Consider the following 72,089-nt stretch of genomic DNA (forward strand, 5'->3'; position numbering starts at 1 on the left):
AATAGAAAAAGTGAACCACCAGCTCTGTGTCTATGTAAGACGTGGATCCACCAACTCTCTTTCAGTAAGAAGATGTGGATCAACAAGATCTCTTTCTATAGAAGACGTGGATCATCCAACTCTGTGTCTAAAGAAGACGTGGATCAACCAGCTCTGTGTCTGTAGAAGATGTGGATCAACCAGCTCTGTTTCTATGGAACATGTGGATCAACCAGCTCTGTGTCTGTAGAAAATGTGGATCAATCGGCTCTGTGTCTGTAGAAAATGTGGATCAATCGGCTCTGTGTCTGTAGAATATGTGGATCCACCAGCTCTGTGTCTATAGAAGATGTGGATCAACCAGCTCTGTGTCTACGGAGACGTGGATCAACCAGCTCTTTGTCTTTAGGGAGTGTGGATCATCAGCTCTGTGTCTATAGAAAATGTTGATCAACCAGCTCTGTGTCTATAGAAGACGTGGATCAACCAGCTCTGTTTCTATTGAAGATGTGGATCAACCAGCTCTGTTTCTATAGAAAATGTGGATCATCCAGCTCTGTGTAAGTAGAAGATGTGGATCACCAGCTCTGTGTAAGTAGAAGAGGTGGATCAAGCAGCTCTGTGTCTATAGAAGACATGGACAAACCAGCTCTCTGTCTATATAATATGTGGATCAACCAGCTCTCTGTCTGTAGAAGATGTGGATCAACCAGCACTGTGTCTACAGAAGACGTGGATCAACCAGCTCTTTGTCTTTAGGGAGTGTGGATCAACCAGCTCTGTGTCTATAGAAGATGTGGATCAACCAGCTCTGTGTCTGTAGAAGATGTGGATCAACCAGCTCTGTGTCTATAGAGGACGTGGATCAACCAGCTCTTTGTCTTTAGGGAGTGTGGATCAACCAGCTCTGTGTCTATAGAAGATGTGGATCAACCAGCTCTGTGTCTATAGAAGACGTGGATCAACCAGCTCTGTTTCTATAGAGGATATGGATCAACCAGCTCTGTGTCTATAGAAGACGTGGATCAACCAGCTCTGTTTCTATTGAAGATGTGGATCAACCAGCTCTGTTTCTATAGAAGATGTGGATCAACCAGCTCTGTGTAAGTAGAAGATGTGGATCAACCAGCTCTGTTTCTATAGAGGATGTGGATCAACCAGCTCTGTGTCTATAGAAGACGTGGATCAACCAGCTCTGTGTCTATAGAAGACGTGGATCAACCAGCTCTGTGTCTATAGAAGACGTGGATCAACCAGCTCTGTGTCTATAGAGGATGTGGATCAACCAGCTCTGTTTCTATAGAAGACGTGGATCAACCAGCTCTGTGTCTATAGAAGACGTGGATCAACCAGCTCTGTGTCTATAGAGGATGTGGATCAACCAGCTGTTTCTATAGAAGACGTGGATCAACCAGCTCTGTGTCTGTAGAATATGTGGATCAACCAGTTCTGTGTCTATAGAAGACGTGGCTCAACCAGCTCTGTGTCTGTAGAAGACGTGGATCACCAGCTCTGTGTCCATGGAAGACGTGGATCAACCAGCTCTGTGTCCATGGAAGATGTGGATCAACCAGCTCTGTGTCTATAGAAGACGTGGATCAACCAGCTCTGTTTCTATAGAGGATATGGATCAACCAGCTCTGTGTCTGTAGAAGATGTGGATCAACCAGTTCTGTGTATGTAGAATATGTGGATCAACCAGTTCTCTGTCTATAGAAGACGTGGATCAACCAGCTCTGTGTCTATAGAAGACGTGGATCACCAGCTCTGTGTCCATGGAAGATGTGGATCAACCAGTTCTGTGTCTGTAGAAGATGAAATTGTAATGCCGCACTGATATCTATATCTGATATGATTTATTTAATTCATAACACAATATTTCCTTTCAGAATTGCCATTTTAACATGTAATACTGCATTGAGTAGTTGTGAAAATCCCTCTCTGTTGAAGTCCTTCAGTTAAATTTCTCTCAGTTTGTTTTCTATATTGATGATAGTAAATAAAGAGCACCATATCATATACAATAGTTGGTTGGTATGAAATTGAACAAGGAACAGTTTTTTCGAAATGGAAATTTGTTGGCTTAATTCTCCATATCGGCCCAGTTTACTATCAAACAGCAGCTTGGAATGATGTTTTAAACCAAGACTAATGTAATATTGCAGAATGCATGGTCACCCTGCCTGTGAGATAAAATATAAAAGCAAAACAACGTTATCTCTTTTCTCTTTGATCCCAAATACCTGAGCTGAGCATCGTTATAGATTTCCTTTTAAGTCAGATGTTAATTTTTTCTTCTTTCCTGCTCTGGATTTTATTGTCTATGGGTTGCCTCCTAAATGACACACTGCACCCCTATGTAGTGCACTACTTTTGACATCAGCCCATAGGGCTCCGGTCAAAAGAAGTGCACTACGTCGGGAATAGGGTGTCGTTTGGGACTGAAGCCCTAATTTGCAAAGGGGCTTGTTCATTTCACATCACCTGGAGCAATTCATTTGCATAATTACCATTTTGAAATGAAGCACGTATTACACAAGGCACTTACTGCAGCCAGAACCAGGGTGAGAATAATAATAAAATACATTTGAAACCAGAAAAAGAATATAAAAAAATATGTGAAAATATATATATATTGTTTTTACAGGTATCCACTTTCCTAATAAGCATAGTCCTTCTGCAGGTCAAAGATACAACTCTCTCTAATTAACAAGACTCTTCACAGTAATTTTTTTATCCTCTTGACTATTCGACCTGTGCATATTAATGAATATAAGGACACCTGGGTTTTAATCTTGGTATCTAATCATATTGTTATCTGAATGAGGATGAGGTGGCGGAGGATATTCTTAGCCTCAGCTATACAGAACTCATTACCCCCTCGGCACTCTCATCATCAACATGAGTCTGTATTGGGGGATGGACATGTTGGGTAGCGATATCATCACTCTCATCATCAACATGAGTCTGTATTGGGGGATGGACGTGTTGGGTAGCGATATCATCACTCTCATCATCAACATGAGTCTGTATTGGGGGATGGACATGTTGGGTAGCGATATCATCACTCTCATCATCAACATGAGTCTGTATTGGGGGATGGACGTGTTGGGTAGTGATATCATCACTCTCATCATCAACATGAGTCTGTATTGGGGGATGGACGTGTTGGGTAGCGATATCATCACTCTCATCATCAACATGAGTCTGTATTGGGGGATGGACGTGTTGGGTAGCGTTATCATCACTCTCATCATCAACATGAGTCTGTATTGGGGGATGGACGTGTTGGGTAGTGATATCATCACTCTCATCATCAACATGAGCCTGTATTGGGAGATGGACATGTTGGGTAGTGATATCATCACTCTCATCATCAACATGAGTCTGTATTGGGGGAGGTGGACATGTTGGGTAGCGATATCATCACTCTCATCATCAACATGAGTCTGTATTGGGGGATGGACATGTTGGGTAGTGATATCATCACTCTCATCATCAACATGAGTCTGTATTGGGGGATGGACGTGTTGGGTAGTGATATCATCACTCTCATCATCAACATGAGCCTGTATTGGGAGATGGACATGTTGGGTAGTGATATCATCACTCTCATCATCAACATGAGTCTGTATTGGGGGGGGGTGGACATGTTGGGTAGCGATATCATCACTCTCATCATCAACATGAGTCTGTATTGGGGGATGGACATGTTGGGTAGTGATATCATCACTCTCATCATCAACATGAGTCTGTATTGGGGGATGGACATGTTGGGTAGTGATATCATCACTCTCATCATCAACATGAGTCTGTATTGGGGGATGGACGTGTTGGGTAGTGATATCATCACTCTCATCATCAACATGAGTCTGTATTGGGGGATGGACATGTTGGGTAGCGATATCATCACTCTCATCATCAACATGAGTCTGTATTGGGGGGGGTGGACATGTTGGGTAGTGATATCATCACTCTCATCATCAACATGAGTCTGTATTGGGGGATGGACATGTTGGGTAGTGATATCATCACTCTCATCATCAACATGAGTCTGTATTGGGGGATGGACATGTTGGGTAGTGATATCATCACTCTCATCATCAACATGAGTCTGTGTTGGGGGATGGACATGTTGGGTAGTGATATCATCACTCTCATCATCAACATGAGTCTGTATTGGGGGTGCATGGACGGGACGGGACGGGATGGGACGGAAGATGTTAGATACTGATATCATCACAGATTGAGTTTAATGTCCCCCTGAAACCTAAAGCTTCATAATACAATCTCTCTAGAGATAATTGACCTCCTCTGATAGGCCTGTAGTATCCACCTCATATGAATATCATGTAATGGTCTGGAATATAACTCAGTGATATGTGTTTAGTAGGCCTATACAGTAGTCTCAGCTGTTGACTCCACGGAGAATAATCAACCTTTTTAGATACATTTCTTAAAATCCTGTGATTTCCCACCAACACTGGGCATGTAGTGTGTGTGTGTGTGTATATGTGTGTTCCTACACTAGACTATGTAGCAAATTTCAGACAAGGACAACCATCCATTGCTCAGTCTACAGCAAAGATATCAATTATCAGAGAGAGCACACCATACACACAGCATAATCAGATCTCTCTCTCTCTCTCAGAAGCCACCACCATTTCTCACCCAATGGTCTCTCTCTCTCTCTCTCTCTGTGTTGAGAGACAGCTTCATTCCAGGGTAGCATGTGAATGAGTAGGGGACTAGGGAAGAAACTCCTATTACATTATTTCATTACACTAATTACACATTTTTTTCTTTCTACTTCTCATTTTTGGATCCTTCAGCGTCTAGATCAGCTGTCAGTTTCACATCCAGACGACTCTATTGTAATCTGGGAGAGAGAGAGAGAGAGGGTGGCTCGTCCTCGTCACTGCAAGGCCAGCATGGACCTCCAGCACTAGGGAGTAGGGTTCCCTTTTGGACACAGCCTCTGACATATATACAGTGTATACGTATGAGACCATTGGGTGAGAAAATGGCGCTGGTTCATCTCAAGGCCCTTCATTAGTTGTGGGACATTAAGGTTTCAGGAAGCTGATTCTTATTTGTCCTCTCTCCTGGGCAAAGCACTCAAACACACACACACACCCTGACACACACACACACACGCACGCACACACACACACAGATATTGTCAACAGTGAGCATGTGCAATTGGCTGTGTCCATGTGTGTGTGTGGGTGGGGGGGGGGGGGGTGAGTAAGGGTCGGGAGGCCTGGCAGAGGTAATATCAAGCATGAGCAAATGGCCAGGGTATTCAGGCTGAGATATTTGTGTTCTAAGCCCATTAGTGACCTATCTATCTAAAACACACTGGGACCCATTCTGACAGGGATAACATGTAGATATGTTACCGAAAACATCAGCAATAGTTGTAGTGGCAGGCCAAAAAAAAACGATCACTGTTTTAGTGTGGATGGTCTACAGAGGATAACAGAGCAGACTAGGAGGTTCAGCCAGTGCTGTTAGGTGTAGACAGGGGACTCTGTGTAGATGCCTCATAGCAGGACAGTGTTGGTGGGTACTGAGGGGGCTGTAGCCTGGTACTGAGGGGGCTGTAGCCTGGTATTGAGGGGGCTGTAGCCTGGTATTGAGGGGGATGTAGCCTCATAGCAGGACAGTGTTGGTGGGTACTGAGGGGGCTGTAGCCTGGTACTGAGGGGGCTGTAGCCTGGTATTGAGGGGGATGTAGCCTGGTACTGAGGGGGCTGTAGCCTGGTATTGAGGGGGCTGTAGCCTGGTATTGAGGGGGATGTAGCCTGGTATTGAGGGGGTTGTAGCCTGGTATTGAGGGGGCTGTAGCCTGGTACTGAGGGGGCTGTAGCCTGGTATTGAGAGGGCTGTAGCCTGGTATTGAGTGGGCTGTAGCCTGGTATTGAGGGGGCTGTAGCCTGGTATTGAGGGGGCTGTAGCCTGGTACTGAGGGGGTTGTAGCCTGGTACTGAGGGGGCTGTAGCCTGGTATTGAGGGGGCTGTAGCCTGGTATTGAGGCCTCGCGGCAGGACAGTTTACCCTGCTACTCTTTCTCAGCTCAACACCATCCTCCTCTTTGGGACAGTCACCTGCAGAGGGACAGATCAGGTCTCATTTACCCACCGGGAGTGAAGAACCACCCACACACACACACACCCACCCACACCCACACACACACACACACACACACACACACACACACACACACACACACACACACACACACACACACACACTTCATTTGCATATTTCTGCCGAACCTCCACTGCCACAGCTCTGTCCCCAGTCTCAGCCCCCCATCCCAGCCTTGGCCCAGCCCGAGAGGCCAACGCTGGCTGTAGTACCCTTTTCATACTACTGAGCTGAACCGAAAACACAGCATGGTTCAAGTCGGATCAATAGTGTGAAAATAGTTTGACACTCAGATCATCACACACACACCCAGATGAAAAAATACTATAGTATACTATGCATACTTTCTATTTTAAAAAAGTCTGCAAAACACTACAGTGAATACTGTAGTATTTACAGTTAACTATAGTATCAATACTGTATAACTACTCAGATAACTAGTGTATACTATAGTAATTAATACAGTGTGTTGTGGACTGTAGTACGATATACTGTAGTATTCATTTATGGTAAAGTTTTGGTTTTATTATCTTTGACAAGTTGGATGGGGAGCGTCTCTGCACAGCTATTTTCAGGTCTCTCCAGAGATGTTCGGTCGGGTTCAAGTACAGGCTCTGGCTGAGCCACCCGAAGCCACTCCTGTGTTGTCTTGGCTGTGTGCTTAGGGTCGTTGTCCTGTTGGAAGGTGAACCTTCGCCCCAGTCTGAGGTCCTGAGCTCTCTGGAGCAGGTTTTCATTAAGGATCTCTCTGTACTTTAGTCAGGATTGAGGGAAAGATTAACGGAGCAATCTCCCAGTCCCTGCCGCTGAAAAACATCCTCACAGCATGATGTTGCCACCACCATGCTTCATCGTAGGGATGGTGCCAAGTTTCCTCCAGACGTGAATACATTGTTTCTCTTCAGATTGAGGACTGAATTGTTGACCCACTACAAGGTGATATAGACACACATGGTAATTCATTTCATTCATAGGACATTTGAAAAGCATTTAATCATACAAACACCATATTTGTTACACTTCAGAACACATTTTTGGGCATTGCTGGGTTTCGCTGGGTTTCGCTGGGCATTTGCTGGGAATTGCTGCGTTTCGTTGGGCATCGCTGGGTAATGCTGGGCCCCCTCTGCGTTTCGCTTGGCATCGCTGGGTAATGCTGGGCACCACTGGGTTTCGCTGGGCGAGGAGAAAGCAGAGCAACATCTATATCCTGGTAATGAAGACCCTACAGAGGCCAAGGAGAGAGAACGCATTAGAGAAGGGGAAGAGAGAGAAGTGGGAGTGAGAGGAGGACAAAGCAAGAGAGAGAGAAAGACAGAGAGAGGGAAATGGAGAGATAGAGAGAGAGCGAGAGAGAGAGAGAGAGAGAGAGATAGGGAAATAGAGAGAGAGAGAGAGAGAGAGAGAGGGGAAGGGAGGAGGGTTTGGGAAGGAAAGTCAATATTGGAAGCCTGAGCAACTGAAAAGTCGTATAAATTGTCTGGATTATTCATTCAAATTCGCATCTCGCAGACCAGTTCAAATTAAGAGTGCATATACTCTCTCCAGCTTTAGCAAATTAGAGTTTAAAGTATTCCGATTCAGGGGTCTAAAATTGGGAGTCTCATTCCGCATGCTAGAGTCTTTCTGACTGGCTAATAACGGTACGGAACGGCACGCACACCGTGGCTGGAGACAGAAACCTAAACTACACCTGTTTTCCAATGGGACCCAACTACACACTCACACTATGTGTCCCAAATGGTGCCCTATTTGCCCTACGAGCCCTGTTACTGAGCCCTATGGACCCTGATCAAAAGTAGTGCACTATATAGGGAATACAGTGCCATTTGGGACACAGGCTCAGCTTTCAACCTGGCAGGCAGAGGGGGCAGAGGAACAAGTCCCTTTTTGTTTTGACCAGGAGGAAGTGTGGTTGCAGAACAGAAAGGCTATTTTTACTGAAGCAGCAAGGTGTTAAATGTGAAGGCGCTCCATTAACTCTAGGTAATTGCTGCTCTAATACCGTCTAGATAAACAGCATACTGTACTAACTCCATACTGTTTTGGGGGGAGGGAGGGGGGGTGATATTAGGGTATACAGGAAAAAAGGAAGGCTTGGACTGTAGAGGAAAGTGAAAAACTAAGCATCTTCCGTTATTTCTGAGCAGTTAACATGAAGGATAAGAGGTAGAACGGACATTCTTGACCACTGCGTTCATCCACCTCTGGCCTGCTCGCCTCCCTACCTCTGAGGAAGTACAGTTCCCGCTCAGCCCAGTCAAAACTGTTCGCTGCTCTGGCACCCCAATGGTGGAACAAACTCCCTCACGACGCCAGGTCAGCGGAGTCAATCACCACCTTCCGGAGACACCTGAAACCCCACCTCTTTAAGGAATACCTAGGATAGGATAAAGTAATCCTTCTAACCCCCCCCTCCCCCTTAAAAGAGTTAGATGCACTATTGTAAAGTGGTTGTTCCACTGGATATCATAAGGTGAATGCACCAATTTGTAAGTCGCTCTGGATAAGAGCGTCTGCTAAATGACTTAAATGTAAATGTAATATTACTGTATTACTTCAAGCAACTGATCATACAGTATATTGTTTTTTGAATCAGTGTTTGCTTGAGTGTGTGTGTATGTGTACTGTATGTTTGTTTAATGTGTGTGTGTTTACTGTTTGTGTGTGTGTGTACATTGACTGTGTGCATGTGTGTATGTTGACTGTGTGTGTGTGTGTGTGTGTGTGTGTGTGTGTGTGTGTGTGTGTGTGTGTGTGTGTGTGTGTTGACTGTATGTGTGTGTGTGTGTGTGTGTGTGTGTATGTTGACTGTATGTGTGTGTGTGTGTGTGTGTGTGTGTGTGTGTGTTGACTGTGTGTGTGTGTGTGTATGTGTGTGTTTACTGTGTTGATGTGTGTATATTTACTGTGTGTGTGTGTGTGTGTGTGTGTGTACGACCGTGTGTGCCTGTCCTTGCGTTTACAGGTTAGTCGAGGTCATTTGTACATATAGGTAGGGGTAAAGTGACTATGCATAGATAATAAACAGCGAGTAGAGGCAGTGTCAAAAGAAAATGGCGGGGGTTCAATGCAAATAGTCTGGGTAGCCATTTGATTAGCTGTTCAGGAGTCTTATGGCTTGGTGGTAAAAGCTGTTTAGAAGCCTTTTTGTCCTAGACTTGGCACTCCGGTACCGCTTGCCGTGCGGTAGCAGGGAGAACAGTCTATGACTTGGATGACTGGAGTATTTGACCATTTTTAGGGCCTTCCTCTGACACCGCCTGGTATAGAGGTCCTGGATGACACGAAGCTTGGCCCCAGTGATGGGCCATTGGCACTACCCTCTGTAGTGCCTGGCGGTCGGAGGCTGAGCAGCTGCCATACCAGGCAGTGACGCAACCAGTCAGGATACTCTCGATGGTGCAGCTGTAGAACCTTTTGAGGATCTGATGCCCCATACCAAATCTTTTCGGTCTCCTGAGGGGGAATAGGTTTTGTCGTGCCCGCTTCACCACTGTCATGGTGTGCTGAGACCATGTTATTTTTTTGGTGATGTGGACACCAAGGATACTTGAAAGTCTCGACCCGCTCCACTACAGCCCCGTTGATGTGAATGAGGACTATTTCTGCCTGTAATTAAGTCCTTTTGTGGGGAAAAACTCATTCTGATTGGCAAACCTGGCTCCTCAGTGGGTGGGCCTATTTTCTGCCTGTAATTAAGTCCTTTTGTGGGGAAAAACTCATTCTGATTGGCTGGGTCTGGCTCCCCAGTGGGTGGGCCTATGACCTCACAGGCCCACCCATGGCTGCACCCCTCCCCTGTCATGTGAAAACCATAGATCAGGGCCTAATGAATTTATTGAAATTGACTGATTTCCTTATGTGAACTGTATCTCAGTAAAATCTTTGAAACTGTTGCGATTATATTTGTGTTCAGTATATAACTAACAGAGTAGCAGCAGCATACATGATGATTGTATGTGAGGAGGTGTGTGTGTGTGTAGAGTCAGTATAAATGTATGTGCATTTTATGTGTATGTGAGGAAATGATGGAGTGAGTGTTTGTATGTGTGTTGGAGTATCAGTGTACGTAGAGTGTAGGACCCTGTGAGAGTGCATAGAGACAGTGCAAAAATAAGAATAAAATACAAATGCCAGCTCAGAGAGTGTCATACCCTGGTCAGTCTTTGTGATTGTCTCCCCCCCCAGGTGTCGCCCATCTTACCCAGTGTAATGTTTTCAAAAATTGTCTACAGTCAGTTAATTTCACTTAAAATTCACTGTATTACAATTCCAGTGGGTCAGAGGTTTACATACACTAAATTGACTGTGCCTTTAAACAGCTTGGAAAATACCAGAAAATTATGTCATGGCTTTAGAAGCTTATGATAGGGAAATTGACATCATTTGAGTCAATTGGAGGTGTACGTGTGGATGTATTTCAAGGCGTACCTTCAAACTTAGTGCATCTTTGCTTGATATCATGGGAAACTCTCTATATTCTCTAGACTCCAACCCTCTTTATTCTAACCCTCTATATTCACACCCAATATATTCTAGCCCTCCATATTCTAAAACTCTATGTTCGAACCCTCTGTATTCTATTTCTCTAAATTCTAAATTCCTATGTTATAACCCTCTATATTAAACATCTCTAAATTCTAAATTCCTATGTTATAACCCTCTATATTAAACATCTCTAAATTCTAAATTCCTATGTTATAACCCTCTATATTAAACATCTCTAAATTCTAAATTCCTATGTTATAACCCTCTATATTAAACATCTCTAAATTCTAAATTCCTATGTTATAACCCTCTATATTAAACATCTCTATATTCTAAATTCCTATGTTATAACCCTCTATATTAAACATCTCTAAATTCTAAATTCCTATGTTATAACCCTCTATATTAAACATCTCTAAATTCTAAATTCCTATGTTATAACCCTCTATATTAAACATCTCTAAATTCTAAATTCCTATGTTATAACCCTCTATATTAAACATCTCTAAATTCTAAATTCCTATGTTATAACCCTCTATATTAAACATCTCTATATTCTAAATTCCTATGTTATAACCCTCTATATTAAACATCTCTAAATTCTAAAGCTCTATGTTCTAACTCTCTATTTTCTAATACTTTATATTATCACTTTCTATATTCTAACGCCCTATAATCTATCTCTCTATATTCTTATTCCCCATACTCTAACTATCTATATTCTCTATTATCTCACTTTCAACATTCTAACTCTTTATATTCTATGTCTATATATTCTAACACTACACATTCTAACTATGTATATTCTCTATATTCTAAAACTCTATATTTTATCTCTCTATATTCCAACACTCTATATTCCAACTCTCTACATTCCAACTCTCTATATTCCAACACTCTATATTCCAACACTCTATATTCCAACTCTCTACATTCCAACTCTCTACATTCCAACTCTCTACATTCCAACTCTCTACATTCCAACTCTCTACATTCCAACTCTCTACATTCCAACTCTCTACATTCCAACTCTCTACATTCCAACTCTCTACATTCCAACTCTCTACATTCCAACTCTCTACATTCCAACTCTCAATATTCCAACTCTCAATATTCCAACTCTCAATATTCCAACTCTCAATATTCCAACTCTCAATATTCCAACTCTCAATATTCCAACTCTCTATATTCCAACTCTCTATATTCCAACTCTCTATATTCCAACCCTCTATATTCTAACCCTCTATATTCTAACCCTCTATATTCTAACCCTCTATGTTCTAACCCTCTATGTTCTAACCCTCTATGTTCTAACCCTCTATGTTCTAACTCTCAATTTTTTAACTCTCCATATTATCTATATTACTTATTCTCATTATTTAAAAATCTTTATATTCTCTTTATTCCAACTCTCTATATTCCAACTCTCTATATTCTAACTCTCTATATTCTATATTCTAATATTCTAACTCTCTATATTCTAACTCTCTATATTCTAACTATCTATTATCTCTATATTCTAACCCTCTATATTCTAACTATCTATATTCTAACTATCTATATTCTAACCATCTACATTCTAACCATCTACATTCTAACCATCTACATTCTAACCATCTACATTCTAACCATCTACATTCTAACCCTCTATATTCTAACCCTCTATATTCTAACCCTCTATATTCTAACCCTCTATATTCTAACCCTCTATATTCTAACCCTCTATATTCTAACCCTCTATATTCTAACCCTCTATATTCTAACCCTCTATATTCTAACCCTCTATATTCTAACCCTCTATATTCTAACCCTCTATATTCTAACCCTCTATATTCTAACCCTCTATATTCTAACCCTCTATATTCTAACCCTCTATATTCTAACCCTCTATATTCTAACCCTCTATATTCTAACCCTCTATGCTCTAACCCTCTATGCTCTAACCCTCTATGCTCTAACCCTCTATGCTCTAACCCTCTATGCTCTAACCCTCTATGCTCTAACTCTCTATGTTATATGTTCTAACTCTCTATGTTATAACTCTCTATTTTATAACTCTCTATTTTTTAACTCTCCATATTATCTATATTACTTATTCTCATTATTTAAAAATCGTTATATTCTCTTTATTCTAACTTTCTATATTCGTGCTCACTATATTCTAAATCTCTATATTCTATGTCTCTAAATTCTAACTGTCTATATTCTAACTCTCTATATTCTAAGTCTCTATATTCTAAGTCTCTAAATTCTAACTGTCTATATTCTATCTTTCAACGGTCTTAATCTCTATATTCTAACTCTATATATTCTAACCCTCTATAACATTTTACTATCCATATTCTAATCCTCCATGTTCTAACTCTCTATTTTCTAATACTTTATATTCTCACTCTCTATATTCCAACTCTTTATATTCCAACTCTCTATATTATAACTATCTATATTCTCTACATTTTAACTCTCTATATTTTAACTCTCTATATTCTAACTCTCTATATTCCAACTCTCTATATTCCAACTCTCTATATTCCAACTCTCTATATTCCAACTCTCTATATTCCAACTCTCTATATTCTAACTCTCTATATTCTAACTCTCTATATTCTATATTCTAATATTCTAACTCTCTATATTCTAACTATCTATTATCTCTATATTCTAACCCTCTATATTCTAACTATCTATATTCTAACTATCTATATTCTAACCCTCTATATTCTAACCCTCTATATTCTAACCCTCTATATTCTAACCCTCTATATTCTAACCCTCTATATTGTAACCCTCTATATTGTAACCCTCTATATTGTAACCCTCTATATTGTAACCCTCTATATTGTAACCCTCTATATTGTAACCCTCTATATTCTAACCCTCTATATTCTAACCCTCTATATTCTAACCCTCTATGCTCTAACCCTCTATGCTCTAACCCTCTATGCTCTAACCCTCTATGCTCTAACTCTCTATGTTCTAACTCTCTATGTTATATGTTCTAACTCTCTATGTTATAACTCTCTATTTTATAACACTCTATTTTTTAACTCTCCATATTATCTATATTACTTATTCTCATTATTTAAAAATCGTTATATTCTCTAAATTCTAACTGTCTATATTCTAACTCTCTATATTCTAAGTCTCTAAATTCTAACTGTCTATATTCTATCTTTCAACGGTCTTAATCTCTATATTCTAACTCTATATATTCTAACCCTCTATAACATTTTACTATCCATATTCTAATCCTCCATGTTCTAACTCTCTATTTTCTAATACTTTATATTCTCACTCTCTATATTCCAACTCTTTATATTCCAACTCTCTATATTATAACTCTCCATATTCTAACTATCTATATTCTCTACATTTTAACTCTCTATATTCTAACTCTCTATATTCCAACTCTCTATATTCCAACTCTCTATATTCCAACTCTCTATATTCCAACTCTCTATATTCCAACTCTCTATATTCCAACTCTCTATATTCCAACTCTCTATATTCCAACTCTCTATATTCCAACTCTCTATATTCCAACTCTCTATATTCCAACTCTCTATATTCCAACTCTCTATATTCCAACTCTCTATATTCCAACTCTCTATATTCCAACTCTCTATACTCCAACTCTCTATACTCCAACTCTCTATACTCCAACTCTCTATACTCCAACTCTCTATACTCCAACTCTCTATATTCCAACTCTCTATATTCCAACTCTCTATATTCCAACTCTCTATATTCCAACTCTCTATATTCCAACTCTCTATATTCCAACTCTCTATACTCCAACTCTCTATACTCCAACTCTCTATACTCCAACTCTCTATACTCCAACTCTCTATACTCCAACTCTCTATACTCCAACTCTCTATACTCCAACTCTCTATACTCCAACTCTCTATACTCCAACTCTCTATACTCCAACTCTCTATACTCCAACTCTCTATACTCCAACTCTCTATACTCCAACTCTCTATACTCCAACTCTCTATACTCCAACTCTCTATACTCCAACTCTCTATACTCCAACTCTCTATACTCCAACTCTCTATACTCCAACTCTCTATACTCCAACTCTCTATACTCCAACTCTCTATATTCTAACTCTCTATATTCTAACTCTCTATATTCTAACTCTCTATACCATAACCCTCCAAATTCTATATATAATAAACACTACATTCAAACTTCTAAATTCCTAAATTTTGTATTCTAACTTTCTATATCTCTATATATTATAAATCTCTATATTCTAACTCTCCACATTCCATATATAATTAACAGTCTATATTCTAAGTTCTATATTCTTACACTCTATATTAAAAATGTCTATATCTCTATATTCAAACTCTATATTCTAACTCTCTATATTCTCTAGACTCCAATCCTCTTTATTCTAATCCTCTATATTCTAATCATCTATATTCAAACACTCTATATTCCAACTCTCTATATTCCAACTCTCTATATTCCAACTATCTATATTCCAACTCTCTATATTCCAACTCTCTATATTCCAACTCTCTATATTCCAACTCTCTATATTCCAACTCTCTATACTCCAACTCTCTATACTCCAACTCTCTATACTCCAACTCTCTATACTCCAACTCTCTATACTCCAACTCTCTATACTCCAACTCTCTATACTCCAACTCTCTATACTCCAACTCTCTATACTCCAACTCTCTATACTCCAACTCTCTATACTCCAACTCTCTATACTCCAACTCTCTATACTCCAACTCTCTATATTCTAACTCTCTATATTCTAACTCTCTATATTCTAACTCTCTATACCATAACCCTCCAAATTCTATATATAATAAACACTACATTCAAACTTCTAAATTCCTAAATTTTGTATTCTAACTTTCTATATCTCTATATATTATAAATCTCTATATTCTAACTCTCCACATTCCATATATAATTAACAGTCTATATTCTAAGTTCTATATTCTTACACTCTATATTAAAACCTCTATATTCTAACCCTCTATATTCTAACCCTCTATATTCTAACCCTCTATATTCTAACCCTCTATATTCTAACCCTCTATGTTCTAACCCTCTATGTTCTAACTCTCAATTTTTTAACTCTCCATATTATCTATATTACTTATTCTCATTATTTAAAAATCTTTATATTCTCTTTATTCCAACTCTCTATATTCCAACTCTCTATATTCCAACTCTCTATATTCTAACTCTCTATATTCTAACTCTCTATATTCTATAATTCTAACTCTCTATATTCTAACTCTCTATATTCTAACTATCTATTATCTCTATATTCTAACCCTCTATATTCTAACTATCTATATTCTAACCATCTATATTCTAACCATCTATATTCTAACCATCTATATTCTAACCATCTATATTCTAACCATCTACATTCTAACCCTCTACATTCTAACCCTCTACATTCTAACCCTCTACATTCTAACCCTCTACATTCTAACCCTCTACATTCTAACCCTCTACATTCTAACCCTCTACATTCTAACCCTCTATATTCTAACCCTCTATATTCTAACCCTCTATATTCTAACCCTCTATATTCTAACCCTCTATATTCTAACCCTCTATATTCTAACCCTCTATATTGTAACCCTCTATATTGTAACCCTCTATATTCTAACCCTCTATATTCTAACCCTCTATGCTCTAACCCTCTATGCTCTAACCCTCTATGCTCTAACCCTCTATGCTCTAACCCTCTATGCTCTAACTCTCTATGTTATATGTTCTAACTCTCTATGTTATAACTCTCTATTTTATAACACTCTATTTTTTAACTCTCCATATTATCTATATTACTTATTCTCATTATTTAAAAATCGTTATATTCTCTTTATTCTAACGTTCTATATTCGTGCTCACTATATTCTAAATCTCTATATTCTATGTCTCTAAATTCTAACTGTCTATATTCTAACTCTATATTCTAAGTCTCTAAATTCTAACTGTCTATATTCTATCTTTCAACGGTCTTAATCTCTATATTCTAACCCTCTATAACATTTTACTATCCATATTCTAATCCTCCATGTTCTAACTCTCTATTTTCTAATACTTTATATTCTCACTCTCTATATTCCAACTCTTTATATTCCAACTCTCTATATTCTAACTATCTATATTCTCTACATTTTAACTCTCTATATTCTAACTCTCTATATTCCAACTCTCTATATTCCAACTCTCTATATTCCAACTCTCTATATTCCAACTCTCTATATTCCAACTCTCTATATTCCAACTCTCTATACTCCAACTCTCTATACTCCAACTCTCTATACTCCAACTCTCTATACTCCAACTCTCTATACTCCAACTCTCTATACTCCAACTCTCTATACTCCAACTCTCTATACTCCAACTCTCTATACTCCAACTCTCTATACTCCAACTCTCTATACTCCAACTCTCTATACTCCAACTCTCTATACTCCAACTCTCTATATTCTAACTCTCTATATTCTAACTCTCTATACCATAACCCTCCAAATTCTATATATAATAAACACTACATTCAAACTTCTAAATTCCTAAATTTTATATTCTAACTTTCTATATCTCTATATATTATAAATCTCTATATTCTAACTCTCCACATTCCATATATAATTAACAGTCTATATTCTAAGTTCTATATTCTTACACTCTATATTAAAAATGTCTATATCTCTATATTCAAACTCTATATTCTAACTCTCTATATTCTCTAGACTCCAATCCTCTTTATTCTAATCCTCTATATTCTAATCCTCTATATTCAAATCCTCTATATTCTAACACTCTATATTCTAACACTCTATATTCTAACACTCTATATTCTAACACTCTATATTCTAACACTCTATATTCTAACACTCTATATTCTAACACTCTATATTCTAACACTCTATATTCTAACACTCCATATTCTAACTCTCCATATTCTAACTCTCCATATTCTAACTCTCCATATTCTAACTCTCCATATTCTAACTCTCCATATTCTAACTCTCTATATTCTAACTCTCTATATTCTAACTCTCTATATTCTAACTATCTTTATTCTCTATTATCTCACTTTCAACATTCTAACTCTTTATATTCTAAGTCTATATATTCTAACACTACACATTCTATGTATATTCTCTATATTCTAAAACTCTATATTTTATCTCTCTATATTCTAACACTCTATATTCTAACTCTCCATATTCTAACTCTCCATATTCTAACTCTCCATATTCTAACTCTCCATATTCTAACTATCTTTATATTGTAAGTCTATATATTCTAACACTACACATTCTATATATATTCTCTATATTCTAAAACTCTATATTTTATCTCTTTATATTCTAACACTCTATTATCTTACTCTCTATTATCTTACTCTCTATTATCTAACTCTCTATTATCTAACTCTCTATTATCTAACTCTCTATTATCTAACTCTCTATTATCTAACTCTCTATTATCTAACTCTCTATATTCTAACTCTCTATATTCTAACTCTCTATATTCTAACTCTCTATATTCTAACTCTCTATATTCTAACTCTCTATATTCCAACTCTCTATATTCCAACTCTCTATATTCCAACTCTCTATATTCCAACTCTCTATATTCCAACTCTCTATATTCCAACTCTCTATACTCCAACTCTCTATACTCCAACTCTCTATACTCCAACTCTCTATACTCCAACTCTCTATACTCCAACTCTCTATACTCCAACTCTCTATACTCCAACTCTCTATACTCCAACTCTCTATACTCCAACTCTCTATACTCCAACTCTCTATACTCCAACTCTCTATACTCCAACTCTCTATACTCCAACTCTCTATACTCCAACTCTCTATACTCCAACTCTCTATACTCCAACTCTCTATACTCCAACTCTCTATACTCCAACTCTCTATATTCTAACTCTCTATACCATAACCCTCCAAATTCTATATATAATAAACACTACATTCAAACTTCTAAATTCCTAAATTTTATATTCTAACTTTCTATATCTCTATATATTATAAATCTCTATATTCTAACTCTCCACATTCCATATATAATTAACAGTCTATATTCTAAGTTCTATATTCTTACACTCTATATTAAAAATGTCTATATCTCTATATTCAAACTCTATATTCTAACTCTCTATATTCTCTAGACTCCAATCCTATTTATTCTAATCCTCTATATTCTAATCCTCTATATTCAAATACTCTATATTCTAACACTCTATATTCTAACACTCTATATTCTAACACTCTATATTCTAACACTCTATATTCTAACACTCTATATTCTAACACTCCATATTCTAACTCTCCATATTCTAACTCTCCATATTCTAACTCTCCATATTCTAACTCTCCATATTCTAACTCTCCATATTCTAACTCTCTATATTCTAACTCTCTATATTCTAACTCTCTATATTCTAACTCTCTATATTCTAACTATCTTTATTCTCTATTATCTCACTTTCAACATTCTAACTCTTTATATTCTAAGTCTATATATTCTAACACTACACATTCTATGTATATTCTCTATATTCTAAAACTCTATATTTTATCTCTCTATATTCTAACACTCTATATTCTAACTCTCCATATTCTAACTCTCCATATTCTAACTCTCCATATTCTAACTCTCCATATTCTAACTCTCCATATTCTAACTATCTTTATATTCTAAGTCTATATATTCTAACACTACACATTCTATGTATATTCTCTATATTCTAAAACTCTATATTTTATCTCTTTATATTCTAACACTCTATTATCTTACTCTCTATTATCTTACTCTCTATTATCTAACTCTCTATTATCTAACTCTCTATTATCTAACTCTCTATTATCTAACTCTCTATATTCTAACTCTCTATATTCTAACTCTCTATATTCTAACTCTCTATATTCTAACTCTCTATATTCCAACTCTCTATATTCCAACTCTCTATATTCCAACTCTCTATATTCCAACTCTCTATATTCCAACTCTCTATATTCCAACTCTCTATATTCCAACTCTCTATATTCCAACTCTCTATATTCCAACTCTCTATACTCCAACTCTCTATACTCCAACTCTCTATACTCCAACTATCTATACTCCAACTCTCTATACTCCAACTCTCTATACTCCAACTCTCTATACTCCAACTCTCTATACTCCAACTCTCTATACTCCAACTCTCTATACTCCAACTCTCTATATTCTAACTCTCTATATTCTAACTCTCTATACCATAACCCTCCAAATTCTATATATAGTAAACACTACATTCAAACTTCTAAATTCCTAAATTTTATATTCTAACTTTCTATATCTCTATATTCTAACTCTCCACATTCCATATATAATTAACAGTCTATATTCTAAGTTCTATATTCTTACACTCTATATTAAAAATGTCTATATCTCTATATTCAAACTCTATATTCTAACTCTCTATATTCTCTAGACTCCAATCCTCTTTATTCTAATCCTCTATATTCTAATCCTCTATATTCTAATCATCTATATTCAAACACTCTATATTCCAACTCTCTATATTCCAACTCTCTATATTCCAACTCTCTATATTCCAACTCTCTATATTCCAACTCTCTATATTCCAACTCTCTATATTCCAACTCTCTATATTCCAACTCTCTATATTCTAACTCTCTATATTCTATATTCTAATATTCTAACTCTCTATATTCTAACTCTCTATATTCTAACTATCTATTATCTCTATATTCTAACCATCTATATTCTAACCATCTACATTCTAACCCTCTATATTCTAACCCTCTATATTCTAACCCTCTATATTCTAACCCTCTATATTCTAACCCTCTATATTCTAACCCTCTATATTCTAACCCTCTATATTGTAACCCTCTATATTGTAACCCTCTATATTGTAACCCTCTATATTGTAACCCTCTATATTCTAACCCTCTATATTCTAACCCTCTATGCTCTAACCCTCTATGCTCTAACCCTCTATGCTCTAACCCTCTATGCTCTAACCCTCTATGCTCTAACCCTCTATGCTCTAACTCTCTATGCTCTAACTCTCTATGTTCTAACTCTCTATGTTATATGTTCTAACTCTCTATGTTATAACTCTCTATTTTATAACACTCTATTTTTTAACTCTCCATATTATCTATATTACTTATTCTCATTATTTAAAAATCGTTATATTCTCTTTATTCTAACTTTCTATATTCGTGCTCACTATATTCTAAATCTCTATATTCTATGTCTCTAAATTCTAACTGTCTATATTCTAACTCTCTATATTCTAAGTCTCTAAATTCTAACTGTCTATATTCTATCTTTCAACGGTCTTAATCTCTATATTCTAACTCTATATATTCTAACCCTCTATAACATTTTACTATCCATATTCTAATCCTCCATGTTCTAACTCTCTATTTTCTAATACTTTATATTCTCACTCTCTATATTCCAACTCTTTATATTCCAACTCTATATTATAACTCTCCATATTCTAACTATCTATATTCTCTACATTTTAACTCTCTATATTCTAACTCTCTATATTCCAACTCTCTATATTCCAACTCTCTATATTCCAACTCTCTATATTCCAACTCTCTATATTCCAACTCTCTATATTCCAACTCTCTATATTCCAACTCTCTATATTCCAACTCTCTATATTCCAACTCTCTATATTCCAACTCTCTATATTCCAACTCTCTATATTCCAACTCTCTATATTCCAACTCTCTATATTCCAACTCTCTATATTCCAACTCTCTATATTCCAACTCTCTATATTCCAACTCTCTATATTCCAACTCTCTATATTCCAACTCTCTATACTCCAACTCTCTATACTCCAACTCTCTATACTCCAACTCTCTATACTCCAACTCTCTATACTCCAACTCTCTATACTCCAACTCTCTATACTCCAACTCTCTATACTCCAACTCTCTATACTCCAACTCTCTATACTCCAACTCTCTATACTCCAACTCTCTATACTCCAACTCTCTATACTCCAACTCTCTATACTCCAACTCTCTATACTCCAACTCTCTATACTCCAACTCTCTATACTCCAACTCTCTATACTCCAACTCTCTATATTCTAACTCTCTATACCATAACCCTCCAAATTCTATATATAATAAACACTACATTCAAACTTCTAAATTCCTAAATTTTATATTCTAACTTTCTATATCTCTATATATTATAAATCTCTATATTCTAACTCTCCACATTCCATATATAATTAACAGTCTATATTCTTACACTCTATATTAAAAATGTCTATATCTCTATATTCAAACTCTATATTCTAACTCTCTATATTCTCTAGACTCCAATCCTCTTTATTCTAATCCTCTATATTCTAATCCTCTATATTCTAATCCTCTATATTCAAACACTCTATATTCTAACACTCTATATTCTAACACTCTATATTCTAACACTCTATATTCTAACACTCTATATTCTAACACTCTATATTCTAACACTCTATATTCTAACACTCTATATTCTAACACTCTATATTCTAACACTCTATATTCTAACACTCTATATTCTAACACTCTATATTCTAACTCTCCATATTCTAACTCTCCATATTCTAACTCTCTATATTCTAACTATCTATATTCTAACTATCTTTATTCTCTATTATCTCACTTTCAACATTCTAACTCTTTATATTCTAAGTCTATATATTCTAACACTACACATTCTATGTATATTCTCTATATTCTAAAACTCTATATTTTATCTCTCTATATTCTAACACTCTATATTCTAACTCTCCATATTCTAACTCTCCATATTCTAACTCTCCATATTCTAACTCTCCATATTCTAACTATCTTTATATTCTAAGTCTATATATTCTAACACTGCACATTCTATGTATATTCTCTATATTCTAAAACTCTATATTTTATCTCTTTATATTCTAACACTCTATTATCTTACTCTCTATTATCTTACTCTCTATTATCTTACTCTCTATTATCTAACTCTCTATTATCTAACTCTCTATTATCTAACTCTCTATATTCTAACTCTCTATATTCCAACTCTCTATATTCCAACTCTCTATATTCCAACTCTCTATATTCCAACTCTCTATATTCTAACACTCTTGATTCTAAAGATCTATATTCTAACTCTCTATACCATAACCCTCCAAATTCTATATATAATAAACACTACATTCAAACTTCTAAATTCCTAAATTTTATATTCTAACTTTCTATATTCTATATCTCTATATATTATAAATCTCTATATTCTAACTCTCCACATTCCATATATAATTAACAGTCTATATTCTAAGTTCTATATTCTTACACTCTATATTAAAAATGTATATACAGTGGGGAGAACAAGTATTTGATACACTGCCGATTTTGCAGGTTTTCCTACTTACAAAGCATGTAGAGGTCTGTCATTTTTATCATAGGTACACTTCAACTGTGAGAGACGGAATCTAAAACAAAAATCCAGAAAATCACATTGTATGATTTTTAAGTAATTAATTTGCATTTTATTGCATGACATAAGTATTTGATCACCTACCAACCAGTAAGAATTCCGGCTCTCACAGACCTGTTAGTTTTTCTTTAAGAAGCCCTCCTGTTCTCCACTCATTACCTGTATTAACTGCACCTGTTTGAACTCGTTACCTATATAAAAGACACCTGTCCACACACTCAATCAAACAGACTCCAACCTCTCCACAATGGCCAAGACCAGAGAGCTGTGTAAGGACATCAGGGATAAATTGTAGACCTGTACAAGGCTGGGATGGGCTACAGGACAATAGCCAAGCAGCTTGGTGAGAAGGCAACAACTGTTGGCACAATTATTAGAAAATGGAAGAAGTTCAAGATGACGGTCAATCACCCTCGGTCTGGGGCTCCATGCAAGATCTCACCTCGTGGGGCATCAATGATCATGAGGAATGTGAGGGATCAGCCCAGAACTACACGGCAGGACCTGGTCAATGACCTGAAGAGAGCTGGGACCACAGTCTCAAAGAAAACCATTAGTAACACACTACGCCGTCATGGATTAAAATCCTGCAGCGCACGCAAGGTCCCCCTGCTCAAGCCAGCGCATGTCCAGGCCCGTCTGAAGTTTGCCAATGACCATCTGGATGATCCAGAGGAGGAATGGGAGAAGGTCATGTGGTCTGATGAGACAAAAATAGAGCTTTTTGCTCTAAACTCCACTCGCCGTGTTTGGAGGAATAGAAGGATGAGTACAACCCCAAGAACACCATCCCAACCGTGAAGCATGGAGGTGGAAACATCATTCTTTGGGGATGCTTTTCTGCAAAGGGGACAGGACGACTGCACCGTATTGAGGGGAGGATGGATGGGGCCATGTATCGCGAGATCTTGACCAACAACCTCCTTCCCTCAGTAAGAGCATTGAAGATGGGTCGTGGCTGGGTCTTCCAGCATGACAACGACCCGAAACACACAGCCAGGGCAACTAAGGAGTGGCTCCGTAAGAAGCATCTCAAGCTCCTGGAGTGGCCTAGCCAGTCTCCAGACCTGAACCCAATAGAAAATCTTTGGAGGGAGCCGAAAGTCCGTATTGCCCAGCGACAGCCCCGAAACCTGAAGGATCTGGAGAAGGTCTGTATGGAGGAGTGGGCCAAAATCCCTGCTGCAGTGTGTGCAAACCTGGTCAAGAACTACAGGAAACGTATGATCTCTGTAATTGCAAACTAAGGTTTCTGTACCAAATATTCAGTTCTGCTTTTCTGATGTATCAAATACTTATGTCATGCAATAAAATGCAAATTAATTACTTAAAAATCATACAATGTGATTTTCTGGATTTTTGTTTTAGATTCCGTCTCTCACAGTTGAAGTGTACCTATGATAAAAATTACAGACCTCTACATGCTTTGTAAGTAGGAAAACCTGCAAAATTGTCAGTGTATCAAATACTTGTTCTCCCCACTGTATCTCTATATTCAAACTCTATATTCTAACTCTCTATATTCTCTAGACTCCAATCCTCTTTATTCTAATCCTCTATATTCAAACACTCTATATTCTAACTCTCCATATTCTAACTCTCCATATTCTAACTCTCCATATTCTAACTCTCCATATTCTAACTCTCCATATTCTAACTCTCCATATTCTAACTCTCCATATTCTAACTCTCCATATTCTAACTCTCCATATTCTAACTCTCCATATTCTAACTCTCTATATTCTAACTCTCTATATTCTAACTATCTTTATTCTCTATTATCTCACTTTCAACATTCTAACTCTTTATATTCTAAGTCTATATATTCTAACACTACACATTCTATGTATATTCTCTATATTCTAAAACTCTATATTTTATCTCTCTATATTCTAACACTCTATATTCTAACTCTCCATATTCTAACTCTCCATATTCTAACTATCTTTATATTATAAGTCTATATATTCTAACACTACACATTCTATGTATATTCTCTATATTCTAAAACTCTATATTTTATCTCTTTATATTCTAACACTCTATTATCTTACTCTCTATTATCTTACTCTCTATTATCTAACTCTCTATTATCTAACTCTCTATTATCTAACTCTCTATTATCTAACTCTCTATTATCTAACTCTCTATATTCTAACTCTCTATATTCTAACTCTCTATATTCTAACTCTCTATATTCTAACTCTCTATATTCTAACTCTCTATATTCCAACTCTCTATATTCCAACTCTCTATATTCTAACACTCTTGATTCTAAAGATCTATATTCTAACTCTCTATACCATAACCCGCCAAATTCTATATATAATAAACACTACATTCAAACTTCTAAATTCCTAAATTTTATATTCTAACTTTCTATATTCTATATCTCTATATATTATAAATCTCTATATTCTAACTCTCCACATTCCATATATAATTAACAGTCTATATTCTAAGTTCTATATTCTTACACTCTATATTAAAAATTTATATATCTCTATATTCAAACTCTATATTCTAACTCTCTATATTCTCTAGACTCCAATCCTCTTTATTCTAATCCTCTATATTCAAACACTCTATATTCTAACACTCTATATTCTAACACTCTATATTCTAACTCTCCATATTCTAACTCTCCATATTCTAACTCTCCATATTCTAACTCTCCATATTCTAACTCTCCATATTCTAACTCCCCATATTCTAACTCTCCATATTCTAACTCTCCATATTCTAACTCTCCATATTCTAACTCTCCATATTCTAACTCTCCATATTCTAACTCTCCATATTCTAACTCTCCATATTCTAACTCTCTATATTCTAACTATCTTTATTCTCTATTATCTCACTTTCAACATTCTAACTCTTTATATTCTAAGTCTATATATTCTAACACTACACATTCTATGTATATTCTCTATATTCTAAAACTCTATATTTTATCTCTCTATATTCTAACACTCTATATTCTAACTCTCCATATTCTAACTCTCCATATTCTAACTATCTTTATATTATAAGTCTATATATTCTAACACTACACATTCTATGTATATTCTCTATATTCTAAAACTCTATATTTTATCTCTTTATATTCTAACACTCTATTATCTTACTCTCTATTATCTAACTCTCTATTATCTAACTCTCTATTATCTAACTCTCTATTATCTAACTCTCTATATTCTAACTCTCTATATTCTAACTCTCTATATTCTAACTCTCTATATTCTAACTCTCTATATTCTAACTCTCTATATTCTAACTCTCTATATTCTAACTCTCTATATTCCAACTCTCTATATTCCAACTCTCTATATTCCAACTCTCTATATTCTAACACTCTTGATTCTAAAGATCTATATTCTAACTCTCTATACCATAACCCGCCAAATTCTATATATAATAAACACTACATTCAAACTTCTAAATTCCTAAATTTTATATTCTAACTTTCTATATTCTATATCTCTATATATTATAAATCTCTATATTCTAACTCTCCACATTCCATATATAATTAACAGTCTATATTCTAAGTTCTATATTCTTACACTCTATATTAAAAATTTATATATCTCTATATTCAAACTCTATATTCTAACTCTCTATATTCTCTAGACTCCAATCCTCTTTATTCTAATCCTCTATATATTTAAACACTCTATATTCTAACACTCTATATTCTAACACTCTATATTCTAACTCTCCATGTTCTAACTCTCCATATTCTAACTCTCCATATTCTAACTCTCCATATTCTAACTCTCCATATTCTAACTCTCCATATTCTAACTCTCCATATTCTAACTCTCCATATTCTAACTCTCCATATTCTAACTCTCCATATTCTAACTCTCCATATTCTAACTCTCTATATTCTAACTCTCTATATTCTAACTCTCTATATTCTAACTATCTTTATTCTCTATTATCTCACTTTCAACATTCTAACTCTTTATATTCTAAGTCTATATATTCTAACACTACACATTCTATGTATATTCTCTATATTCTAAAACTCTATATTTTATCTCTCTATATTCTAACACTCTATATTCTAACACTCTATATTCTAACTCTCCATATTCTAACTCTCCATATTCCATATATAATTAACAGTCTATATTCTAAGTTCTATATTCTTACACTCTATATTAAAAATGTCTATATCTCTATATTCAAACTCTATATTCTAACTCTCTATATTCTCTAGACTCCAATCCTCTTTATTCTAACCCTCTATATTCTAACCCTCTATATTGTAACCCTCTATATTGTAAGCCTCTATATTCTAACCCTCTATATTCTAACCCTCTATGCTCTAACCCTCTATGCTCTAACCCTCTATGCTCTAACCCTCTATGCTCTAACTCTCTATGTTCTAACTCTCTATGTTATATGTTCTAACTCTCTATGTTATAACTCTCTATTTTTTAACTCTCCATATTATCTATATTACTTATTCTCATTATTTAAAAATCGTTATATTCTCTTTATTCTAACTTTCTATATTCGTGCTCACTATATTCTAAATCTCTATATTCTATGTCTCTAAATTCTAACTGTCTATATTCTAACTCTCTATATTCTAAGTCTCTAAATTCTAACTGTCTATATTCTATCTTTCAACGGTCTTAATCTCTATATTCTAACTCTATATATTCTAACCCTCTATAACATTTTACTATCCATATTCTAATCCTCCATGTTCTAACTCTCTATTTTCTAATACTTTATATTCTCACTCTCTATATTCCAACTCTTTATATTCCAACTCTCTATATTATAACTCTCCATATTCTAACTATCTATATTCTCTACATTTTAACTCTCTATATTCTAACTCTCTATATTCTAACTCTCTATATTCCAACTCTCTATATTCCAACTCTCTATATTCCAACTCTCTATATTCCAACTCTCTATATTCCAACTCTCTATATTCCAACTCTCTATATTCCAACTCTCTATACTCCAACTCTCTATACTCCAACTCTCTATACTCCAACTCTCTATACTCCAACTCTCTATACTCCAACTCTCTATACTCCAACTCTCTATACTCCAACTCTCTATACTCCAACTCTCTATACTCCAACTCTCTATACTCCAACTCTCTATACTCCAACTCTCTATACTCCAACTCTCTATATTCTAACTCTCTATATTCTAACTCTCTATACCATAACCCTCCAAATTCTATATATAATAAACACTACATTCAAACTTCTAAATTCCTAAATTTTATATTCTAACTTTCTATATCTCTATATATTATAAATCTCTATATTCTAACTCTCCACATTCCATATATAATTAACAGTCTATATTCTTACACTCTATATTAAAAATGTCTATATCTCTATATTCAAACTCTATATTCTAACTCTCTATATTCTCTAGACTCCAATCCTCTTTATTCTAATCCTCTATATTCTAATCCTCTATATTCAAACACTCTATATTCTAACACTCTATATTCTAACACTCTATATTCTAACACTCTATATTCTAACACTCTATATTCTAACACTCTATATTCTAACACTCTATATTCTAACACTCTATATTCTAACACTCTATATTCTAACACTCTATATTCTAACACTCCATATTCTAACACTCCATATTCTAACTCTCCATATTCTAACTCTCCATATTCTAACTCTCTATATTCTAACTCTCTATATTCTAACTATCTTTATTCTCTATTATCTCACTTTCAACATTCTAACTCTTTATATTCTAAGTCTATATATTCTAACACTACACATTCTATGTATATTCTCTATATTCTAAAACTCTATATTTTATCTCTCTATATTCTAACACTCTATATTCTAACTCTCCATATTCTAACTCTCCATATTCTAACTCTCCATATTCTAACTCTCCATATTCTAACTCTCCATATTCTAACTATCTTTATATTCTAAGTCTATATATTCTAACACTGCACATTCTATGTATATTCTCTATATTCTAAAACTCTATATTTTATCTCTTTATATTCTAACACTCTATTATCTTACTCTCTATTATCTTACTCTCTATTATCTAACTCTCTATTATCTAACTCTCTATTATCTAACTCTCTATATTCTAACTCTCTATATTCCAACTCTCTATATTCCAACTCTCTATATTCCAACTCTCTATATTCCAACTCTCTATATTCTAACACTCTTGATTCTAAAGATCTATATTCTAACTCTCTATACCATAACCCTCCAAATTCTATATATAATAAACACTACATTCAAACTATTAAATTCCTAAATTTTATATTCTAACTTTCTATATTCTATATCTCTATATATTATAAATCTCTATATTCTAACTCTCCACATTCCATATATAATTAACAGTCTATATTCTAAGTTCTATATTCTTACACTCTATATTAAAAATGTATATATCTCTATATTCAAACTCTATATTCTAACTCTCTATATTCTCTAGACTCCAATCCTCTTTATTCTAATCCTCTATATTCAAACACTCTATATTCTAACACTCTATATTCTAACACTCCATATTCTAACTCTCCATATTCTAACTCTCCATATTCTAACTCTCCATATTCTAACTCTCCATATTCTAACTCTCCATATTCTAACTCTCCATATTCTAACTCTCCATATTCTAACTCTCCATATTCTAACTCTCCATATTCTAACTCTCCATATTCTAACTCTCCATATTCTAACTCTCTATATTCTAACTCTCTATATTCTAACTCTCTATATTCTAACTATCTTTATTCTCTATTATCTCACTTTCAACATTCTAACTCTTTATATTCTAAGTCTATATATTCTAACACTACACATTCTATGTATATTCTCTATATTCTAAAACTCTATATTTTATCTCTCTATATTCTAACACTCTATATTCTAACACTCTATATTCTAACTCTCCATATTCTAACTCTCCATATTCCATATATAATTAACAGTCTATATTCTAAGTTCTATATTCTTACACTCTATATTAAAAATGTCTATATCTCTATATTCAAACTCTCTATATTCTCTAGACTCCAATCCTCTTTATTCTAATCCTCTATATTCTAATCCTCTATATTCTAACACTCTATATTCTAACACTCTATATTCTAACACTCTATATTCTAACACTCTATATTCTAAAACTCTATATTTTATCTCTCTATATTCTAACACTCTATATTCTAACTCTCCATATTCTAACTCTCCATATTCTAACTCTCCATATTCTAACTATCTTTATATTCTAAGTCTATATATTCTAACACTACACATTCTATGTATATTCTCTATATTCTAAAACTCTATATTTTATCTCTTTATATTCTAACACTCTATTATCTTACTCTCTATTATCTAACTCTCTATATTCTAACTCTCCACATTCCATATATAATTAACAGTCTATATTCTAAGTTCTATATTCTTACACTCTATATTAAAAATTTCTATATCTCTATATTCTAACTCTCTATATTCTCTAGACTCCAATCCTCTTTATTCTAATCCTCTATATTCAAACACTCTATATTCTAACACTCTATATTCTAACACTCTATATTCTAACACTCTATATTCTAACACTCTATATTCTAACACTCTATATTCTAACACTCCATATTCTAACTCTCCATATTCTAACTCTCCATATTCTAACTCTCCATATTCTAACTCTCCATATTCTAACTCTCCATATTCTAACTCTCCATATTCTAACTCTCCATATTCTAACTCTCCATATTCTAACTCTCCATATTCTAACTCTCTATATTCTAACTCTCTATATTCTAACTATCTTTATTCTCTATTATCTCACTTTCAACATTCTAACTCTTTATATTCTAAGTCTATATATTCTAACACTACACATTCTATGTATATTCTCTATATTCTAAAACTCTATATTTTATCTCTCTATATTCTAACACTCTATATTCTAACACTCTATATTCTAACTCTCCATATTCTAACTCTCCATATTCTAACTATCTTTATATTCTAAGTCTATATATTCTAACACTACACATTCTATGTATATTCTCTATATTCTAAAACTCTATATTTTATCTCTTTATATTCTAACACTCTATTATCTTACTCTCTATTATCTTACTCTCTATTATCTAACTCTCTATTATCTAACTCTCTATATTCTAACTCTCTATATTCTAACTCTCTATATTCTAACTCTCTATATTCTATATATTCTAATCCTCTATATTCTAACCCTCTATATTCTCTTTCTCTATATTCTATCCCTCTATATTCTAACCTTCTATATTATCAATATTATAACTCTCTATATTCAAACTCTCCATATTGTCTATATTATTAACTCTCTATATTCTAACCCTCTATATTCAAACTCTCCATTTTCTAACTCTCCATATTGTCTATATTCTAACTCTCAATTTCTAACTATCTATATTCTCTATAGTCTAACCCTCTACATTCTAACTCTCCATATTCTAACTATCTATATTCTCTATATTCTAGACCTCTATATTCCAACTCTCCATATTCAAACTATCTATATTCTCTATATTCTAACTCTTTACATTCTAAATCTCTATATTCCATCTCTCCATATTCTAACTATCTATATTTTCTATATTATAATCCTCTATTTTATAATCCTCTATATTATATCTGTCCATATTCTAACCCTCTATATTCTCTATATTGTAACTCTCCATATTCTAACCCTTCATATTCTCTATCTCTATATTCTATCCCTCTATATTCTATCCCTCTATATTCTATCCCTCTATATTCTATCCCTCTATATTCTATCCCTCTATATTCTATCCCTCTATATTCTATCCCTCTATATTCTATCCCTCTATATTCTATCCCTCTATATTCTATCCCTCTATATTCTATCCCACCATATTCTATCCCTCCATATTCTATCCCTCCATATTATAACTATCTATATTCTCTATATTCTAACTCTATGTTCTAAACTTCAATATTCTAACCCTCTATATTCTCTATATTCTAACCCTCCATATTCTATCCCTCCATATTCTATCCCTCCATATTCTAACTCTCTATATTTTCTATATTCTAACTATCTATATTTTCTACATTCCAACTCTGTATATTCTAACTCTCTATATTTTAAATCTCTATATTCTAACTCTCCATGTTCTGACTATCTATATTCCATATATTCTAACCCTGTATATTCTAACCCTCCATTATCTAACTCTCCATATTCTAACTATCTATATTCTCTATTTTCTAACCCTCTGTGTTCTCTCTTTTCTAATTCTCTATCTCTGAATATTCTAAACCTCTATATACCACCTTTCTATTTTCAAACTCTATATTCTAACTATTTATATTCGAACTCTCTATATTCTCTACATTCTAACTCTCTATATTCTATTTCTCTATTTTCTTACCCTCTACGTTCTAACTATCTACATTCTAACTATCTACATTCTAACTCTCTACATTCTAACTCTCTACATTCTAACTCTCTACATTCTAACTCTCTACATTCTAACTCTCTACATTCTAACTCTCTACATTCTAACTCTCTACATTCTAACTCTCTACATTCTAACTCTCTACATTCTAACTCTCTACATTCTAACTCTCTACATTCTAACTCTCTACATTCTAACTCTCTACATTCTAACTCTCTACATTCTAACTCTCTACATTCTAACTCTCTACATTCTAACTCTCTACTTTCTAACTCTCTACTTTCTAACTCTCTACATTCTTACCCTCTACATTCTTACCCTCTACATTCTAACTCTCTACATTCTAACTCTCTACATTCTAACTCTCTACATTCTAACTCTCTACATTCTAACTCTCTACATTCTAACTCTCTACATTCTAACTCTCTACATTCTAACTCTCTACATTCTAACTCTCTACATTCTAACTCTCTACATTCTAACTCTCTACATTCTAACTCTCTACATTCTAACTCTCTACATTCTAACTCTCTACATTCTAACTCTCTACATTCTAACTCTCTACATTCTAACTCTTTACATTCTAACTCTCTATATTCTTACTCTCTATATTCTTACTCTCTATATTCTTACTCTCTATATTCTTACTCTCTATATTCTTACTCTCTATATCTCTATATTCTAGCTCTCTATATTATTTACCCTCTATATTCTAAACCTCTAAATTCTCTCCATGGTCTAACTCTCTATATTCTCTATATTCTAGCCCTCTATATTCTAACCCTCTATTCTGACATTATAGAAGAGATGAAACATTTAAAAATGAAAACAGTAGCATTTTGTAAATAGACGTGTTTTGTGTTATATCATCCAGTCTATGACCACCTCTCAGAATTATCTCAGATAACAGAATGAGTGTACTGGACAGAGGAATAGCTGAAGATGTGAAGCACACTACAGCCAGTACAGTATCAGACCATGACAAGCAGGTGGAGCTATGAGCAAAGTTAAAGCCTTAGAAAAGCTCACAGTACTCCTTGTTTCAGTTTAGGACATCATCCCTGAGAAGATTGCCCTTTGACTCGAGGTTCCTGTCAACAAGCAGTGTTCTACTCACCTGGTGTGTCCCAAATGGTATCCGTTTCCTTGTAAAGTGCACTACTTTTAACCAGAGCCCTGCGTTATATAGGAAACAGGGTGCTATTTGAGACGAAGCCCAATAACATGATATGCCACACTGCCTTTCAGTATTCCCTCTAACTGACCCTACTGAAATCCAGGTTTATTTTCTCATTAAGTGCCCTTATCTCATCTCCCCCATACCCAGTTACCACCACTCTTTATTAAGGGTGCGGCCCAAATGGCACCCTATTTGCTTTATAGTGCACTACTTTTGACCAGAGCCCTATGGGCCCGGGTGAAAAGTAGTGCACTATAAAGGGAATATGATGCCATTTGGGCCGCACACTAAAGTGAGGACAAGAGAGACAACCAACAATCCGTAGATGGCACTAATCAGAATATTTTGAGGCCTGTGGTCCTGTAGCTACTGTACGTGGCGTGGCTCCGCTGCGATGTGTTTCATGTGTATACACTACAGCTTGTCATTTTTTCAATTACTTTGGCTGTGGTTAAATGCTCATTTTCAACAGCAGCAGTCTGAAGGCCCGGAGCAAAACCACTGAGCCCCATTAGGTTTTACCCACTGCTTCACCCTCATTAGCTTCCCCAGTTAGACAAGAGAGCGAGGCAGATGAGGAGAGGAGATGAAGAGAGGCGAGGAGGAGAGACTGAGGGAGGAGGAGAGGAGAGGCCGAGAGAAGATAGGAAAAGAGAAAAGAGAAGAGGCGGTAGGTAGCTTAGCGGTTAAGAGCATTGTCCCAGTAACCGAAAGGTCACTGGTTTGAATCCCTGAGCCAACTTCGTGAAAAATCTGTCAATGTGCCCTTGAGCAAGGCACTTAACCCTAATTGCTCCTATAAGTCGCTCTGGATAAGATGAAAGGAGTGGAGAGGTCAGGAGAGGTTGGTTCAGGACTTGTCAGCCCCACTGTAACTGTACCCCGGATGGTGTACTATATGATGTACCATGGTGAGATTGGTGAAATGAAGACTCATAGCGTGACCTTTAGGGCCAAGTCAGCACACAGTCCCTAATTGACTGCTCTGGCTCTCTCTCTCTCTCTTTCTCTCTCTCCAACTGAAAAGGGGCCCATTGTCAGAGCAGAGAGAAAAACCTGAAAGGCAATGCACTGGTTTCTGTGTATATCAATTGTTAACTACGACGATTAGATGGAACTCTAATTTTTATCCAAACGGCATATTTCTATCGAAGATATCAACGCTTTTTTCTCACCCCAAGTACAATGTATCTTAGACTACTTCATTATTCCTACTTTTTCTAATAATCGACCTGAGGGAACCTGTCTTGATTCAGCTCTGACCTGAGGGATGTGGTTTTGATTCAACTCTGACCTGAGGGATGTGGTTTTGATTCAACTCCTGACTGGCTCTATCCCCCTGAACACCTGTGTGTTCTCTCTGGCTCGCTCCTGACTGGCTCTATCCTCCTGAACACCTGTGTGTACTCTCTGGCTCGCTCCTGACTGGCTCTATCCTCCTGAACACCGGCCGCTAAAATAAGACTGATTGTTACCCTGCTCAGCTCTGATCCAACCGGAGCTCTGGTGGACTGCAGTGGAGCAGCAGTGGGTCTGGACAAGCCAGGGCTCTGCCAGCTCTAGGCAATGGAATGGAGAGGAGAGCAGTGGAGTGGAGAGGAGAGCAGTGGAGAGGAGAGCAGTGGAGAAGAGAGGAGAGCAGTGGAGAAGAGAGGAGAGCAGTGGAGAAGAGAGGAGAGCAGTGGAGAAGAGAGGAGAGCAGTGGAGAAGAGAGGAGAGCAGTGGAGAAGAGAGGAGAGCAGTGGAGAGGAGAGGAGAGCAGTGGAGAGGAGAGCAGTGGAGAGGAGAGGAGAGCAGTGGAGAGGAGAGGAGAGCAGTGGAGAGGAGAGCAGTGGAGAGGAGAGGAGAGCAGTGGAGAGGAGAGGAGAGCAGTGGAGAGGAGTGGAGAGGAGACGAGAGCAGTTGAGAAGAGAGGAGAGCAGTGCCCGTCTGAATAAAGCACTTGCCCAGTAAGTAGTGAGTACATCCTCCTCTAAGGTGTGTGGGGGGGGGCGTTTGTGTGCATGCGTGCATCTAACATGTGTGCAGGTGTGTGTGTGTGTGCGCATGTGCTCATGCACGTGGATGTGTATTTGTGGTCTCTGTAGGAGTTGCTTGGCCACTACAGGCCTGGCTCTCTCTCTCGCTCTGTGGTTCCTCTGTATGATCCCGTCCTGTCACTGTAACTCAGCCCCGTCATCCCTCAACACAGTTGAAATTAACAGGTAATTTTTAAATGTCACTTTAGGTTAGACGGCTCATTTTGTTTCTTTTCCACCAGTCCAGAACTCACTGACTAATTTTTCTTGTCTTCTTTTAATAAGATGTTCATTTCTAAATGGAATTATGGCCCACTGAATAAATGAGAGAAGAAGACTGACGGAACATTTTGTGAATCTCAAACACCTCGACCAATCACAGCTAGGAGATTAATAACACACTTTCACTCTGTCCATTGGACAGACACCATTTTGTTAAACGTTTCATTTGACAAAAGGAGAATATGGTCAGAAGTGTAATTTCTAACATATTAATTAATTTCAGAACAAAATAGCTTGATGTGCGCACGCACACGCACACACACACACACACACACGCACACACACACATACACATACACACACACACAGGGATGTAACTAATTAATTGGTTGGCCTTATTAGGAAGTTTCTTCTTTCTCTTGAAAAACGATTAAAGATAATTCAAAAGAATTCAACACATATCTACTGTATTATGATGGTGCCCGCATTACCGTATAAACAGCCGTGTGTTTACCTTGTTACCACACTGTACTTTGAAAAGTATGAAAATAACTACAGCATCAGTAATTAGAATAAAATTAACATTGATTTAAAAAAAAAATGTACTTTACTATGTTTGAGTATCTTGTGACCACCAAAACAGCTTTGCTTTTTTTTTGTTGCTGGCTTCTCAAGACGCTTTTCCCCCAGAAAATATCTTATTTACACTCTCTTTGGATAATTCATTCCAATAATTTAAAAGTTAACAGCAGGTATTTTGCATGTAAGTTTAAGTATTAAGTATGGTATGGCACACGGGATAGGATTTTGTTATGGTCGGCACCGTGACTAGATCCGATGCATTCAGACAATAAGGCAAACACTGGCTTCGTGAAAAACAACATTGTCCATCTTACAGTATATCTACAGACTAGACTAGTGTCCGTCTCATTCCAGACGGTCGTATACTGTAACGTCCTCTGTCAGATGACGAATAGCAAGAGGGAGAGCAAGTGACTCCAGCTCTTCACCTAGAGATAAACGACCAGTATAATACAAAGGGAAAACATGTACAGTATTTGAATACAGCACTAAAGAAAAAAGTAGATGAACATTGAAATACACAAAGGGACTAAAACATTACCAAGAGACAAATAGGATCACTATAAATATTGTAATACATCTATTTTTAAAGCAGAACCGATCTGTACCCGGTCCCATCCAGCCTCGGCAGAAAGTCATTATTGTGGTTTAGGATAAGGTTCCTCATGACTGCATGTTTATTATCCGTCTAAATGGAATCACTTACCTTCTGATGCTAAGGCCTGATACCTCTGATAGCCACTAGCATCAGGCGGCATCCCAGAGGGCACCCTGTTCCTTTCATAGTGCACTACTTTCCCGACTTTTCCTCTCCAAAAGTAGTGGACTACGTAGGGAATAGGATGCCATTTGGGACTCGGATATCAGCGTGTTGTTCCGGCTGAGCCCTCTGGCAGTCATATTACAGCAGGAGAAATGTTTACGCTTATACACACCCAACCGTTTGTTAGTCATTGTTGACATGGATCCTTCACACCGCTAATGAATGAGACCAGTTTTTTTTTTTAAGTAGGTTTTGTTATTTGGGGTTTAAGACACATTTTCGGTTAGGCAATTCAGATTATTGTCGTGGAAACCGTTGTAACGTTAGTTAGGAAAGAGGAGGAGCAGAGTATCCTGAGAGCAAGCTATTAATGTGAGCCTTGGCCTTTGCAACAGAACAAACAGGGAAGCAAACGTATTCCTTTCCTGTGACTGAGCAGGGGTTGCTATTGCTGGATATTCTAATGCTGTATATTCATGTGTTCTGTTCTCTTACTCTGATTACTCCCCCTGCTTCCTTCATCTGCTTTATTTATTTGTACGGTGCAATTAGGTTGTAATTTTTATTTTGAAAAATAAACACACTTTAAGGACGAAGGCCTATAAATATGTATATGTGTTAACAACGTAGGACGGCTGCACAATGCCCAATAATGAAGACACCATATGCAGTGCTACAGAGCATGTGTGCACATAGGTATCATCCCATTAGTCAAGCCAAGAGAGCTAATTATCTCCTACCAGGCTGTGTTGTCTCCATCCCATGCATTTCAATGCCCAACATTAACACATGCATGGTCAGGCTGACCAGGAGAAATGGTCTCCATGTGTATGAATGCATTAGATAATTTTGCGAGGGCGATATTGTATTAAAAGAGCCCGGTGTGGTGCTGTGATCAGCATGCTAGCATGCTGCTTGTGTTTCTGATCTGCCGTTCATCTTGTTCACACACACGCACGCACGCACACGCATTGGCACATGGAAATAAGATGACGCAGGACTGGATGGCCACCGTTTTGCAAGCTCCGACAAGACCAATTTTGCTTTGGGTTTTGAGTTTGCAGGAAAGGCATTTCACTGTACTTGTACACGTGACATATATATTTTTTTTTAATAAAGTGAAACTTGACACACACAATGTTTGTTGATGCTATCAGCAGCCAACCAGTAGGATAATTAAAGGTGAACCGTACTCACTTTTTCCAGGTGTGATCTTCCAGTGCATATTCAGAAACGCAGCGGCCATTACTGAAGCTCCAACGAGGGTTGTCTTCGGGGGTGTGGATTAACGTGGGTCTGGTTTAATGTGGGTGTGTCTTTGTCATTCAATCACAACAAACAAACAAGGGTGGTAGTGAGTAACTTAGTGACAGCGAGGTAAGCTGAGCTAGCTTTGCTGTGGAGAGAAGCACGGTTGAGCACTTCTCCCCTTCTGACTGACTCGCTATGTCAAGCCGATCTGCTAATTCAGTTGTGTGTTTAGGCTAAAGCCTGCGCTGACCTTGTGTTTAGCCAACCCGACAGCAGCTATCTAGCTAGCACAGCTTGGGGATAGCTACAGCTAGCTTGCTTATCTAGCTAGCTGATATTTCTCTGTCAAATCACAGAGGCCAAGATAGCAGGAAGTACCGGTGTTTGGAATGTGTTTCACGTGACACTCATTCTAAAACACCTTGCTATGACAATAGCTAGCAACGTGAAGTTCTATCACGTCCCGTTACCGTGGAAACGATATCAACAACTGCACGTTGAATACATTGCGTTCAGTTTGCTCAGCTGACAACACAATACTATATAACTAGCTAGTTTTGTCTCATCTCGTTTCTCCTTATGTCCACTGTTAGAACTTTCCCGAGGGACAAGTCTCAGAACTAATATCGTTGCAGGTGTAGGTTACATGTGGACACTGTAAAAACACGGTCAGCTTGAGTGTGAATACATTTATCAACCCCCCCCCCCCCGATGTGTATGTTTGTGTTACAAAGTCAAAACATTTTCTACTGTCAATAGGCTATCATATTGATTTGACCGTATGCCTACACTTTACTTTACAAATAAAAATATGTTGTGTATAGAGTACAACCACAGATAGAACAAGGAGCAAACAAATCGTTGGTACAACTTCAGCTGTCCCAGAACTAGCATGACATACTACCTCTATGGTCTATTCTAAGTATTTGGCTGTATAACCACACACTGACATGAACAGATCTCTGGGTGAGGTTCTGTCTTCAAGTCTCCAGTGGCTGATGATGTCCCTTCCATCTATGTAATGTATTACCGGTTATGGACAGGTGCAGTCAGGTGTCAGGAGGGGTGGAGTGCATGACAGCCCTGATATGACAGTCTGCCTCAACCCATGGGTCCAGCAGGCAGAGTTCAATAAATACAGGCAGATGTGAGATGCAGGAAGATTGCACTCTTCTCATCCCACTCTGGAGCTACTGACTTCCTCTAGGAGGAAGCTTTGAATCGTTCAGTAGCCTATAGAGTGATATGAAACAAAGTTTTTTGATAATTTTCAACAACAAATATTATGGTTAAACTCAAATATACTAATTGATAAAAATTGTATAATCTTTGTAAATGATATCATAAATGAACTCAGAAAAAAAAGAAACGTCCCTTTTTCAGGATCCTGTCTTTTAAAGATAATTCGTAAAATTCTAAATAACTTCACAGATCTTCATTGTAAAGGGTTTAAACACTGTTTCCCATGCCTGTTCAATGAACCATAAACAATTAATGAACATGCACCTGTGGAACGGTCGTTAAGACACTAACAGCTTACAGACGGTAGGCAATTAAGGTCACAGTTATGAAATCTTAGGACACTAAAGAGGCCTTTGTACTGACTCTGAAAACACCAAAAGGAAGATGCCCAGGATCCCTGCTCATCTGCGTGAATGTGCCTTAGGCATGCTGCAAGGAGGTGTAACGGATGTGAAATGGCTAGCTAGTTAGCGGGTACGCGCTAGTAGCGTTTCAATCAGTTACGTCACTTGCTCTGAAACCTAGAAGTAGTGTTGCCCCTTGCCTCTGCAAGGGCCGCGGCTTTTGTGGAGCGATGGGTAACGACGCTTCGTGGGTGTCAGTTGTTGATGTGTGCAGAGGGTCCCTGGTTCGCGCCCGAGGTCGGGGCGAGGGGACGGTCTAAAGTTATACTGTTACAGATGTAACGGATGTGAAATGGCTAGCTAGTTAGCGGGTACGCGCTAGTAGCATTTCAATCAGTTACGTCACTTGCTCTGAGACTTTAAGTAGGGTTTCCCCTTGCTGTGCAAGGGCTGCGGCTTTTGTGGAGCGATGGGTAACGACGCTTCGTGGGCAACCGTTGTTGATGTGTGCAGAGGGTCCCTGGTTCGCGCCCGTGTCGGGGCGAGGGGACGGTTTAAAGTTATACTGTTACATTGATGCTGTTGACCCGGATCACTGGTTGCTGCGGAAAAGGAGGAGGTTGAAAGGGGGGTGAGTGTAACGGATGTGAAATGGCTAGCTAGTTAGCGGGTACGCGCTAGTAGCATTTCAATCAGTTACGTCACTTGCTCTGAGACTTTAAGTAGGGTTTCCCCTTGCTGTGCAAGGGCCGCGGCTTTTGTGGAGCGATGGATAACGACGCTTCGTGGGCGACTGTTGTTGATGTGTGCAGAGGGTCCCTGGTTCGCGCCCGTGTCGGGGCGAGGGGACGGTTTAAAGTTATACTGTTACACAGAGGCATGAGGATTGCAATAAATTGCAATGTCCGTACTGTTAGACGCCTAAGACAGCACTACAGGGAGACAGGACAGACAGCTGATCGTCCTCGCAGTGGCAGACCACGTGTAACAACACCTGTACAGGATCGTTATATCCAAACGTCACACCTGCAGGACAGGTACAGGATGGCAACAACAACTGCCGGAGTTACACCAGGAACGCACAATCCCTCCATCAGTGCTCAGACTGTCCGCAATAGGCTGAGAGAGGCTGGACTGAGGGCTTGTAGGCCTGTTGTAAGGCAGGTCCTCACCAGACATCGCCGGCAACAACGTCGCCTATGGACACAAACCCACCGTCGCTGGACCAGACAGGACTGGCAAAAAGTTTTCACAGACGATTTGCGGATTTGTCTCACCAGGGGTGATGGTCGGATTCGCGTTTATCGTCGAAGGAATGAGCGTTACACCGAGGCCTATACTCTGGAGCGGGATCGATTTGGAGGTGGAGGGTCCGTCATGGTCTGGGGCGGTGTGTCACAGCGTCATCAGACTGAGATGTTTGTCACTGCAGGCAATCATCCTCCTCCCTCATGTGGTACGCTTCCTGCAGGCTCATCCTGACATGACCCTCCAGCATGACAATGCCACCAGCCATACTGCTCATTCTGTGCGTGATATCCTGCAAGACAGGAATGTCAGTGTTCTGCCACGGCCAGCGAAGAGCCCGGATCTCAATCCCATTGAGCACGTCTGGGATCTGTTGGATCGGAGGGTGAGGGCTAGGGCCATTCCCCCCAGAAATGTCCGGGAACTTGCTGGTGCCTTGGTGGAAGAGTGGGGTAACATCTCACTAACATTTGCTAACAGGGATCAATCTTAGCTAGCCAGTTCGAGTTTAAACATTTGACATAAAATGTTAGCAAGCAGGCTAACATTACATCCCATCAAAACTTAACATCAGGTGCAATGTTACCTAAGCACATTATCTTACTCTCTATGACATAACATTACACATTAAGGAGAGGCTATGTATGTAGCTAGCTACATCACAGAATCAAGGTATCATAGTTAGCTAGCTACTCAACACACACCAGTCACAGCCATCATGTCATACGTTTGTTGTATGTAATCCATTCCTTGCCATCTTGCACAATATAGTTGAATGCATTAGAAGTTTGCACCAACTTTATGGAAGCCCGCTTTAACTCCTTTGCCGAGCCAGTGTGCGAGCGTTCGTCTACAACCCATGGCAGCTGGGGGACTACACCTTAATTCATGTTTCTGACTCATATTGATGCCATAAAGGCTGTTTTACAACCAGAGAAGTTGGTTCTAGGAGGCAGTTCCAATTTCAGGTTGTTCTGCCCAATGGCAGTCCATGTCGCCAGAAAGGCCTTCATTTCTTACAGAGAACAGCACCCTACCTCGTGTACTTCTTCAGGCTACTTCTTCAGGCTACTTCTTCAGGCTACTTTCTCAGGCTACTTCTTCAGGCTACTTCTTCAGGCTACTTTCTCAGGCTACTTCTTCAGGCTACTTTCTCAGGCTACTTTCTCAGGCTACTTCTTCAGGCTACTTTCTCAGGTTACTTCTTCAGGCTACTTCTTCAGGCTACTTCTTCAGGCTACTTCTTCAGGCTACTTCTTCAGGTTACTTCTTCAGGCTACTTCTTCAGGTTACTTTCTCAGGCTACTTCTTCAGGCTACTTCTTCAGGCTACTTTCTCGGGCTATTTACTCCAGGTTGTGAGGAGGCAAACGAGTCGTTGATTCCATTCAGATGAAGGAATATGTACTGTAACTATGTTTCTGTTTCATCCTGCTGCTAATAGTTGATATCATAACCTAGGCAGCAGCGGGCTCTGTTGTCATGCTGTGACAGTAACTGGTTGGGTTCTCAGTGAATCACTCAAGTTCATTACCAGAAGGAAAACAAAATAGACTACTGTAGTGTAGCTGTAGTAGTCTTCTCAGTTCTACTGGACCTAACTTAATAAAGTCTTAATGGGTTTCTGGATATTAAATTAATTAACACTCAGTCTCTGTGTAATTACTTTACAAAACACAAATGTCTCCTTATTTCAGGTCCACACACCGGCCAGTAATATTGGAACTTGTGTCTCTGATAATGGATCTTATGTGTGTGTGTGTCTGTGTGTCTGTGTGTCTGTGTGTGTGTGTGTGTGTGTGTGTGTGTGTGTCTGTGTCTGTGTCTGTGTGCGTGGTTGTGTGAGTGTGTGTGTTTGTGGAGTCAGTTTACATGCGTGCACATGCAATGTGTGTGTGGGCATTGGTAGGGTATTGTGTGTGTGTGTGTGTGTGTTGGGGTGTCAGGGTAAGTATGTGTGACTGTGTTGGTAAAGTCTAGTGTGTGTGCATAGAGTCAGTGCAAGAGAGTTTGTGCAAAAGGGTCAATGTACATAGTCCTGAGTAGCCATTTGGTTAGCAGTCTTGTTTAGCAGTCTTATGACTTCGGTGTAGAAGGTGTTCAGGATCATATTGGTTCCAGACTTGCGGTAGCAAAGAGAACAGTCTATGGCTTGTGCAGTTGAAGTCTTTTAAAATGTTTTGGGCATTCCTCTGACACCTCCTTGTAAAGAAGTCTGCTGTCCACACATGCTTCAAGATGGCCACCATTGTTCCTGTACGCAAGAAGGTTAGGTAATTGAACTTAATGACTATCGCCCCGTAGCATTCACCTCTGTCATCATGAAGTGCTTTGAGAGACTAGTCAAGGATCATATCACCTCTACCTTACCTGCCACCCTAGACCCACTTCAATTTGCTTACCGCCCCAATAGATCCACAGACGATGCAATCACCATCACTCTGCACACTGCCTAATCCCATCTAGACAAGAGGAATACCTATGTAAGAATGTTGTTTATTGATTATAACTCAGCATTCAACACATAGTACCTTCCAAGTTCATCATTAAGCTTGAGGCCCTGGGTCTGAACCCCGCCCTGTGCAACTGGGTCCTAGACTTCCTGACGGGCCGCCCCCAGGTGGTGAAGGTAGGAAACATCACCTCCACTCCGCTGATCCTCAACACTGGGGCCCCACAAGGTGTGTTCTGCCCCCTCCTGTACTCCCTGTTCACCCATGACTGCGTGGCCAAACACGCCTACAACTCATTCATCAAGTTTGCAGACGACACAACAGTAGAGGGCTTGATTACCAACAATGACAAGCCAACAGGGAGGAGGTGAGGGCTCTGGGAGTATGGCGCCTGGAAAACAAAGGAGATGATCGTGGACTTCAGGAAACAGTAGAGGGTGCACCCCCCTATCTACATTGATGGGACCGCAGTGGAGAAGGTGGAAAGCTTCAAATTCCTTGGCGTACACATCACTGACAAACGGAAATGGACCACCTACACAGACAGTGTGGTGAAGAATGCTCAACAGAGCCTCTTCAACCTCAGGAGGTTAAAGAAATTTGTCTTGTCACCTAAAACCCTCACAAACTTTTACAGATGCACAATTGAAAGCATCACCGCCTGGTATCACCGCCTGGTACGGCAACTGCACCGCCCACAACCGCAATGTTCTCCAGAGGGTGGTGCGGTCTGCCCAAAGCATTACAAACTACCCACCCTCCAGGACACCTACACCACCCAATGTCACAGGAAGGCCAAAAAGATCATCAAGGACATCAACCACCCGAGCCACTGCCTGTTCACCCCGCTATCATCCAGAAGGCAAGGTAAGTACATGTGCATCAAAGCTGGGACCGAGAGACTGAAAAACAGCTTCTATCTCAAGGCCATCAGACTGTTAAACAGCCATCACTAGCACATTAGAGGCTGCTGCCTATAGGCATAGACTAGAAATCACTGGCCACATTATGGAATGGAACACTTGTCACTTTAATAATGTTTACATATCTGGCATTACTCATCTCATATGTATATACTGTATTCTATACTATTCTACGGTATCTCATTCACTTAATAATGTTTACATATCTGGCATTACTCATCTCATATGTATATACTGTATTCTATACTATTCTACGGTATCTCATTCACTTAATAATGTTTACATATCTTGCATTACTCATCTCATATGTATATACTGTATTCTATACTATTCTACGGTATCTCATTCACTTAATAATGTTTACATATCTGGCATTACTCATTTCATATGTATATACTGTATTCTATACTATTCTACGGTATCTCATTCACTTAATAATGTTTACATATCTTGCATTACTCATTTCATATGTATATACTGTATTCTATACTATTCTACGGTATCTCATTCACTTAATAATGTTTACATATCTTGCATTACTCATTTCATATGTATATACTGTATTCTATACTATTCTACGGTATCTCATTCACTTAATAATGTTTACATATCTTGCATTACTCATTTCATATGTATATACTGTATTCTATACTATTCTACGGTATCTCATTCACTCAATAATGTTTACATATCTTGCATTACTCATTTCATATGTATATACTGTATTCTATACTATTCTACGGTATCTCATTCACTTAATAATGTTTACATATCTTGCATTACTCATTTCATATGTATATACTGTATTCTATACTATTCTACGGTATCTCATTCACTTAATAATGTTTACATATCTTGCATTACTCATTTCATATGTATATACTGTATTCTATAATATTCTACGGTATCTTAGTCCGTTCCGCTCTGACATCACTTGTATATAGTCTTGACATGTATATAGTCTTGATTCATTCCTACTTAGATGTCTGTGTATTGGGTATATGTTGTGTAATTTGTAAAATATTACTTGTTAGATATTACTGCACTGTCGGAGCTAGAAGCACAAGCATTTCGCTACACCTGCAATAACATCTGCTAATCACGTGTATGTGACCAATACAATTTGATTTGATGTGAATTGAAGTCCAGGATGGCAGGGAGCTCGGCCCCAGTGAAGTACTGGGCCGTAATTACCACCCTTCTGTAGCTTCTTGCGGTCGGGTGCCTTGCGGTCGGGTGCCATACCAAGCGGTGATGCAGCCAGTCAAGATGCTCTCAATGGTGGCGCTGTAGAACTTTTAAAAAAAATCTGAGGTCCAAAATCTTTTCAGCTTCTTGAGGGGGAAGATGCCTGGTCGTGCCTTCTTCACAGCTGTGTGGGTGTGTATGGCCAATATTAGTGATGTGATGACATGTGATGCCACGCTTCACTACAGCCTTGTTGATGTCAACGGGGGTGTGTTTGGGCCTCCATTTCCTGTAGCCTACCATCAGCTCCTTTGTCTTGCTGACATTGAGGAAGAGGTTGTTGTCCTGGCACCACGCTGCCAAGTCTCTAACCTCCTCCCTGTAAGCTGCCTCATCGTCGTCTGTGATCAGTCGCCGTTGTGGCGTCAGCAAACTCTATGTTGGAGTTATGTTAGGCCATGCTGTTGGGTGAACAGGGAGTACATGAGGGGACTAAGCACACACCTCTGAGGGGCCCCCCCATGTTCATGGTCAGTGTAGTGGATGTGTTGTTGCCTTCCCACTCTGCCTGGGGGTGGCCCATCAGGAAGTCCAGGATCCAGTTGCAGGAGGTGTTCAGTCCCAGGGTCCTGAGCTTGAAAGGAAGTATGGTATTGAATGCTGAGCTGTAGTCAATGAACAGCATTCTTACATAGTTATTCCTTTTGTCAAGTTACAGTAGACGAGGGCAGTGTTGATTGCGGGCAGTGTAAAATGCAATAGAGATTGCATCATCTGTGGATCTGTTGGGGTGGTATGTGAATTGGAGTGGGTCCAGGGTGTCAGGGATGATGGTGTTGATGTAAGCCATGACCCGCCTTTCAAAGCATTTCATGGCTATAGATGTGAGTTCTACAGAGCAATAATAATTGCTGGTCTGCGCATGCTCTGAGTACAAAACCTGGTATTCCATCTGGCCCCGCAGCCTTGCGAATGTTGACCTGTTTAAAGGTTTTACTCACACCGGCTACGGAAAGCATGATCACACAGTTGTCTGGAACAGCTGGTGCCCTCATGCATGGGTTCAGAAGCGAGGACGGAAGGCTTTTAGCTCATCTGGTAGGCCCCACGTCATTGGCAGCTCGCGGCTGGGTTTCACTTTGTAATCCGTGATAGTTTGCAAGCCCTCCACATCCGTCGAGCATCAGAGACAGCATAGTAGGATTCGATCTTATTCCTGTATTGATGCTTTGCCTGTTTGATGGCTTGTCGGAGGTTGTAACAGGATTTCTTCTAAGCGTCTGGATTAGAGTCTTGGTCCTTGAAAGCGGCAGCTCTAGCCTTTAGCTCAGTGCGAATGTTGCCTGTAATCCATGGCTTCTGGTTGGGTTATGTACGTACGGTCACTGTGGGGACAACGTCGTCGATGCACTTATCAATGAAGCTTGTGACTGATGTGGTAAACTTCTCAATGTTATCGGATGAATCCCGGGAACATATTCCAGTCTGTGCAAACAGTCCTGTAGCTTAAAGCATATGCTTCATCTGACCACTTCCGTATTGAGCGCGCCACTCGTACTTCTTATTAGAGTTTTTGCTTGTTAGCAGGAAGCAGGAGGATAGAGGTATGGTCTGATTGGCCAAAGGGCACCCTCATCCAGCTCTTATTATATGCAGCAGCTTCAACAAATATTGCGTAGCCTTCTATGACTCCAGAAACTCAGTTGACTTACTATCAGAAGGAAACACTGTGCCTATTGCTGAGAAGATTTAAAAAGAAAGGGCAAAAAGGACATGATGCCAATATGGCACTTTGAATTACGTAAGTGACAGGCCTATTTGAGTTCCAAAAAAATGCTGTCATTTAAAGGGTTCGGAAAACCCTTGCTCGTAAAATGCCCCTGACATCAGTCACTTACCAATGAGGGATTTACAGAAAGGGAAGATGTCTCAAAGTATGGCAAGGAAAGGAGAGGGGTAGGAGAGGAGAGGAGCAGGGGAGGAAAGGAGAAGAGAGGAGAGGTGCGGGGGAGGAGATGGGGAGGAGAGCAGCTGAGAGGGGAAGGAGAGGAGAGGGGGAGGAGAGGAGAGGGGGAGAAGAGGAGCAGGGAGAGGAGAGGAGCAGGGGAGGAAAGGAGTGGGAGAAGGAGAAGGGGGAGGAGGGAAGCAGAGAGGGGAAGGAGAGGAGAGGAGAGGGGGTGGAGAGGGGGAGAAGAGGAGCAGGGAGAGGAGAGGGGGAAGGAGGGAAGCGGAGAGGAGAAGGGAGGGGAGGAGATGATCCAAATGAAATGGCAGTATATTCCTGATTTGCTACACAGCCAAGTGTGAAAGAAGACCATGGTGTTCAATGCCTTGTGCTAAGTTTACAATGCTTTAGGTTATAGGTGTTCCATTTATTGAAATGCTGAAGACTTTGTTGATACATACTGTATTATCTTACCTGTAAAATTAAACACATTGAGATTTCCACCTGACTACTAAGTTACCACACACACACACACACACACTCTCTCTCTCTATCTCTATGAAACATGTGTGGCTTGCACCTCGATATCAGATACTACAAGGTCATGATATCAACATAGTGTGTGTGTGTGTGTGTGTGTGCGTGCGTGCGTGCGTGCGTGTGTGTGTGTATATATATATGCATGCGCCTGCGTGTGTCTATCTATGTGTTGACGGATAACACACTGGCCTATGAATCTAAACTTTTCCTCCACTTACTTTAGGGTTAGGGTCAGGGTTAGCGTTAGGGTTAGGGTTAGTTACTTAGGCTGAGACTAAGTGCTCTTAACTCCGGGTTCTTTATTGATGACGCGACAGGCTCACAGCTCTCTGTCTAGAGCTGCTCTCTCTCAGAGAGCCGACACCCACTAATGGAAGAGTGTCCTCATCACACAGTGGGATCGTCCACCACTCCACACTCCAAAAGCTGTCAGTACGGTGAACACACAGACACACTGACGCATGCACACACACACACACACACTCTCTCTCTCACAAGGATCTCAATCATTATCCAGTGTAACTCCAGATTAGTCTTGTCCAGGGTCTGTCATTCCGTCACCCTGACAGACTGGAAGACCTCATCCTGGTATTGATGGTCTGTGACCCTGTGGATCCACACACACACCTCTCCCCGTGGGTTGACCAGAGTCTTCTGATTGCTTGGCTGTGGGTGCAGAGAGAGGTCCACTGTAAGTCAATAAAGGTGCAAGGCCTATTCTTCTCTTTCTTTATAAAGGTTGGAGATTATTTATCACATGTTTCTCTCTCTCTCTCTCTCTCTCTCTCTCTCTCTCTCTCTCTCTCTCTCTCTCTCTCTCTCTCTCTCTCTCTCTCTCTCTCTCTCTCTCTCTCTCTCTCTCTCTCTCTCTCTCTCTCTCTCTCTCTCTCTCTCTCTCTCTCTCTCTCTCTCTCTCTCTCTCTCTCTCTCTCTCTCTCTCTCTCTCTCTCTCTCTCTCTCTCTCTCTCTCTCTCTCTCTCTCTCTCTCTCTCTCTCTCTCTCTCTCTCTCTCTCTCTCTCTCTCTCTCTCTCTCTCTCTCTCTCTCTCTCTCTCTCTCTCTCTCTCTGGGGCTTTATTGGCATGGGAAACATGTGTTTACATGACCAAAGCAAGTGAAATAAACAATAAACAAAAGTGAGAAGAAACAAATAAACTGTTACAAATTAACGGTTAAAAAGATAGACATTTCCTGTGTTATATTATCAGCTATGTAAACACATGTTTCCCATGCCAATAAAGCCCCTTTGAATTGAACAGAGAGAGAGAGAGTATTATATATTATCAGCTATATGGTTTAGCACTGTTGAAATAGTTGTAATATGAATAGTAGGGGAAGATAAATAAACAGATAAATATTGGTGCTATTTACAATGTTGTTTGTGTTCCACTGGTTGCCCTTTTCTCATGGCAACGGGCCACAAATCTCGCTGCTGGGTTTGCACACTGCGTTATTTCCCCTAACAAATAATACGGAGTTATCAATGTTTGATTTGTTTTCAAATTCTTTGTGGGTCCGTGTGATCTGTGGGAAATATGTGTCTCTAATATGGTCATACATTTGGCAGGAGGTTAGGAAGTGCAGCTGAGTTTCTACCTAATGTTGTGGGTAGTGTGCACATAGCCTGTCTTCTCTTTAGAGGGCAACTAGGTCTGGGGCAACTAGGTCTGCCTATGGCGAACTCTCTGTTTTAGGGCCAGATAGAATTTCAATTTGCTATTTTTTTGTTTGTTAATTCTTTCCAGTATGTCAAATAGTTACATTTTTGCTTTCTCATAATTTGGTTGAGTCCAATTGTGTCGCTGTCCTGGGGCTCTGTAGGGTCTGTTTGTGTTTGTGAACAGAGCTGGCTGAGGGGACTCTTCTCCAGATTCAGCTCTATGTAGGTGAGGGCTTTGTGGTGTAATGTGTTGGCATCGCTTCCTTTTAAGTGGTTGTATAACTTAACAGCTCTTTTCTGGATGTTGTTAACTGGCAGGTATATTGTCCTAACTCTTCCTGCATTGTTTGGGGTTTTGCGTTGTACACTAAGTATATTTTTGGCAGAATTCTGCATGCCGAGTCTCAATTGGGACAATTGTCCCATTTTGTGAATTATTGGATGGTGAGTGGAACCTAGCCCTCACAGCCATGAACAATGGGTTCTATAACTGATTGAAGTATTGAAGAATTGTTAGCCAGATCCTAATTGGGATGTCGAGTTTTATGTTCCTTTTGATGGCGTAGAAGGCCCTTCTTGCCTTGTCTTTCAGATTGTTCACAGCCTTGTGGAAGTTACTTGTGGCGCTGATGTTTAGGTCGAGGTAAGAATAATTATTTGTGTGCTCTAGAGCACGTGTCCAACTTGTTCCACGGAGGGCCGAGTGTCTACAGGTTTTTGTTCCTGATTGATAAATTAAGGTCACAGAATAGTAAAGAACTCCCCTCACCTGGTTGTCTAGGTCATAATTGAAAGGAGAAACCAGCAGACACTAGGCCCTCCATGGAATGAGTTTGACACCCTTGCTCTAGGGCAACGGTGTCTAGATATAATTTGTATTTGTTATCTTGGCTTTTTTACAACACATACTTTTTTCTTACTGAGATTCACTGTCAGGGCCCAGGTCTGACAAAATCTGTGCAGAAGATCTAGGTGCTGCTGTAGGCCCTCCTTGGTTGGGGACAGAAGCACCAGATCATCTGTAAACAGTAGACATTTGATTTCTGAGTCCAGTAGCTTGAAGCCAGGTGCTGCAGACTGTTCTAGTGCCCTCGCCAATTTATTTATATAAATGTTGAAGAGGGTGGGGCTTACGCAGCATCCCTGTCTCACCCCACAGGCCCTGAGGATAGAAATATGTTTGTTTATTGCCAATTTTAACTGCACACTTGTTTTTGTACACAGATTTTATAATGTCATATGTTTTTCCCCTAACACCACTTTCCATCAATTTGTATAGCAGACCCTTAAGCCATATTAAGTCAAAAGCTTTTTGGAACTCAACAAAGCATGAGAAAACTTTAGTTTTGGCTTGTTTGTTTGCCAATTAGGGTGTACAGGGTGTATACGTTGTCGGTCATATGGTATTTTGGTATGAAGCCAATTTGACATTTGCTCAGGACATTGTTTTCACTGAGGAGTCTACTGCAGAGGATTTTCCCAAGATTGCTCTTGACCTAGATTGAACTGTAATTATTGTGGAATATTTTGTCTCCACTTCTGTGGATTGGGGTGATCAGACCTTGGTTCCAAATATCGGGGAAGATGCCAGAGCTGAGGATAATGTCAAAGAGTTTAAAAATAGGCCATTTGAATTTGTGGTCTGTATATCTTATGATTTTGTTTAAGATACCATCAACAACACTGACCTTTTTAGGTTGAAGGGTTTGTATTTTGTCCTGTAGTTCTTCCAATGTAATCCAGTGGGTTCTGGTAGTCTTTAATAGTTGATTCTACATTCAGGAAATTATCGTCTAAATGTTTTTGCTGTTGGTTCTTTGTTATAGAGCCAAAAAGACTAGAGAAGTGGTTTATCTATACATCTCAGTTTTGGATAGATAACTCTTAGTGTTGTTGTTTGTTTAGTATGTTCCAATTTTCCCAGAAGTGGTTAGAGTGTCACGTTCGTCGGAAGCGGACCATGGTGCAGCGCGATATGGTTTCCACATATTTAATAGTGAAACACACAAAACGAAACAATAATGAATAAACGTAACATGACAACAATGGCATGCTAACATGCGACTACACATAAACAATATCCCACAAAACACAGGTGGGAAAAATAACGACTTAAATATGATCCCCAATTAGAGACAACGATTACCAGCTGCCTCTAATTGGAAATCATACCAAACACCAACATAGAAAAAGAAACTAGAACACAACATAGACATAGAAATACTAGATCACCCCCTATTCACGCCCTGACCTACTATACCATAGAGAAACAATGGCTCTCTATGGTCAGGGTGTGACATAGAGTCTATGGATTCTTCATTTACATTGAACTGATGCCTGATGTGCTGTTCTTTCTTTTTCCATAGTGTATTTCTATATTGTTTTAGTGATTCACCAAAGTGAAGGCGTAGACTCAGGTTTTCTGGGTCTCTATGTTTTTGGTTGGATAAGTTTCTCAAGTTGTTTCTTAGGTTTTTGCATTCTTCATTTAAAATCATTTCTCATTCTTGTTAGTTTTCTTAAGAGTTCTGCTTGAATTTAAATTTGACATGTTAGATGATAGGTCAAATATACTGTTCATCCTTCTTGCTGCTAAGTTTACACCTTCACTATTGCAAGGGATTTTGTCCAGAAGGTGGTTTAGGAGAGATTGGATTTGTTTTTGGCCAATAGTTTTTTTGGTAGGTTTTTACACTACCTTCCTTCCATCTATAGCATTTCTTAATAGCATGCAGTTTGTTCGGCCTCATTGTTAAGTATTGCTCTGTTCAAGTAGAGTGTGATTTTGCTGTGATCTGATAGGGGTGTCAGTGGGCTGGCTGTGAACGCTCTGAGAGACTCTGGGTTGAGGTCGGTGATAAAGTAGTCTACAGTACTACTGCATAGAGATAAGCTATAGATGTACCTACCGTAAGAGTCCCCTCGGAGACTACCATTGACTATGTACAGACCCAACATGTGACAGGGCTACAGGATTTGTGATATGTTTTTGTTGGTTGTTTTGTCGTAGTTGTGTTTAGGGGGGTGAGGGAATGCTGGTGAGGGAATGCTGTCACCTCCAGAAAGGTGTTTGTCCCCCTGTGTGCTGAGTGTCAGGTTCTGGTCCAGTTCTGACATTTAGGTCGCCACAGACTAGTACATGTCCCTGGGCCTGGAAATGGTTGATCTCCCCCTCTAGGATGGAGAAGCTGTCAATGTTAAAGTATGGGGATTCTAGTGGAGGGATATAGATAGCACAAGGAGGACATTTTTCTCTTTTGAGATACTTGATCTATTTATTTCTAACCAGATGTGAAATGCTCCTGTTTTCATTAATTTAATAGAGTGGGTTATGTCTGATCTGATCTATACCAAATTAGCATACCCCCTGAGTCCCGTCCTTGTTTGACTCCTAGTCGTTTGTTGGATGAGACTACCAGATCTCCGTAACCTAGAGGGCAACCAGTGGGTCCGTGTCCTCTATAGCATGTTTCTTGAAGGATAACCATGTCTGTATTTCTGATTTATTTGGTGAAGTCTGGATTCCTGCTCTTTAGTCCAAAGGCAGATGACCTCAGACCTTGTATAGTCCAGGAAGAGATAGTAAAACATTTGTGTTCCATAATGTCCAGTGTTGTTATTCATGTGGTTTAGTTTCGGACCATGAGGTTTGAGCAGAGCATGCTGAGCATCTTGTGAATGCTTCTTAGGTCACAGGATGGTTCCCCCTCTCTCTTCCTCTCCCTCTCTCTCTCTCTCTCTCTCTCTCTCTCTCTCTCTCTGTCTCTCTCTCTCTCTCTCTCCCACCGTCTGTCCATATGTCTGTCTGTCTGTCTGTCGGTCTGTCTCTCATTGACCTTGACTTTTCTTCCACCACCAGAGAGAGCACTAATGACCCTGTGTTCCGCTCTCTGTAAACTTGGATGCAGGTACAGATTGACGAAACATACTGTACCAAGTCTTGCCTTTTCACTAACTTCCACACCTGGTAACACGTCATTGAACACAAAACACGAAATTGACAGAATATGTGTGTAAAATATTAACATTTTGCCAAATATGTTTTAGATTTGAGATTCTTCAAAGTAGCCACCCTCTACCTTCATGACAGCTTCGCACACTCTTGGCATTCTCTCAACCAGCTTCACCTGGAATGCTTTTCCAACAGTCTTGAAGGAGTTCCCACATATGCTGAGCACTTGTTGGCTGCTTTTCCTTCATTCTGCGGTCCAACTCGTCCCAAACCACCTCAATTGGGTTGAGGTTTGTGGATTGTGGATTGTGGAGGCCAGGTCATCTGATACAGCACTCCATCACTCTCCTTCTTGGTCAAATACCTACACAGCCTGGATGTGTGTTGGGTCATTGTCCTGTTGAAAAACACTAAGCGTAAACCAGATGGGATGGCGTATCGTTGCAGAATGCTGTAGTAGCCATGCTGCTTAAGTGTGCCTTGAATTCTAAATACATCACAGACAGTGTCACCAGCAAAGCACCCCCACACCATCACACCTCCTCCTCCATGCTTCACGGTGGGAACCACACATGTGGAGATCATCCGTTCACCTACTCTGAGACTCACAAAGACACAGCGGTTGGAACCAAACATCTAAAATTTGGACTCATCAGACCAAAGGACAGATTTCCACCGGTCTAGTGTATATATACAGTATATATATGTATATATATATATATATATATATGTATATTGATCTATATATATATCATTTTTTAAATATCTTCCAAATGGAATTCGAATCAGCATCAGATAATGTCAATAAGAGGAGGATCATTATCTACAAATCTGTTTTAGTTATGACGTCCTTCTAGATAAGATGGGCTCTTTTAATTACATCAATGAGTCCTTACAGCTTCAAAGCCTAGAGGAAAGTGTCTGGTGAACTACAGTAGATCGCTCTTAACCTGTATATTAGCCAAGTCGGGTATGTTTTATGTTGTTACTGTAACGGCTTTCGTTGGTGGAAGGAGAGGAGGACCAAAATGCAGCGTGGTACGTATCCATAATATATTTTAATAAGAATGAATACAAAATACAAAAGAACAAGAGAATCAAAATGAAACCCGATACAGTCCCGAATGGTGAAAACACTGAAACGGAAAACAGGAAACAATCACCCACAAAACACAATAGAAAACAGGCTACCTAAATATGGCTCCCAATCAGAGACAACGACTGACACCTGCCTCTGATTGAGAACCATACTAGGCCAAACACATAGAAATAGAAATATAGAACAAAACATAGAAAAACAACATAGAATGCCCACCCCAACTCACACCCTGACCAAACAAAAATAAAGACATAAAAAAAGAACTAAGGTCAGAACGTGACAGTTACATGTATTACAATATCATGATCATTTAAGCTCTTTGTCTGGTTTAGTTGATAAATACATGACCACAGAGGTGAAATAGAGGAACGTCTATACAAGACTGAACTGAAAAATGTTTTCTCAAGATAATTCTGTCAGCTAAATATACTACATTTAAATGCTAATTGTTATCACATTCAGCCAAGCAGTTGTGCCATTTCTTATCCACATTTTCTTGGTACAACCATAGCCAATTAAAGTGACAAGTATTACACATTTATTCATCTTTTGTAGAGCTCACCTTTTTGAGTGGGTCAACATTTCCGTCAACTTAGCTAAAGAGGCTGGGAGGGCAGTGATGAGGGTGCAGCACCATCAAGTCTGAGCTACTGGGGTCATTTTAAATGGTATGGCAGCATATTTCCGTTAGGTAGCAATAGATAGCTGTGGCATTATTCCCCTTCTCCCTTGGAGCAAGGCCAGACCTGGAGAAGATTTTATTGCTTTCAGAGTGTTGAGAGTTTTGAGAGTGTTGAGTTTTGAGAGTGGTTTGTTGGAATGAAAGGGACCTTTTGCTTTTAGTTGAATATCAACAACTATTGAACGTATAGCCTGATGGAGCGGAGATTGAGAGAGGTGACTTGTCCTTGGCTCATATTCAAGCAGCATAAATGGGCTCTTTGCTAGACAAAGGGGGTGGTGGTGGTGGGGGGGATCTTTCATTCCCTCACAACATTCTTCTTCTTCTTACCTGCACGCCTGCCATGTTTTGTTGCCTCACTGTGAATGACCTATATCTGATGGAAGTTGGAGACTGGCTGAACACTTCTGTCTTCTAGTGTGCCGTTGTATTGTGTTCTGTACTGTTCGTTATGGGATGGCACTGTGTTGCACTGAAGTCTGCGTCCTACATGGTACCCTATTCCCTATATAGTGCACTACTTTTGACCAGGACCAGGGCTCACCTATATAGCGTGCTGTATAGGTAATAGGGTGCGATTTAGGATGCAATCTGAGGTAGGGGTGGTACCCCATCCCCTCCTGCAGTGTAGCATAGGTGGTTCACTCAGAGGTGTAATCAAGCATGAGGAGGCTACAGTGTGTGTGTGTGTGTGTGTGTGTGTGTGTGTGTGTGTGTGTGTGTGTGTGTGTGTGTGTGTGTGTGTGTGTGTGTGTGTGTGTGTGTGTGTGTGTGTGTGTGTGTGTGTGTGTGTGTGTCAGTGTGTACATCTAACAGGTCATGTGGTCATAATGCATTGCAAGATTAACAGTACATGACCTGATCATAATGATGTGGGTTACCATCCTTTCATACATTTGTACCACTATATGTCATTTTTATCCAAATTAATTTAAGGATCCAGACCCAATGGCAGGATAAAGTGACCAAGGTGGCAGGTGAAACAGGTGAGGGGAACCACCATTCCGGGTGGTTCTTACATTGGAATTATATTGAATTCTGCTCATATTACTCCAAACCCACAATAAAAAACATAAGAAGTACAAATACCGAGCACATTGAGTGCTTTTGACCAAGAAGTGACAGGTTGGTTCGACATCTCCGTTGTGCTCTCTCAACACGATAGAGAGCGCCCTGCACACTCAGCAAGATTGGGTTTTTTTTGGCAATGAAAATATGAGATTGCTAAAGAAGTCATTTCTCCATTCCATAACCTAGGTTTGTGCTATAAGGACGCCACTGGCTATACCACCAATATTTTGATAAAAATAAGCTAGATTGTTTCTTACCTTTTCAGCTGCCCATCGTTAGTGTTGACACCTCAGTATACCACTTATAACTTGTTGTTCTTTCAACAGTGCTGTGCATTTCAAATTGCTCCTTGTTAGCGCGCACCACCGCTAACTAGCTAGCCATTTCACATCGGTTACACTTGCCTAGCGAATCCTTTGATTCTATCGATAGCATACGTCCAGTTAGAATACCCGCTTTGGGTGTAGGCCTTGTCTGCGTTAGCATCCTAGGCTAACCAGGGCTGGCTCCTCTGTTCTAAGACTGTCAGGAACAGTCAAATCAAATCAAATTTTATTTGTCACATACACATGGTTAGCAGATGTTAATGCGAGTGTAGCGAAATGCTTGTGCTTCTAGTTCCGACAATGCAGTAATAACCAACAAGTAATCTAACCTAACAATTCTACAACTACTACCTTATACACACAAGTGTAAAGGGATACAGAATATGTACATAAAGATATATGAATGAGTGATGGTACAGAACGGCATAGGCAAGATGCAGTAGATGGTATAGTGTACAGTCTATACATATGAGATGAGTAATGTAGGGTATGTAAACATAAAGTGGCATAGTTTAAAGTGGCTAGTGATACATGTATTACATAAAGATGGCAAGATGCAGTGAATGATATACAGTACAGTATATACATATACATATGAGATGAGTAATGTAGGGTATGTAAACATTATATTAAGTGGCATTGTTTAAAGTGGCTAGTGATACATTTTTACATAATTTCCATCAATTCCCATTATTAAAGTGACTGGAGTTGAGTCAGTATGTTGGCAGCGGCCACTAAATGTTAGTGGTGGCTGTTTAACAGTCTGATGGCCTTGAGATAGAAGCTGTTTTTCAGTCTCTCGGCCCCTGCTTTGACCGGAGTCGGAAGTGGAAAGGGGGCTGTGGAGACATTATCCTGAGATGGTACTTGTGGAAGCCGGGAGGGGGCGCTGTTTACACGGAGCTAGCTAGAGATCTGCAGCATCAACTGCTGGGCTTGGTGGCAGCCTCGTGGCTGGATGTCTGATATCCATCAGGGCAGTGGCAGATTAGCTGGTTAGAGCTAAATAGGCTAATAACAATAACAACTTGTACAGCTAGCTAAGAAGCTAACTAAACTCAGTAGTGATGGTGCGTGAGGCAGAGTTCAGTGAAGCAGCTTTAAACTGTAAACTTGACCCCAATCCTTATTAATCAAAATCAAATATTACAAGCGGAGGTGTATCACACTATTCATGTAAACTACAACAGATGAGCAGCGTTTTTTCTTCTTCTGCTTTTTATGGATATCCAAAGGAGTCATAGTCTACCTAACCACCCAGTGGCTTTCCATAGTCTACCTAACCACCCAGTGGCTTTCCATAGTCTACCTAACCACCCAGTGGCTTTCCATAGCCTACCTAACCACCTAGTGGCTTTCCATAGCCTACCTAACCACCCAGTGGCTTTCCATAGTCTACCTAACCACCCAGTGGCTTTCCATAGTCTACCTAACCACCTAGTGGCTTTCCATAGCCTACCTAACCACCCAGTGGCTTTCCATAGCCTACCTAACCACCCAGTGGCTTTCCATAGTCTACCTAACCACCCAGTGGCTTTCCATAGTCTACCTAACCACCCAGTGGCTTTCCATAGCCTACCTAACCACCCAGTGGCTTTCCATAGTCTACCTAACCACCCAGTGGCTTTCCATAGTCTACCTAACCACCCAGTGGCTTTCCATAGCCTACCTAACCACCCAGTGGCTTTCCATAGCCTACCTAACCACCCAGTGGCTTTCCATAGCCTACCTAACCACCCAGTGGCTTTCCATAGCCTACCTAACCACCCAGTGGCTTTCCATAGTATACCTAACCACCCAGTGGCTTTCCATAGCCTACCTAACCACCCAGTGGCTTTCCATAGCCTACCTAACCACCTAGTGGCTTTCCATAGCCTACCTAACCACCCAGTGGCTTTCCATAGCCTACCTAACCACCTAGTGGCTTTCCATAGCCTACCTAACCACCCAGTGGCTTTCCATAGCCTACCTAACCACCTAGTGGCTTTCCATAGCCTACCTAACCACCCAGTGGCTTTCCATAGCCTACCTAACCACCCAGTGGCTTTCCATAGTCTACCTAACCACCCAGTGGCTTTCCATAGCCTACCTAACCACCCAGTGGCTTTCCATAGTCTACCTAACCACCCAGTGGCTTTCCATAGCCTACCTAACCACCCAGTGGCTTTCCATAGCCTACCTAACCACCCAGTGGCTTTCCATAGCCTACCTAACCACCCAGTGGCTTTCCATAGTCTACCTAACCACCCAGTGGCTTTCCATAGTCTACCTAACCACCTAGTGGCTTTCCATAGCCTACCTAACCACCCAGTGGCTTTCCATAGCCTACCTAACCACCCAGTGGCTTTCCATAGTCTACCTAACCACCCAGTGGCTTTCCATAGCCTACCTAACCACCCAGTGGCTTTCCATAGTCTACCTAACCACCCAGTGGCTTTCCATAGCCTACCTAACCACCCAGTGGCTTTCCATAGCCTACCTAACCACCCAGTGGCTTTCCATAGCCTACCTAACCACCCAGTGGCTTTCCATAGCCTACCTAACCACCCAGTGGCTTTCCATAGCCTACCTAACCACCCAGTGGCTTTCCATAGCCTACCTAACCACCCAGTGGCTTTCCGTAGCCCCTCCCTACACACAGACCGCTCTGTCCATGGTGCTGACAGCGCAGTGGAGATACAGATTTCCTGCCAACATGTCACTCAATCCTTCATTTTTTTTTTGTTGCTGTTTTTATATAGGAACATACAACTTTTATTTTGTATTTATTTTTTATTTCACCATTATTTAACAAGGTAAGCTAGTTGAGAACAAGTTCTCATTTACAACTGTAAGCAGAAGAAGAGCAGAAAAGTAAATAAAAACAATAAGGGGGATGAGGTAGGTGGATTGGGTGGGCTATTTACAGATGGGCTATGTACAACTAAAGCTGAGGAGGGCTCAAGTTTCAACTGAGGGGGCTAAGCCCTAATTTTGCCCCCACCCCCCGTGGAGCCAGACCCGTAAGGAAGAAATCTGTTATTTTTTCTCTTATATAAACACGACAGCTTTAATATCACCTTTTCCTCAATAGTTATTAGCATTTCTGTAATCTCAATTGGTGGACCATTCACATTGTTGAGATGACTCATTTATCTAGCCAGTATTAATCACCATTAGACATTGTACAGACTGCAGACCATGTGACCTCTCTGGAGCCAAAGTGCACTCTAAAGGGAGGGGGGGGGGGGGGGGCTCATGTCTGTCTGACAGTTGCTAAGCACTTCACTTGAGCACTGTACTTGGTTTCATGTAATTAATCTAAAGGAGATGAAACATCCACTTGACTTGGACCTGAGACACAGCTACAGAATGGAGCTGGAGGGAATGACAGCCGTTTTACGGGCTCCCGACCAATTGTGCTATTTTGTGTTTTGTTTTTTGTGCTGATCTTAACTTTCTTTGTACATAATGTTTCTGCCATCTTTTCCTATGACCCGAAAAGAGCTTCTGGACATCAGAACAGCTATCACTAACATTTATTTTGATAAGGATTTCTACTTCAATGAGTTGGAGGCAAAGGACATAAGTCTCATACCGGACCAGGCCCAAATCCCAGACACTCAGAAAAGGATGAAGCGTCATTATAGAGACAATCCTAACCTTAACTCTAAACCTAGCCCTAATTCTTAACTCAAACCCTTAAAACTAACCCTAGATCCTAACCCTAAACCTATCTTTAACCTTAACCCTAAACCCCCCTAGAAATAGCAATTCACCTTGTGGGGACTAAACAAATATCCCCAGTTGGTCAAATTTTTGTTTGTTTACTATTCTTGTGGGGACTAGTTTAAACACGTCCACACATAGACACTCTTTCACACTCTTCACATACGCTGCTGCTACTCTGTTTATTGTCTATCCTGATTGACTTGTCACTTTTACCCCTACCTACATGTACATATTACCTCAACTACCTCAACTGCCTCGAACTCCTGCACGTTGACTTGGTACCGGTAATCCCTGTATATAGCCTCGCTATATTTATTTAATTGTGTTACTATGTCTTTTTAAAAAATTTGCAAATGTTTCTTACTTTTTAACTCTGCATTGTTGGTTAAGGGCTTGTAAGTAAACATTTCATGCTAATGTCTATACCTATTGTATTCGGTGCATGTGACAAATACATTTGATTTGATTAGACTGTCACATCCCCTTTTCAATCCACTTGAGTTCACCTTTGACATGCCATCCTCCTCTCTCCTCTTACGGCGTCCTGCCTTTGAACATGCCATCCTCACCCCCCCCCCAACCCCCCTCCCTTGACAGACCAGATGTCACAGGCAATAGAGAGGCCACAGAGACACACGGTGTAATGTCTCCTAACATCACCTACTGTATGTCAGTGTGCAGCAGTCTATCAGATTGCTCCCGTAGCGTTCGACGTGACACTACACTCAGGAGCTGACCAATGAGATTTGAGATGATTGAAGGCTTTTTGATTTGGCAGTATTTTATCTTAAGCTAAGTGCTCTCGGAGAACATGAAGGAAATTCAATTGCCGCATTTGGCAACAAAAAAAAAGGGTGGGGGGGGGGAGGGGGTGGAAAAAACAACAACTGTATTTTCTGCCCAAAATCATATCAGATCCTAATGTCTCGGTAGAGACATATGGGACTGGATGGGGAACCGGGGGCGCCTAATGTCACTGCAAAATGCAATTTTCCCGATGGCATTTCCTTAGATTTGATCAAAATCTTAATGAGTCATTTTGTGAAGTGGACTTTGGCTTTTTCCCCTTCATAGTGGATTATGTATGTCTCCCAAATGACACCCTATTCCCTAAAAAGTGCACCACTTTTGACCCGGACCTGTAGGGTACCATACAAGTTGTGCCCTAAGTTAGGAATAGAGTGCCATTGGGGACAGATGCTATATGCCATGTCTGTCTGCTGACCTTATGAGAGCATAACGTTACTATATCTGATAAGATGGGACCGGACGGCCAGTCTGACTGTTACAGTATGTTAGTTACTATATCTGATAAGATGGAACCGGACGTCCAGTCTGACTGTTACAGTATGTTAGTTACTATATCTGATAAGATGGGACCGGACGGCCAGTCTGACTGTTACAGTATGTTAGTTACTATATCTGATAAGATGGGACCGGACGGCCAGTCTGACTGTTACAGTATGTTAGTTACTATATCTGATAAGATGGGACCGGACGGCCAGTCTGACTGTTACAGTATGTTAGTTACTATATCTGATAAGATGGGACCGGACGGCCAGTCTGACTGTTACAGTATGTTAGTTACTATATCTGATAAGATGGGACCGGACGTCCAGTCTGACAGTTACAGTATGTTAGTTACTATATCTGATAAGATGGGACCGGATGGCCAGTCTGACTGTTACAGTATGTTAGTTACTATATCTGATAAGATGGGACCGGACGGCCAGTCTGACTGTTACAGTATGTTAGTTACTATATCTGATAAGATGGGACCGGACGGCCAGTCTGACTGTTACAGTAAGTTAGTTACTACATCTGATAAGATTGAATTTTAAAAGTATGTTATTCTAAATGATGTGCCGTTTAAAATAGACCACATGGAGAATTATATCATCTTGACTAAATATGAAACATGAATAAAGACTTGCTAAAGTGCCGAAACATCCCTCTGTGACTTCTCAGAAGATTTTAATCCATTTTTTACCTTTATTTAAATAGGCAAGTCAGTTATTTCAATGACGGCCTAGGAACAGTGGGTTAATTGCCTTGTTCAGGGGCAAAACGACAGATTTTTACCATGTCAGCTCGGGGATTTGATCTTGCAACCTACGGTTACAAATCCAACGCTCTAACCACTAGGCTATCTGCCGCCCCACGTAACCCCAACATTTCTCGACTTTTTTGGGCCATTTTCTGGTGTTTTGTGGTGGAAAAAAGAGAGTCAAGCAAACACGTCAACCTTGTTACCCATAGATAGACATGCTAGAAACGTTTTAACATGTAACTTTTTTTTGTGAAGCTTGCATTCAATTCCACTCCCTGCTGTTGCACACAACATGCTTCCCTTGTCACAATGGACTTTTTGGCAGATTTAACAAGAAATTGTCAACGATGTTACTGTCAACCCTGTTACGGTCAACCCTGTTACTTTATTTGGTACTTAATAGGTACTTACTATGGTATTTTTATAATTTATGTCACGACTTCCGCCGAAGTCGGTCCGGTCCCTCTCCTTGCTCGGGCGACGTTCGGTGGTCGACGTCACCGGCCTTCTAGCCATCGCCGATCCACTTTTCATTTTCCATTTGTTTTGTCTTTGTCTTACACACCGGGTTTCAATTCCCCCAAGTACTTGTTCATTATTTAACCCTCTGTTCCCCCATGTTTGTTTGTTAGTAATTGTTTGTCTTGTATACGGTCCGTTATTGTAGGCTCGGTAATTTTGTGTTGTATTTTTTATTTACTTTAGTAAATACGTTGATTACTCATATCTACTGTCCTGCGCCTGACTCTCTACACCAGCTACACACAGACCGATTACAATGTATCCTCTTGAGATGGGAAACCATGTTTTTCATTAAGTTGAACGTGTGCTATTATGACAGAATGTACAAATTTACAATTCTCAAAAGGTAAGAATTTGTGGACGACCCCACATGTACGATCCCGAGTATACTGGACTAATAGCCAATGTCCAGTCTCTTTGACAACAAGGTAGATGAAATTCGAGCAAGGGTTGCCTTCCAGAGAGACATCAGAGATTGCAATATTCTCTGTTTCACAGAAACATGGCTCTCGGGATAAGTTGTCAGAATCGGTTCAGCCACCGGGCTTCTCCATGCATCGCACCGACAGAGATAAACACCTCTCTGGGAAAACTGGCTCTAAACAACTGTTGAAGACAGTTGAGGACTTGTGAGGCGTCTGTTTCTCAAACTAGACACTCTAATGTACTTGTCCTCTTGCTCAGTTGTGCACCGGGGCCTCCCAATCTTTCTATTCTGGTTAGAGCCAGTTTGCTCTGTTCTGTGAAGGGAGTAGTACACAGCGTTGTACGAGATCTTCAGTTTCTTGGCAATTTCTCGCACGGAATAGCCTTCATTTCTCAGAACAAGAATATACTGACGAGTTTCAGAAGAAAGGTCTTTGTTTCTGGCCATTTTGATTCTGTAATCAAACCCACAAATGCTGATGCTCCAGATACTCAACTAGTCTAAAGAAGGACAGTTTTATTGCTTCATTAATCAGCACAACAGTTTTCAGCTGTGCTAACATAATAGCAGAAGGGTTTTCTAATGATCAATTAGCCTTTTAAAATGAAAATCCCACTCCTCTTTCTATTCTGGTTAGTTGTGCACTTGGGGTTATTTCTATGAAGGGAGTAAGTAGTACACAGCGTTGTATGAGATCTTCAGTTCCTTGGCAATTTCTCGCATGGAATAGCCTTAGACTGACGAGTTTCTGAAGAAAAGTATTTGTTTCTGGCCATTCTGAGCCTGTAATCGAACCCCCAAATGCTGATGCTCCAAATACTCAACTAGTCTAACGAAGTTTAGACTAGTTGAGTGTTTTATTGCTTCTTTAATCAACACAACATTTTTCAGCTGTGCTAACATAATTGCAAAAAGGTTTTTGTAATGATCAATTGTCCTTTTAAAATGATAAACATGGATTAGCTAACACAACATTTCCAGCTACAGTAGTCATTTACAACATTAACAATGTCTACACTGTATTTCTGATCAATTTGATGTTATTTTAATGGACATTTCCAAGTGACGCCAAACTTTTGAACGGTAGTGTACTTTTGGTCATGTAGTGTATATACTATTATACAAATAAACTATAGTATTTGTATGTAGGGGATACACAGTAGGCAGAGGCTCTTCCTACAATTTTACCTGCCGTGACACATTTTTCCTAATATAACATTTGTCAGTGATTTAATACGAGACTGATCTCTCCTTTCGATCAAGAGCATTATGTCTCTAATACATAATATGTTAGGTGGAAGCCAATCCCTATCTGCCCATATTTATCCTATAATGACTTTAACGTCAGGCATTAAACAAAAAATTTCAAGAATAAATTCAGGTTTTAACCGTTAGCCAGCTGAGGACTGGTTTAGAGTGACAGTGGATGTGTTCCAAATAGCTTCCTATCCCCTTCGTAGATCCTGGGGCCTCTGGTCAAAAAGTAGTGCGCTATATAGGGAATACTGTGCCATTTGGGATGCGGACTGGGACTTGAATCCATCTCATCGTCACTGCTTCTGCTCTTAACCCGACAGACGCAGTGATCCCTAGGCACTGGAGGTTTATGGCGTTTACATCACCGGCGGACTTAACAATATTAAGTGTTATGCGTGTATTACGTTCGGATCATGTTTGTGCTGCTCTGTTTTCATTTGACCGGGTCTGATACTGATGGGCCTGGAAATGAGTTTTTTTTCTTCATTTGATTGATCCTTTATTTAACCAGGGTTTAAAACCAGGTTAGATTGTGGTGTTGCGTCCACTTTACTTTGTATAATGCTCATGACAGCCATGTGGAAAACACATCTATTAGTGCCGTTAAGTTATTTTTATTATGCATGTTGACGGCACATATAAACATTTGTACCTTTGCTGCTCAAGTTATTGCTCTAAAACCATGACAGAAATTGTAGCAAAAATAACAAATATATTAAACATATATAATTGATTTTCTCTGCAATTAATAATTTTCCAAATATTATAATACTATCGAATTAAGATAGGCAAAATGGTGATTGCAAAATATTTGCATTCTATTACAATACTACCCCTTCAAACACATACCTGAACACCAACCAACACTCCTGCGAGATACAATAACATTCTTTTTTAAACTACATCTCATTTTTAGACAGCTAATTAAGGAATTTTAGTCGCAGGTTGACTCAAAATCCCTGTCAAGTAAGGACGTATTACCTTTTAGTGTTTCTCACTTAATCATTTTAATTACAACGGGCGTTTTATCTGGCAAGCCTGGGGCCCATGAATAATTGGTTAGGTTATTAGTTTAGAGAGATGTATTATACAGTGTATGTTTTGGGCTTTATTCATGAGGTGTTGAGGTGCTGATAGTCTCAGTGGACCTCATTGGAATGCATACGGTGCACACCTTGGAGTTGGATGTTGGAATGACCAAAAAACAGAGGATGGCAAGTTTAGATTATGTTGTGAGAGAATGTAGGAGGAGTTACTCATTCATATATCACTGCTACTCCGACACTTTTGAAAAATGCTGCAGCGATACAGTATGATGCTGCAGCGATACAGTATGATGCTGCAGCGATACAGGATGATGCTGCAGCGATACATGATGATGCTGCAGCGATACTGAATGATGCTGCAGCGATACAGTATGATGCTGCAGTGATACAGGATGATGCTGCAGCGATACAGAATGCTGCTGCAGCGATACAGTATGATGCTGCAGCGATACAGGATGATGCTGCAGCGATACATGATGATGCTGCAGCGATACTGAATGATGCTGCAGCGATACAGTATGATGCTGCAGTGATACAGTATGATGCTGCAGCGATACAGAATGCTGCTGCAGTGATACAGGATGATGCTGCAGCGATACTGAATGATGCTGCAGCGATAATGAATGATGCTGCAGCGATACAGGATGATGCTGCAGCAATACAGGACGATGCTGCAGCGATACAGGATGATGCGGCAGCGATACAGTATGATGCTGCAGCGATACAGTATGATGCTGCAGCGATACAGTATGATGCTGCAGCGATACAGGATGATGCTTCAGCAATACAGGAGGATGCTGCAGCGATACAGTATGATGCTGCAGCGATACAGGATGATGCTGCAGCGATACAGGATGATGCTGCAGTGATACCAGATAATCGGGCTGGCTGGCTCTGGTTCTTTAATGACTTTGTCCTGACATTTCTTCTCATAACTGCCATATTTTCCAACCCCTACTCCACCTCTCATCTATTTTGCCCTCCCCCACCCACCCTTTTTTTCTCTGAGGTGATTGAGGGGGTGCATCAGCATCAGACCCCCCCACTCCAGGGAGATGAAAGAGGGGCCACGCCACCCCCACCATGCTGCTGTGGACTAGCTGAAGAGACCAGGAAGAGAGGCCACCAACATACCACAGCCCAGCTCTCTCAGCCGGAGATCTGTCTGTAATTGTTTCTTCTTAGACCTCCAAAGTGCAACGCACAGCTTCTACCCTGACAGTCTTCCCCTTTCAATTTATTTTTCATGCTCTGGTATTGTGGCAACAGGGGCACTTGAGACAAATGTGTCCTTCATCTCTCCCAGACATTTCTATTGTAGAAGGCTAGCTGCTGATAAAAAGTAGTGGAGATGGGAACAGAACATGGGGGGAACAGAGTTCCTCTCGGCTCTAGATAAGGTCAAATTGAACAAGTGCAGTGTATTGTGACTTGTTTTCCCAGTGTCATTTTCCCAAAATTTAGATTATTTTGGGGGGTTTGGTTCGGCGAAATGTAAAAGCGGTGATCTATAACAATCCAAAATAGTGGATTAAATAATCGTACTTCAGTACGACCGTGTCTTTGCCCTGTAAACTATTTCTGCACGCTCCCTATGCATACACAGTGTGGCGAAGCGTACAATGAATTGGTTCATAGTTCATTTCAGTCATGAAATAATACACCTACCCCTAATGGACATCGCTTGGGAATGTCGAACCTTCGGTCTTGACTTGAATGGGAATACCCTCGTGGAATAACCATTGTAGACAGACTTAATTTGAGAGCCCAGCTTGGAAAAGAGGAAGAAAATGAAGCTGGGTACAAAAGGTCATCTTTGTATGCTGTTTGAGTTCAGCGCTGCTACAGATGTTCCCATGCTGCTCTTATGAGGAGGACATTTAATTGCAATGTAATTATCTGATGAAAGGCTCACCCACCAACAAAAAGGAGAGCCGAGATCTGACTATCAATCAATATATTTCATTGGTTCAAACCCTGTCTTTTCAAAAGTTAATGAAGAAGGATGTGGAGTATTTTGTTGCTATAAAGCAAACGTATTTTGGCGTTTTGAAAAACACTGATAAGTGTTTTTTTTAGCTCTATATTGTACTTTTAGTGTGTTGTTCCCTTTACTGAGACAGGCTGAATTAGGAGTTACAATACCAAGTCATTTAATAGGATCTCTATGCATATGCATTATGTTCTGTCTCACTGGGACGAACAGATCGTTTGCAGCAATATTATATATTTTTTTGCTGATGTGTTTTAACTTTTGGAGAAAAATGTCATGACAAATCACATTTCCATACCACTTAGATACAGTATTATAGATGCATTTTGCACGATTTCAGTGACAGGTTGCAAGCCAAGCTCTCTACCTTTGATACAGCAAACCTAGACCTGCGTGTACATTTTATCATCCAATTAGCGAGCTGCGTAGTTCCACACCTTGTAGCTAATTGACAGTGCTCAAACAGTGGTCTCTGATGATGACGATGACAACGATCAAGGTGATGATGAGGACGGCCAGGGGTAGTCCAGGGTCCAGTCACTTTACATCACACAACATCAGATCTCTCCTCCTCCACCACCTCCTCCACCTCCTTTCCCTCCCTCTCCTCCACCTCCTCCACCTCCTTTCCCTCCTCCTCCACCTCCTCCACCTCCTCCTCCTCTCAATCCTCCTCCACCTCCACCTCCTCTATCTCCTCCTCCTCCTCTCCCTCCTCCTCTATCTCCTCCTCTCCCTCCTCCTCACCTCCACCTCCACCTCCTTTCCCTCCTCCTCCACCTCCTTTCCCTCCTCCTCCTCCTCCACCTCCTCCACCTCCTCCTCCTCTCAATCCTCCTCCACCTCCACCTCCTCCTCCTCCTCTCCCTCCTCCTCCATCTCCTCCTCTCCCTCCTCCTCACCTCCTCCACCTCCTCTTCACATGGCCTAGTGTTCCTTTCTTTATCCCTCCTTCAGAAGGTTTTAATGAGCACTACATCCCCTCCAGAAAAGAGAGGCCTAAATGTGTCAACAAGAAGGAGAGAGGGAAGGAGAGAGGGAAGGAGAGAGGGAAGGAAAGGGAAGAGAGGGGCAGGCGGAGAGGAGGAGGGGGGGTGGGGGGGTGACAGCTTCTATTCCCCTTAGTAAGCCTTGAAATAAATCTCCTGCAGCTCTGTTTGACTTTTTGATGAGAAAGTGTTGTGCAATAACGCAATTCTGAAAAGGAAAAGCCACTTAGGAGACTGAGGGGTAGATTAGCAATTTGTAAGAGCTATTTATAATCATAAATCGTGGCCTATCAAGCCCGCCTTGTCTTTTATAGGGGTGTGTTTGGGTTCCAGAGAGCCCGCGTCCGTCGGCCTGAAATGCAATATCCTGAAAGAAACAGCTGTTGGGCTGCAGCACACAACTGGAGAAAGAGACGGGGAGAGACAGAGAGACAGAGAAAGAGAGAGAGAGAGAGACAGAGAGAGAGAGAGAGACAGAGAAAGAGAGAGAGACAGAGACAGAGACAGAGAAAGAGAGAGAGAGAGAGAGAGAGAGAGAGAGAGAGAGAGAGAGAGAGAGAGAGAGAGCGAGAGAGAGAGAGAGAGAGAGAGAGAGAGAGAGAGAGAGAGAGAGAGAGAGAGAGAGAGAGAGAGAGAGAGAGAGAGAGAGAGAGAGAGAGAGAGAGAGAGAGAGAGAGAGAGAGAGAGAGAGAGAGAGAGAGAGAGAGAGAGAGAGAGAGAGAGAGAGCGAGAGAGAGAGAGAGAGAGAGAGAGAGAGAGAGAGAGAGAGAGAGAGAGAGAGAGAGAGAGAGAGAGACAGAGAGAGAGAGAGACAGAGAGAGAGAGAGACAGAGACAGAGACAGAGACAGAGACAGAGACAGAGACAGAGACAGAGACAGAGACAGAGACAGAGACAGAGAGAGAGAGAGAGAGAGAGAGAGAGAGAGAGAGAGAGAGAGAGAGAGAGAGAGACAGAGAGACAGAGAGAGAGACAGAGTGAGGTAGAGTGAGAGAGAAGGGGGGATATAGGGGGGGAGAAAGAGATTGTGTAAAGTAGGGAAAGGGATATGTTCAAATATGACTTTATCAATGCAACTGTCTGTTTGCACTTATTGCCAAGAAAGAACCAATATCCAGGTGACCAGGGTACAGTTCAGACACTGTTCACCAATCTCCCCTCCTTCCTGTCCCCCCTTAAAATCCTTCCCTTCAGACACTGTTCACCAATCCCCCCTCCTTCCTGTCCCCCCTTAAAATCCTTCCCTTCAGACACTGTTCACCAATCTCCCCTCCTTCCTGTCCCCCCGTAAAATCCTTCCCTTCAGACACTGTTCACCAATCCCCCCTCCTTCCTGTCCCCCCGTAAAATCCTTCCCTTCAGACACTGTTCACCAATCCCCCCTCCTTCCTGTCCCCCCGTAAAATCCTTCCCTTCAGACACTGTTCACCAATCCCCCCTCCTTCCTGTCCCCCCGTAAAATCCTTCCCTTCAGACACTGTTCACCAATCCCCCCTCCTTCTTGTCCCCCTTAAAATCCTTCCCTTCCAACATTTCGTACTTTACTGAGGAGCAGAACAGAACTCAAGATTAGCATATGACATGACAGCTTACATTAAATCACGTCTGTGCCGTATTTGATGACATCAGGCTCTTAACCCGGGCGTACAGATGCATGCAAATGCTTCTCCAAAACCCTCTCACTTAAATCTGCCTCATGACACGACACACCTTTGATGTGATTATTAGCCGTCTGAGAGACGTCAAGTTAGGCTTGAGTCCCAAACGGCATAAATTGGCTCCGGTCAAAAGTAGTACAATATATAGGAATTATGGTTCCATTTGGGATGCCTCCTTAAACTTCAGGCTCATCAGACGGTAGACAACAGCGAAAGGTGAGGAATACCAGCCTCTTTGAACATGGAGCCCTACGTGATGACCCGTAATGGACTGTCGTGGTGTCAGTTGCCTTGTAGCACCATTGTTTGGAACAGGACGTCAAGGAAACTAGCATAAAGCACACATTCACCTACGCCCTATTTGGGTGTATATTGTTAGACTTTTTTTGTTTTGTTGTTGTTGTTGTTCTTCTAACATATCTCTGACCTTGAAATACACAGGGAAAAAGCTTTGGTTTGCACATGTTCTCCACAATCACATTGGTCTGATTTCATTGAATCAAAATGGCCTTGACTTCCTATAGAACTCCTGAAGGAAGCCCATGAATTTAAAAGTGGATTTGAATTGTGTAATGTTAAATGTTATTTTCATGCCGCAGTAGCAGTCAGTGTGATCACTCGTTGACAGATTGTTCACCATTTTTGGACGGTGTATCACCACAATCACACACAATCTGCTGTTTATCACACACGTCTTTTTTTAACTCGTGATTCAGTTCTTTCTTCATTTTTGGACACACATTTAAAAATCAAAGGCCTTATAAAATTATATCTCGTAATATACAAACATTTTGCATTTATGTGAAGATTAACTTTTGTGCTTATTCTGTTAATTATCTTCCCATCTCTCTGTATCCATTTATGTTCCTCATTGTGATATCACGGGGGGAGACTGGGATTTCAGACACTTCTCCCCCAATTATTCCAGGTGTCACAAGGGAAGCCCCCGACTCAGCCAGCGTGTCTTGTCTGAGCACGCTGGTTTTTAATCTTAATTATAAAGCTATCATTACAGAGGAACCAACCCATGGATGCCAGCAGCAGAACCCAGGGCTTATCTACAGCTGAATCAATCATACTACCAACTTATTGGTATCCCAAATGGAAGCCTCTTCCTTATATAGTGAACTACT

At 39.7% G+C, this 72,089-nt stretch overlaps 1 long non-coding RNA gene across 1 annotated transcript; it reads right to left on the reverse strand.

Annotated features, from left to right (window-relative positions):
• Positions 1 to 7,099: 7,099 nt before the first annotated feature.
• LOC139541796 (uncharacterized) lies at positions 7,100 to 38,977 on the reverse strand. Its single transcript, XR_011668413.1, has 2 exons — positions 38,580 to 38,977; positions 7,100 to 7,357 (listed from the first exon to the last, which is right to left on the reverse strand). It is a non-coding gene; the product is annotated as an uncharacterized lncRNA (long non-coding RNA).
• Positions 38,978 to 72,089: the final 33,112 nt, after the last annotated feature.

This window comes from Salvelinus alpinus, chromosome 16, assembly GCF_045679555.1.
Source record: "Salvelinus alpinus chromosome 16, SLU_Salpinus.1, whole genome shotgun sequence".
In the NCBI taxonomy this organism is placed as follows: domain Eukaryota; kingdom Metazoa; phylum Chordata; class Actinopteri; order Salmoniformes; family Salmonidae; genus Salvelinus; species Salvelinus alpinus.